This window comes from Cetorhinus maximus, chromosome 21 (assembly GCF_964194155.1).
Source record: "Cetorhinus maximus chromosome 21, sCetMax3.hap1.1, whole genome shotgun sequence".
NCBI classification, from domain to species: Eukaryota; Metazoa; Chordata; class Chondrichthyes; order Lamniformes; family Cetorhinidae; genus Cetorhinus; species Cetorhinus maximus.
The window spans coordinates 44558559-44630647 of record NC_135899.1 but is presented as its reverse complement, the minus strand read 5'-3'; the positions used below and the strand labels follow the sequence as shown (position 1 = coordinate 44630647).

Genomic DNA, 72089 nt, shown 5'->3' with positions numbered 1-72089 from the left:
GGAAAATTAAACCCAAAGTGCCAAAAGTGTTGCCAAATCGCAAGCTCCAGGGGGGAGAGAAAAGAACAAATTAGAGTTTAAACCAGTTTAAAGTCTCAACCATAATACAAATATAATATAACAACCACAAAAAAACTTAAAGCAACATGCAAGACAAGACCACAGAGGGTTAATAATAACCCTTTAGTTCAGTGACACAAACCCAGCACTTACAGACACATGAGGAAATCACGAGAAAGATTTATACCCCAACAAACTAACACACACATTTTTATTTGTTTCCTTTTTCACACAGCATCTTATCTCTACACTGAGCCTGTATTCACAATATATATTAATGATTTAGATGAGGGAATTAAATGCAATATCTCCAAATTTTGCAGATGACACAAAGCTGGGTGGGAGGGTGAGCTGTGAGGAGGATGCAGAGATGCTTCAGTGTGATTTGGACAAGTTGAGTGAGTGGGCAAATGCATGGAAGATGCAGTATAATGTGGATAAATGTGAGGTTATCCATTTTGGTAGCAAAAACAGGAAGGCAGCTTATTATCTGAATGGCTATAAATTGAGAGAGGGGAATGTGCAACGAGACCTGGGTGTCCTTGTACACCAGTCACTGAAGGTAAACATGCAGGTGCAGCAGGCGGTAAAGAAGGCAAATGGTATGTTGGCCTTCATAGCCAGAGGATTCGAGTACAGGAACAGGGATGTCTTGCTGCAATTGTACAGGGCCTTGGTGAGACCACACCTGGAATATTGTGTGCAGTTTTGGTCTCCTTATCTAAGGAAGGATGTACTTGTTATAGAGGGAGTGCAGCGAAGGTTTACACGACTGATTCCTGGGATGGCGGGACTGACATATGAGGAGAGATTGAGTCGATTAGGATTATATTCGCTGGAGTTCTGAAGAATGAGGGTGGATCTCATAGAAACCAATAAAATTCTAACAGGACTAGACAGGGTAGATGCAGGAAGGATGTTCCCGATGGTGGGGGAATCCGGAACCAGGGGCCACAGTCTGAGGATTGGGGGTAGACCATTAAGGACTGAGATGAGGAGAAATTTCTTCACCCAGAGAATGGTCAGCCTGTGCAATTCGTTACCACAGAAAGTAGTTGAGACCACAACATTGTGTGTTTTCAAGAAGGAGTTAGATATAGCTCTTAGGGTGAAAGGGATCAAAGGATATGGGGAGAGAGCGGGAGCAGGCTATTGAGTTGGATGATCAGCCATGATCATAATGAAAGGCGGAGCAGGCTCGAAGGGTCGAATAGCCTACTCCTGCTCCCAGTTTCTATGTGTCTATGTTTCTTACCTTTTTTTCCTTTCCCTTAACCATTTTCCTTAACCCTAAATTTTCTTTATATCTCCACCTTGTGGCACAGTGGGATTTAGAGAAACCAATTGTTTTACTTTATTATCTGACTCCTGAAAAACCTTGCCACATTTCTCAGCACAGTGAGGTGCCCCAGCCAAATTGTCTTTACCATTTTCAGCTCTGAGCCTGTTCTCATCCATCCATCCTTGGATGACTGCTACTTCATTGAAAGGGACCCTCCCCCCTGCTACTTCATCGAAAGGGACCCTCCTGCTACTTCATCGAAAGGGACCCTCCCCCCTCTCCTCTAGATGCTCCATGAGCAATGTCTGAACCTGTTTAATGGACATCTTGTCCAACTTTTCTTGGTAGAGAGAAGAAACAGTGGACTCCTGTGTCCATTGTTCTGTCACACCTATCTTATCTGCTCTAGAATAACCTGAACCCACCTCTGATTAAGAGGTAATTTCCCTGCCTCGTACTTTGTGACTAACCCATCCATAGCCTGCTCTGCTATTTCTTTATCTTCAAGACTTCTGGCCCTAGCTCTGCAAATCCTGTAAGACCCTCTTCTTGATCTAAAGGTTCTTGTCTCTACCCTGCATATCAATGACACTCAACAACTTGGATGAGGTTCCACCAAAGGTGATACACCTTTATTAAACCACTAACCATTAGAACATATTCGCGATAGTTCTGGTTGCTTAGCTTCTTTGCATGGCAGAGTCTGTCAGGGTGGTCAGTATACTGACGAGTTCTCTGTGCGTGACTTCTGAGTAACTGAACAAATCACTCTAACTGCAGCAAAACTGTTTCTGTGGACACTTCCTTTACACATATGGCCTGTGCCATATAAGGTAAAACCTGTTTTTAGTCCATTTAATTGGTTTTAATTACATCACTGTTCATCTCCATCCTTTCTCCAGATGTTTCCCTGCTAGGCCCTCTTTGAAGGTCACACTTGGGGTGCCATTGCCAGCTTGGCTCTGCTTTGTTATTTCTTACACTGTTATCAATCCCCAGGCTGGGACAGACAGACATCTTTATAACTTCTAACGAGCACAAAAGGGTCTATCTTTCTCTCAGTTCAAGACCATTCTCCTGTACAGTTTAATTCATTTTACAGACCTTGCTAATTCTAACAAGGCTGTGGCTTGACTAAATTACCCATCCTGTTTTGTGCCACAATGCAGTTCAGTCCAGTTCTTCAGATATCTTCACTCTGGGTTCTTCTTTCACCTCAATGTGCCATGTTACCACCATTAGACAGACCCCACACACAGGGCCACCAAGCAATTAGTCCACATTAATTAATATAAAAGGAATAAAGAAATATTTACATCGTTAAAAAGCAATTGATGCACTAAAAGAAAGTCTATAATACATTGGCTTACACTGGAGGTATGTTGAATATTCTGCAGCAAGTCTGAATTTCACCTCTGAAGATGATGACACTGACCACTCAGAGGATGCACTGTCACACCATTCCCCCCACACCCTCTACCGGCACAGGGACAGTCGCCTCAGAGGGAATGTGTTTAAGATTAGGCTCAGAGTTACAATCTGGTGAACACATCACAGACATGTCACAGCAGCTGATGGAGGATGTGACAGTTGAAGGCCCTGACAGTGGGGGTACTGCTGTAGAGCTGGCCCATGCTGATGATAGGCCCCTGGAAATGGCTGTAAGAAACTTGACACAGGGGTCGACACAGGCCAGGGAACATCTGGTGGATCTGTCAGAGCCTATGCTCAGCCTTGAACAAAAGCTGGAGGATTTCATCCAAGTCCATGTGCTCTGTCATGTCTCCAGATGTGAACGCTCAGCTTTCTCCATGGAAAGGTTGGCGACTGCCATGGAAACCCAGACCAGCAGAACAGCCAGTGGCTTTTGGACATGAACACAGATCTGCATTCTGTCACTTTGGACATGGCTCCACACAGATTGCTAGGCAAAAGAAGGATGAGGCACCTCGACCTCCATCCAGGTACCATCTCCGCCTGGAGTCAGGGAGGTGCCATTGTGCACGCTCAGGGGATATTAATGTTAACCAGGTGCCCCAGCTCCAAGGGTGCCCTGCAACTCCTCTTCCCTCTGACAGTGACCCCAGTGTCTCCAGCAGGTCAGGTTGTGGAGTCTGCAGCTGAGGCACGTCCAAGTTTGTAGGTGAATGCGTTGGGCAGGGTTTTCCAGCCCCTCCAGTGGTGGGCATTGTCACGGATGGGACAGGAAAATTTGGACAGTGGCTAAAAGTCTTTTCACTGCTCTCCAAACTTTCCTGTCCCACCCGCTAGCAAGACTGGAAAATCCCAGCTATAGAGTTCTCGGTGAGGCCCTCCCAGGATTGGAGTGGATGTGACTGAGTTATGTGTGACCACCTTCTAAGTCAGTAGCATCTGTGGCTTTGATACCACCATGCACATGGACTGTTCATGCCAATGGCCTGAAGCCTTTTTCCTTCTGGGTGCCAGAGGTCGTGAGCCAGCAGGTTAGTCTGGAAGGAATGTTCCGGTTCTGCTGGCTCTTCCACTGTGACATTTGGTGAGGAGGAGATTAGAGATCTTGCTGGAGCCTCACTGTGGCTGGAATCTGGATTCAATGAGCGTGTCACAGGTCTGTCTGGCATGTCACACCATCACACTGGAACCTACAGTTGGAACCGTACCATCCACTCCCTCAGAATCATCAGCTTCTTCCCCTTCTTCCTCATCTAAGGAGGCATCCGGCTCCTCCATCTCCCCTTATGCCGATTCCTCAGCCCTTTGCTGTACGAGGTTGTGTAGGGTGCAGCAGACCACAATAATGCAGCAGACTCTCTGCAGTCTGTACTGCAGCACTCCACCTGAGCAGTGAAGGCAGTAGAACCTCATCTTCAGCAATCCAATGGTCTGGTCTATTGTTGTCCTTGTTGAGACTTGAGCAGCATTATCCCTCTCCTCTCCTCCACACAGGTATCATGGTCCAGGTGCTCAGAGGATAACCCCTGTCACCCAGGAGCCATTCCTGCAGTTGCTGAGGGAGAGCGAATAGTTGTAGCACCTGAGAGTGAGTGAGGATGTACGAATTGTGAGAGCTCCCTGGGAAGTGAGAAGAACCCGAAGGATTTGTGGTGATCACAGACCAGCAGAGGGTGAAAACCCTTTCAGTTTCCGAAGGCCACTTGGATGATCCCAGAGATCTCCCAGTGCCACATGTGTGCAAACAATTCTCCTTGTACCTGTGGAAATCCAACACGGGAGTGATTCCCAAAGCTCTGGCTGCCTGGCTCTCAGGGGCTGTGGTCAATCTCACAAATTCATTGGCCCTTCCCAACAGGGCATTGGTGACCTCCATCTGTGAATGGCAGACTGCAAGATGCCACACATGTGCCTGTGGAGCCCTGGAAAAACCCACAGTTGTAGAAATTCAATGCTGCACTGACGTTTAAAGCTCCTGGCATTGGATTGCCTCTCATTCTGTGGGACTGTAGGTCTCCATGAAGCAGCTGACATGGGTGAGTGATGGAAACCCATGACATCCTCAGCCATCTTTGACATTGCCTCTCTGACATTTCCAGGTACTTACTCCACCTGCATTATATTTGATTTTGCACCAATGCTCGGTATCTCACTGACCCCCGGTTTCCAGAATCCTGAGCTGTCTCACCCTCTGCCAGTGCCCCTTGTTGGCGTTCTGGCCATTGTTGTGCCTGGTCCTGGGCCATCGTCTGCCAGTTCCTCTTCTCCTGTGTGAAAGTCTCCAAAATCACTGGGTGCACGGGACCTGTATTGTCAGCCTGAGGTGAACAGTAGACACAAAGCAGGCAAAGATCTGGTCAGCACAGTCTAAAGGGCCCTGCCACCTGACTTGAGCAGTTTTTACTAAAAGAAAACCCACTGTTTTGCATCAGCCACACCTTGGTCTCCACCCACCCCATCGTGTAAGCTGCTTTCTTAAACCAGGTCTTGCTGCATTTGGACATGGACTGCTTCAGTATCTGAGGAGTCGCGAATGGTGCTGAACATTGTGCAATCATCAGCGAACATCTCCACTTCTGACCATAAGATGGAAGGAAGGTCATTGATGAAGCAGCTGAAGATGGTTGGGCCTAGGACACTATCCTGAGGAACTCCTGCAGTGATGTCCTGGAGCTGAGATGATTGACCTCCAACAATCACAACCATCTTCCTTTGTGCTAGGTATGACTCCAACCAGTGGAGAGTTTTCCCCCGGATTCCCATTGACTTCAGTTTTGCTAGGGCTCCTTGATGCCACGCTCGGTCAAATGTGGCCTTGATGTCAAGGGCAGTCACTCACACCTTAGCTCAGGAGTTTAGCTCCTTTGTCCATGTTTGAACCAAAGCTGTAATGAGGTCAGGAGCTGAGTGACCCTGGAGGAACCCAAACTGTGCATTATTGAGCAGATTATTGCTAAGCAAGTGCCACTTGATAGCATTGTTGATGACCCCTTCCATCACTTTACTAATGATTGAGAGTAGACTGATGGAATAGCTATTGGCCGGGTTGGATTTGTCCTGCTTTTTGTGTACAGCACATACCTGGGCAATTTTTCACATTGCTGGGTATTTGTTAGTGTTGTAGCTGTACTGGAACAGCTTGTTCAAGAGAGCAAGTCTTCAGTACTATTGACAGAATATTGTCAGGGCCCATTGCCTTTGCAGTATCCAGTGCCTTCAGCTGCTTCTTGATATCACGTGGAGTGAATCGAATTGGCTGAAGATTGGAATCTGTGATGCTGGGAACCTCCCAGGGAGGCTGAGATGGATCCTCCACTCAGCACTTCTGGCTGAAGATTGTTGCGAATGCTTCAGCCTTATCTTTTGCACTGGTGTTCTGGGCTCCCCCATCATTGAGGATGGGGATATTTGTGGAGCCTCTTCCTCCAGTGAATTGTTTAATTGTCCATCACCATTCACAGCTGGATGTGGCAGGACTGCAGAGCTTAGATCTGATCTGTTGGTTAAGGAATCAATTAGCTCTGTCTATCACTTGCTGCTTATGTTGTTTGGCACACAAATAGTCCTCTGTTATAGCTTCACCAGGTTGACACCTCATTTTTAGGTGCGCCTGTTGCTGCTCCTGGCATGCCCTCCTGTACTCTTCTTTGAACCAGGGCTGATCCCCTGATTTGGTGGTAATGGTAGAGTGGGACATATGCTAGGCCATGAGGTTACAGATTGTGGATGAGTACAATTCTGCTGCTGCTGATGGTCCGCAGCGCCTTATGGATGTCCAGGCTTGAGTTGCTAGATTTGTTTGTAATCTATCCCATTCAACACGGTGGTAATGCACACAACACGATGGAGGGTATCCTCAATGTGGAGACAGGTATTGGGTGAAGCATGGGCAAGCGCATCTCCACAAGGACTGTGTGGTGGTCACTCCTACCGATGCTGTCATAGACAGATGTATCTTTGGCAGCCATTTGGTAAGGATGAAGTCAAGTATGTTTTTCCCTCTTGTTGCTTCCCTCCCCACTTGTTGCAGACCCAGTCTAGCAGCTATGTCCTTTAAGACTTGACCAACTCAGTCAGCAGTGGTTCTACCAATCCAGTCTTGGTGATGGACATTGAAATCACCCACACAGAGTACATTTTGCACCCTTACCACTCTCGGTGCTTCCTCCACGTGATGTTCAACATGGAGGAGTATTGATTCATCAGCTGAGGAGTGAGGGGAGGGGGGCGGGGAGGTGGGATCAGTAGGTGTTAGTCAGCAGGAGGTTTCCTTGCCCATGTTTGACCTGATGCTATGAGACTTCATGGGACGGGGAGATGATGTTGAGGACTCCCAGGGCAATTCCCCCTCGGCTGTATACCACTGTCCTGCCACCTCTGCTGGGGCTGCCCTGCCGTTGGGAGAGGGCATGCCCAAGGATGGTGATGGCAGAGTTTGGGACATTATCTGTACGGTATGATTGCATATATATCAGGCTGTTGCTTGACTAGTCTGTGAGACAGCTCTCCAAATTTGGCACCAGCCCCCAGATGTTAGCAAGGAGGACTTTGCAGGGTCAACAGGGCTGAGTTTGCTGTTGTCGTTTCCGGTGCCTAGGTCAATACAAAGTGGTCCACCCGGTTTCATTCCTTCTTGACTTTCTAGCGGTTTGATACAACTGAGTGACTTGCTCGGCCATTTCAGAGGCTGTTTAAGAGTTGACCACATTGTTGTGGATCTTGAGTCACATGTAGGTCAGACCAGGTAAGGACGACAGATTTCCTTCCCCGAAGGACATTAGTGAACCAGATGGGTTTTTATAACAATCGACAATGGTTTCATGGTCATCATTAGACTTTGATTTCAAATCGAATTCGAATTCCACCATCTCTCGTGGGATTCAAACCCAGGTCCCCAGAGCATTACCCTGGATCTCTGGATTATTAATCCACTCCGCCATCGCCTCTTATATTCCCAATATTCCTATCACTTTCTCATTAGCAAGAGTAATTTATGAATAACCATTTGAGTCTTAATCAGCCTACTTAATTTGCATATTTAGAAACTGGGTGAAATTACACAATCAGTCAATTGTGTTAAATGTTCGTTACCAGTCCAATCGGGTATAAATCTCTTCAATAATTTCTCTACTTTATGGTGGGTTTATTCTACCAAGCCATGCCTGTATATCATGCACCCGTCATTCTGAGCTGCATCTGTGATAGTCTGACTTTGATCTTCTTCAATGAGATGATCCCATCTTTCTACAGGGCAGAATTTTATGCCTCGTGGGTGGACAAGCACTCAAACTGATCGGGTGTAAAATAGGGCGAGAAGACATCGGGTGAGCATCCTGACGTCATCCCGCAAGCGCACAATCTTCAGGTCGGCGGGCATGGGCTGGAGTCAGTGCCGCGACAACCTTCAATTAACAGGTCACTTAAGACCATTAAAAACTCAATTGAAACCAATTTTACATTGTCGCACTCATCACATGGGCAAAACGGGCAGGTGGGCAGCCCGCATTTGGAAAACCTCATCAGAGAGTGGGTTAAAAAGGGTCAGTAGTATTGCCAGTGTGAGTAGTGAGGGGTTTAGGAGATACTTGCTGCTGGTTGCTTATTTGAACTTGGCAGCTTCATCTCTGTTCTTAGCTTCATTCTGAGCATTTCCAGGCTTCATTTCAGGACTCATTGGTGTCTCCAAGGCCCACGGAGGATTTTGATTGTGTGGACCCTTCCAGGTATCAGACAGCCTTCCCTTACCCTGGGAATGGGGATTGTGGTCTCTGCTGGTGGCACCTCCTCTGAGGAGGAAGAGAGGGGCAGAAGGGAGAGGAGGCCAGGTGTCCCAGTGCAGCTTCCAGGGGAGGGACCTGTGGGAGGAGAGGTGCAGGCACAAGGTACTCAGGGCCAGCACGTAGCCCAAGGTGGGAGGGGCTGCAGAAGACACCACTATCCTGCTGCCAGGGTTTACAGGTGGCGATGCAGCTACCTCAATATGCCCGTGGTGCAATGCTGAAGGGGGCTCCATCTCCCCAGGGAGACAGTGACCTCCATTTGTCAGATGATAGGGCCTGAGATCAGCTCCAACTGTGTGTGTGGACACCCCATGCCAGTGGCTCTGAAGGTCACAGTGGCCCTCAGCCTCTATGCCTCCAGCTCTTTCCAGGGGTCAGTGGGGGATCTGTGTAGAGTGTCCCAATCAGCTGTACACAGTTACGTCAAGCTGGTGACAGAAGCTCTGTTCAGGTGGGTGATGACATTTATTCATATCTGTAAGGACGAGGCCAGCCAGACAGAGCGAGCCAGAGGCTTCGCGGCCATTGCTGGCTTCCCCGTATCCAGGGTGCAATAGGCTGTACACGTGTGGCCATCAAGGCGCCAGCAGGTGTGCCCGGTGCCTTCGTCAACAGGAAGGGCTTCCACTCCATGAACGTACAGTTAGTGTGTGATCACAGGATGCTGATTCTACAAGTCTGTGCAAGGTACCCAGGCAGCTGTCATGATGTGTACATCCTGAGACACTCCCAGGTGCCGAAGCTCTTCAGTGCTCCAGCCGACTGGATGGGTGGCTGCTGGGTGACAAGGGCTATCTGTTGAAAAGGTGGCTCATGACGCCTCTCCGTCATCCAAGAACAGAGGCAGAGCAGCGGTATAACAGGAGTCATGCCTCCACCAGGGCGTTGATGGAGAGGACCAAAGGTCTTCTGAGGATGCACTTCCGATGCCTGGACCGTTTAGGGGGCGCACTCCAGTACCCCCCAGAGCGGGTGTCACTGATAGTGGTTGCATGCTGCGCTCTCCACAATCTGGCACTGGCAAGGGGGGACCCACTGGAGGAAGAGGATCTTGACACAGCTCCACAGGGCACAGGGATGAATCCAGTAGTGAGTCAGAAGAGGAGCACGGTGAGGAGAATGCTGGGGGAAGACCTCAGTATCCTTAGGGAGGCAGAGACACTAGGGATGCCTTGATCCAGTGCTCCTTCAGCTAGGCTACCAAAGATCAGCTTCCACCTCCACCTCCACCTCCGATCGGCTGCTGCCTCCATCCCGGATGTCTGAAATGACCCTTTTGTTTGAACCCAAAGTCCACTCAGTGCCCGTGCAATAAAGGTTAGAGCCACTCATGGCCAGTATTAGATGCTGGCGCACCCTGCAGCAAAAATATAAAAAGGTGAAGCATGCTTAGGCCATCACTACAAAAACAAAATTTATCTCATTTCGATAATCCAAACAAATTAACATCACCTTCTCAGGTCTTAATTCCCAGCCCAGAAAACATAAACAAAACATTACACAACAGAAGACCACCCGTGACCCGCCTCTCTTGTGCACATGGTGCCTTTAACTTACGCTTGCGGGTGCTACGTCTTGGTGCCCACCCTGCCCCCCACCCACTGCCACCACATTGGAGACAGCTGCTGACTCTGCTGTCTTGTTGGCTTTGATGACCTTGGAGGTCGTCCTCTGGCCAGTGGAACCTTTGGTGGTCCCACCTGGGATGGAGCTGCCAGTGCCACAGCTGGCATCTCTCCAGTCATTGCAGCCTCACCAGATATCATGGTCACTGGCAGAGGGGCAGAGGAGCTGCAGCACCCTGAGAGGAGACTGCAGAGACGACAGGCAGTTCATGCGCCAATGTCAGTTCACTCTGGATCTCCCTGTTCGCCATTGATGGACGGGCACCTAGCTGGGATACTGGGTTCCTCATCCATCTCCCACACTGGCACTGACCACCTGAGGTCAGTGCCTGTGTGAGGGCTTGCAAGTGCAAGAACCCCAGTAATCCCTGATTCTGTCACTGGTGCTGCCTCTCCATGAGGGTCGCCACTCTCTCAATGGAGGAGGCATTGTGCTCGGCCATGTTGGTCAACGCTCCGCATGGGCACCTCCATAATGGAGACCATGGCACACAGGCCCTCATGGATCTCTGCCAGATCCTCCCATACTTCCCACTGCACATCCAGCATCTGCCGCCTAATGGACGACTCCAGAGGTTCATCATCTGCCTTTGACTCAGCATCGTCCTGGTCTCCAGCAGTCCTCCATCTGCCAGCGCCCTGGGCACCCTCCACCTGCTCCTCAAGCGGGCATGAAGTGCCCTTACTGCTATGCTGCGAGATCCTAGCCAAGGATCTAGCACCCACCGAGGTGCTGGTATCTGCGCTGGTGTCTGGTTCAGAGAGCGGGTGAGACGCAGGTGCATGTGAAGCCTGGTGGTCCTCCGGTGTCAGGGGTGGCTCTTCAGGGTCCTGAGAATGAGCGCGTGCTGCCGAATCTAAAGGAGAGCAATGACGTGTCATTAGTTCAAGTCATCACACTGTCACTGTGCATGCTAGGTACCTGGTGAGAGAATGAAGATCTGCATCATGGTGCAATTGTCTTTCTGTGGTCAATGGGGGCTCCGGTTTAGAGGCTTCCATCAATAATGAGCCTGCACAAGAGTGTTTGCACCATCCGAAACTCTCACCTCTGTGCACTGCACTCTTACCTCCGTCTGACACCCCAGCCTCTCCTTGGCCAGTTGACTGAGGTGTATCCCTCCAGCTCCAAACGTGCTGCTCAAATATGAGTAGGATTAAGAGGTTTGGGGGGCCTCTGCCTATCCACAACCTCTCAATGTTGTTATGTCTTCTCCTGAAAGGACAGAGGAGCATTGATTAGTCCACTCTCTACCTGCAGCGCCATTGCACCTGGGCCAATCCCACCTGAGGAGCACCTTGCGGGGCAGATCCAAGGTGTGGCCCTCAAGCCGCAAGGCACTCAGTCCAAGCAGCCAGGGCTCACCTCCTTTGCCAGCTCTGGCATCATTGGCAGCTGGCACTCAGACTCTAACACCCCCTGAGCTCCGGGGGGGACAGTCAGACCTTAACATTTCAACACACTGATCCATGCCAACACAGTATTCACCCTTCCCAAGCGCAGCAGGTCATTAAACTTTTTGCAGCGCTGCTCCCATGTGCCCCGCACAACGTCGTGGCTGCCTAGCTGCGCTGCCACCTCCTCCCAAGCTCTTTTTGTTAGGTGCGGTGGCCTCCTCTCCACAGACGCTGCCAGACCAGCTGAGCTTTTCCAGCACTTTCTGTTATTGATCCAATACCCAGAAGGATAAAACAGTTCGGACCAGTACTGTTACTTCCCAGGTTTCACTGGTGTTCCATTTTGAGGTATACAAGACCAGTTCAGACCAGTATTCTTATTTCCCAGTTTTTACTGTTTTTTCCTCCTGGCTATTGACAGTTTGTCTTCAAACAAAGGTTAATTTTCACACACACCTTATTTCCTTCTCCGCCCTCATGGAACCTGCCACTTTACAGAGCCTCATTTGTCTGCACAGGCTCTTTAAAAGTTTACACAATTCAAAGAAAAGTAAGTTCTCATGCGCTCCTGGCCAATATCCCTCCCTCAGCAAATATCCCAGTTGCGTCCCGGATCAAAGAGCAAAAAGCATGGATTCAGCTCTCAAAGTGAAGAAAGCTGGACATTCAGTTACTGCACATGGTGCACATTCTCTTTCAGGGGGAAAGAGGAACTGAGTAATAAAGGATATTGAACAAGCCTGAATAGTATAGGGTATGTGGGAGTAACACAAAAACTCATGTGGAGGAGAAACTCTAGTACAAGCTGGAGGGACTGAATGGTCTGTTTCCATGTAGTAAATCCAATTAGCTCCTTTTTTCAGACAGAGGCTAATCATGTGCCCAGTGAAAGCAAGGATTGTAGTGAATCTATTCTCAACAGGTGTACATTCACATTTTCATTTTGAACAATGACCAATAAAACCCAGATCCGTTTCCATCTCCCTGTCTGACAACATTCATGGAATGTTTATAAATTGGAGTGACATACTGGTGAGAGTCTGTAATGGAGACTATCCTGTTGTGGAGAGTGACCTTTCTGGGAATAGGCATTGTTCTGTCGAGGGCAGAATTCTGAGCTGGAGAACAATTTTCCTGAAACATTTAGTTAATTTTTTTGCATGGCCAAACACATACATTATTTCATCCAGAACAAGGCCACCCAACTTTGCAGTACAGGATATTCTCTCGACAGGGCAGGTCCATCTTCCTTCAGAGCGGCCAGTACCAGAGAGTGTCCGATACTGGAGAGAGTCCTGTACTGGAGAGGGTCCTGTACTGCAGAGGGTCCCGTACTGGAAAGTGTCCCGTACTGGAGAGTGTCCCATATGGAATAATGTTCTATACTAGGGAGTCTTCCCTACTGGAGACCATTTCATTCTAGCGAGTTTCCCATACCGCTGATTGCTGTTCTTGTGAATGTCATTGAGTCAGAGAGTCATGGAAGTCATAACAGACCAGAAGGTGACCATTCCATCCATCAATTCCATGCTGGCTCTCTATAGGGTAATCTAATCAGTCCCAATCCCCCTCTCTATTCCCGTAACCTAGCCATTTATTTCCTTCAAGTGTCCATCCAATTTCCTTTTGAAAACATTCATCTCCTCCACTTCCACTGCCGTCGTGGGGAGCGAGTTCCAGGTCCTTACTAATCACAACATCAACAAGTTCTTCCTCACATTCCTCCTGCAGCTCTTGGCCAAGACATTAAATCTCTGTCCCCCAGTCCTTGTACCATCAGCTAATAGGAGCAGCTTTCCCTTGTCTACCCTATCTTGCACACCTCTATCAAATCTCCCCTCAATCTCCTTTGCTCCAAAACTGACATTGCAGTTAAAATCCCTCCTCTCTGGAACCCTTCTGGTCAATCTCCTCTGTACCCTCTCAAAGACACTCACATTCTTCATGCTAGGTGCTAGGATCTGGATTGTGCCTCATACTGGGCCGTGTTCTGTACTAGGAAATGTCAGTGCTGGAGACTGTCTTGTCCTGTGAGCATTTCTGTACTGGAGATTGTGGTGGATGCAATATTCTAGTTGTGGCCTAACCAGAAAGTTATACAGGTTCAGCACAACATGTTACAATTGAATCAAATCATCTTCACTTTTACCACTCCTCCAAGTTTGGCTTCTTCAGCAAATTTTGAAATCATGCTCTGTTCCAAGACTCAGGTGATTTATTTACAGCAAAAAAGCTGTGAAGCTAGAACTGACCTTTAGGGAATCCCACAGTCTACCATTCTCCAGTCTGAAAAATAATCGTTTACCACAAATCACTACTGTTAAAGGCCGAGTTGTGCTATTAATGATAGAGTTGATCTGCAGACACTTCTTGGGTGGAAACGTTACATTTATTTGCAATATACTCAGCAGCAACTACACACATGTTTTCAACTCCAACTCTATCTCTACATTGACTGCTAAGGTAGCCTGCGCTACTCTCCTATTGGTTACTACAGATCATGAGATCTTCCTTCACAAGTATTATTCTCAAATAATAATATATTACATACTAAATAAAACCATAATTACTGCATTCCTCCCCCTTTAACTCAGCTATACATAATATATTTGCAAGTACATATTTTTTGAGACAACATAATATTTACACTGGGTAAGGAATTTACAACTTCAGTCTTTCAGGTGGTTTCCTGGTATCTGTGGAATGTTGCAGCTCCACAACTTCAGATTCTTGGTCAGGAACCTCCTTTTCCGGATTTGCCTGAACTTCAGGTGCTTCGGTGGGCACTTGCAGTTCTGGTATCCTCAACTCTTACAGGAACATCAGACGTGTCTGCCCTGGGTTGAGTATCCTCAACAGGAAATGCAGACCCGGTCATGATCACTGGTGGAACCAAATCTTGGTGATTTGTCTCTCTCTTCCTTAAATAGTCCACATGTTTACGGATGATCCGGCCTTCCACCTCCACGTGGTAAGATAGAGGTCCAGTCGCCGCATTTATTTCACCCGGTAATCACTTTGGTTCTTCCTGAAATTTTTCACGTATACCGGCTCTCCCACGGTAAATTTCCTCTACTGACGAGACCAGTCGTGTCTAGTTTTCTGGCTTCCCTGACTCCATTCCACCTTTCCCTCTAAATTTGGCATTATTAAGCTCAAACTCGTCCTGAGACGGCATTTCAACAATAACTCCGCAGGTGTGACACCTGTTGTTGTGTGAGCAGTAGTCCTGTAATGAGAAAGAAAGTGTGCTAGCTTGGTTGCCAAGGAATCACCAGTTAGCTTTTTCATGCCTGCCTTGAACGCTTGAAGTGCCCTTTTGGCCAGTCCATTTGAGGAAGGGTGGTACAGTGCAGTTTTCACATGAGTGATATCATTGAGGCTGATAAACCATTTAAACTCAGCATTCGTAATTGCCATGACATTATCAGAAATTACTACTTCTGGTAGTCCGTGAATGGCAAAACTCTGACGTAGTTTCTTAACTGTAGCGGCCGATGGTGACTTCACCTCATATATGTCCAACCATTTGAATGGGCGTCGACAATGAGCAGAAATATTGTTCCCAGGAAAGGTCCAATGTAGTCAATGTGTAACCGCACCCAGGGTCCACCTGGCCACTCCCATGGGTGTAATGGAGCTGTCACTGGCAACTTATGCAGTTACTGATATTGCACACAGTACTTTACTAAACTCTCTATTTCACTATCCAACCCAGGCCACCATAGATAGCTACATGCTATGGTCTTCATTCGGGAAATTCCTTGATGGGCAATGTGTAGTTCAATTAAAAGTGGTTCCCTTCCCTTTGGAGGAACTATCACTCGTGCTCCTCACAATAAGATGCCATCCTGGCTGGTTATTTCATGTCTTCTGTTGAAGTACGGCTTCATTTCATCAGATCCAGCTCCTGTGGCCAACCATGTAGCACTTGTTCTCGTGCTTGAGATAGGACTGGGTCCCGGCTCGTCCAGGCTCTGATCTGTCGAGCAAATACCGGTGAGGAGCCTAAGAAATTTAACAGTAAAACAAGTTCCTGTGGAACTGGACGTGCTCATAATTTTCTTGTAAAGGAAAACAACCAATTGCATCGGTGTTTGTGATTTGATTGCCAGGCCTATGTACGAAAGCGTATACATATGATGCCACAATTAAAGCCCATCGTTGTATTCTTGCTGAGGCTATGGGCGGTATAGCCTTGTCCTCATTAAACAATCCTAGCAACGGTTTGTGGTCTGAAATGATTGTAAAAAGGCGGCTGTGTAATTTCTTGAGAACAAAGAGGATGGACAGGCCATCTCTTTCAATCTGCGAGTATCCCTTTCCCACTATGGTGAACGTTCTTGATATGTAACCTATTGGCCATTCCATGCCGTTGTCCATCCGATGAGAGAGCACTGCTCCCACTCTGTAGGGAGATGCGTGACATGTCAGCACCAATTCTTTCCTCTGGTCATAATGCACTAATAGATTGGACAAGTGCAGCAATTGTTTCACTTTTATGAAAGCTTCTTTCTGAGGCACCTCCCAAGACCAACGTTGGTTCTTTTTGAGTAGAGAATACAGGGGGGCCAGCAATGTAGACAAATTGGGTAAGAACTGCCCATAATAGTTGATCATTCCAAGGAATGATTTGAGCTCTGAGGTGTTCTTTGGCACAGGTGCCCCTCTTATGGCTCACATTTTCTCCTCAACTGGGTGGAGGCCCTGTGAATCTACTCGGTGACCCAAATAGATTACCTCCCTCACTTTGAACGTGAGGCACTTTCCTTTTTTTAAACAGACTCCAACTTGAAAGAAATGTTTTAAGGCTTCTTCTAAGTTTGCCAGATGTTCTTTTTCAGTGAATCCTGTCACCAATACATCATCCAAATAGACTACAACCTAGGCAGCCCCTGCAGTAAGCTTTCCATTGTGCTTTGAAAGATGACACAAGTGGAGGAGACACTGAAAGGCAATCGTGTATATTGGTACGACCCTTTCTGCGTATTAATTGTGACAAATTGCCAGGAGGCATTATCCAACTCTGGTTGTTGATAAGCATGACTCATGTCAATCTTTGTGTACGTTGTCCCTCCTGCCAGCTTGGCATACAGGGCTTCGATTTTTGGAATGGGGTGCCTGTCTAGCTCAGCTACTTCATTAACCATCAGTTTGTAGTCTCCACAAATTCGGACACTTTGGTCGTGTTTCAGGACAGGGACTATGGGTGCTGCCCATTCTGAGAACTGAACAGGTTATATAACGTCCAGTTTCTCTAGTCTGTTCAATTCAATGTCGATTTTTTCTCACAGGGCATATGGTACTGGTCTCCCCTACATGAAAAGAGGGTTGCTTCCAGATCCATGTGAATCTTGGCCTGCAGTCCTGGATTTTCCTCATCTTTGAAGATGGTGTCATAATTTCTAAGTAGCTCTGGTAGCCCACTTGCTCTCAACTGGAAAATTTCAGCCCATTCTAACTTAATCTCCTTGAACCAATTTCACCCCAGGAGACTTGGCCCTTCACCTGCTACCACCATCAAGGGTAGCTTTGCAGATTGGCTTCCATCATGGACAATTACTCTGCTTATGCCTTTTACTTGAATGTCTTCACCCGTATATGTTTTTAGCTTGACGGCTGTTTCTTCTAAACTTAATTGATGTTCACCATTATTCAAATATCTGAAGGTATGTTCCCCAATTACCATAGTGGAAGCTCCCATGTCCACTTCCGTTCTAACTGGTTTGCCATTTACTTTCACTGTGACAAATATTGGTTCTGTCTTTCCAACTTTCAGATTAAACAATGAGTAAATGTCTGAATTTGTTGTTTCAGGTTCTTCTATATTGTAGATTTCATTGGGCTTCTTCTTTTGTTTACAATCCTGCTTAAATCTTTCCTTTCACTGCCTCATCATATGTCCATTTCTGTGACAATAGTAACATTAGATTTTTTTAAACTGCCAATTGCTAAAAGACTGATTGTTTTGGCTTCTATTAAAATTAAGAATACTTCAATTTTGCTGCTAAGTTATTTTTCTTTATTCTTCAGCTAGCGGGGTCTATTCCCTGCTTCTTGATGGATTCTCTCTTTATCATGCCTATTTTGGCTAAGGTTTCCCGCCCGGTGTGGAGGACAGCGCCATTTAGTGCTCCCCGTATTGCTTTTGAATCTCTTACTGCCCTTTCCATGGCCAGCACCATCTCTAGCACCTTCCTGAAATCCAGATTCGCCTCTGACAACAACCTTTATAATAGTGTGCTCTTTCACACCATACACTAAACAATCTCTGAGCATGCTATTCAGAGTCGTGCTGAACTCACAATGTTCCATTAGCTGCTTCAAATTTTCCACATAGCAGGCCATTGTCTCACCTGGGGCTCTATTTCATAAATTAAACCTGAACCTCCGCATCACGACTGAGGGCTTGGATTGGAAATGACCCTTCACGAGGTCCACCAATTAATAAAAATTTTTTGAATCTGGGGCATCGGGTGCCATCAAATTTCGAATCAGACTGTACGTTTTGCTTCCACAAGTACTCAAGAGGATCACTCACCTCTTCTCTTCCCTGTAATCTTGTTTGCTTGAAAAAAGAATGCAAGGCATTCTATATATTGAGACCAATTTTTTGGCGGCAGGTTCAAAAGGATCAATTCACCCAAATTGGAGTTTTGAGAGGGGTTAACTTCTTCAATTCTAATGGAGCTTGCTACTTGCAATCACTGGGCGAGGTGCAGTGCTAATTTCTCTTTAACTTGATTTCTTCTGTTCAATCCAGTTTTATCCTCATTGCCAGTTTGTTATAGGGTGGCAAAGTTGTGCTATTAATGATAGAGTTGAATGCAGACACTTCTTGGGTGAAAACATTAAATTTATTTCCAATATATTCAGCAGCAACTACAAGTGTATTTTCAACTCCAACTCTACCTCTACACTGACTGTTGAGGTAGTCCATGCTAATCTCCAATTCGTTACTACAGATCATGTGACCTTCCTTAACAAGTATTACTCTTAAAGGTACATTATTCACCAAAGAAAACCATAATTACTACAACTCACTGCCTTAAGCTAATTTTTCATCCAATTGGACATTGACCCTCCTATTGCATGAGCCTCAATTTTGTTAACCAGACCTTTATGTGGTATTTTGTTAACAGTTCCTTAAAATCCATATAGACAACAGCCACCAAATTCCCTTCATCAACGTTCTCTATTGCTTCATCCAAAAATTCAATTCGATCAGTCAGTCAGTTTAAGCTTTTACCATGTCAGCAACCCTCAATTAAATTAAACCTCTCCAAGTGCCTTTTGATTTATTTTTCCCCAGATTATTGTTTCTAAAACCTTACCCACCATTGATGTCAAACTAACTGACTTACATCCTGTCTTGAATAAGGTTTGTTCAAATAATGTAATGACTCTGTCGCTCTTCCTGTCAATTTAAATAAGAGTATGCACGATGTGCAGTAACTGAATGTCTGGCTTTCTTCAGATTGACAGATTTAACGAAGCCATTCACAGTTTGTGAATAGTTGTAGTAATTATGGTTTTATTTAGTGTGTAATGTGGTCATGACTGTAATGACCTTTAAGAATAAAACTTGTTAAGGGAGGTCACATGATCTGTAGTAACCAATAGGAGATTACTAGAGCAGTCAGTGTAGAGTAAGAATTGGAGTTGAAATCACACATGTAGTAACCAACAAGTGTGCCCATTTCAGGAAATTCTGCAGTCTGGACACCCACCAGTACGGGACCCTCTCCAGCACAGGACCCTTACAGCACGGGACCCTCTACAGTACGGGACACTGTCTGGTAAGCAACACTCTCCGGTACGGGACACTCTCCAGGACGGGACACTCTCCAGTATGGGACCCTCTCCAGTACAGGACCCTTTCCAGTAAGGGACCCTCTCCAGTAAGGGACCCTCTCCAGTAAGGGACACTCTCCAGTAAGGGACACTCTCCAGTAAGGGACACTCTCCAGCATGGTACCCTCTCCAGCACGGGACACTCTCCAGTATGGGCCACTCTCCAGTAAGGGCCACTTTCCTGTACAGAACCCTTTCCAGCACAGGACACTCTCCAGCAGGGGACCCTCTCCAGCATGGGACACTCTCCAGTATGGGACACTCTCCAGCAGAGGACCCTCTCCAGTACAGGACCCTCTCCAGTACAGGGCACTCTTTCAACATGGGCCACTCTCCAGTCCTGTTCACTCTTCTAGTAAGGGACACTCTCCAGTACAGGTCACCATCCTAATTGGCAAACTCTTGTTTCCTAGTACAGGATGCAGGATGTGCAGGCTTTGATCAGTAAACATTGGTTGAATGTCAACATGGAGAGGGTGGAAAGGTGTGTAAGTTGTATTCTTGGCTGTTTGTGGAAATGAGATTATGAGCAGATGGCAACTGTTCTTTGATACAGTCAGTGATACGGTTTGATTCTGATGTTTGCTTTGGGAGGAATTTTCACGAAACGCCTGGGAGATCTGTTTTTCCCTGGAAGTACCAACAATGGTAAACACCTAAATAGGCAAATGAGGCTCTGAAAGATGTCAGGTTGATAAATGCATTGATGGAAAATAATGTTTGTGTGGAATTTGGCCATCAGCTAAAAGCTACCTGTTTGTTTTGAAGCTGTTTTGCAAAGACTGAATTCTAACCAGGAACCACCTGGCGGGTATTTTGGTGACAGACTAACCCTGGGTCATCCTCTTGGGAAGCCATGTTAGACCCACAGTGACAGGTTTTAGACAGGACTCCTGCATCCCCTTCAAAATTACACCCCTTATTTTAAATTGTCTGTCCATATTCTTCCTACCAAAATGCATCACATCACATTTCTCCGCATTGAAATTTATCTGCGCACTCCGCCAACTTGCCTATGTCGTTTTGAAGTTCTTCGCTGTCCTCCTTGCAGCTTACAACATTCCCAAGCTTCGTATCATCTGCAAACTTTGGAATTGTCCCCTGCACACCGAGATCCAGATGATGAATATATATCAGGAAAAGCAAGGCTCCCAATACCGACCCCTAGGGAACTCCACTACAAACCTTCCTCCAGCCCAAAAAATACCCATTGGCTATTACTCTCTCCTTCCTATTTTTCAGCCAATTTTGTAGTCAGTTAGCTAAACAAGATTTCCCATTTAGAAATTCAGGCTCTCCCTTATCAATCCATATTTTTCAATGTGATGACTAATTCTATCCTGAATTATTGTTTCTAGAATCTGAAGTTAAACTGACTAGTCTGTAATTGCTGGGCTTATCCTTACAACATTATTTGAACAAGGGCGTAATGTTTGCAATTCTCCAGCCCTCTGGCACCTCCCCTGAGTCTAGTGAAGACTGAAAGATTATGGCCAGTGCCCCTGCAATTTCTACTCTCAATTCCTTCAATATCCTTGGATGCATCTCGTCTGGTCCCAGAGCCTTGTCAACTTTAAGTACCGACAGTCTATTCAACACTTCCTCCTTATCAATTTGGACAATTCTTGTGACAGTTTCTTCATCTATCTCCATGGCCTGGGTAGTATTTACCTCCTTGGTAAAAATGGATGCAAAGTATTAATTTAATAACTTAGCCATGGCCCCTTCGTCCATGTGTAAATTCCTTTTTTGGTCCCTAATTGGCCCTACTCCTCCTTTTACCGCCCTTTTAATATTTATATGCCTCTAGAAGACTTTGGGATTCCCCTTTATGCTGGCTGCCAGTCTTTTCTCATAATCCCTCTTCGCTTCTCTAATATGCATTTTCACCTCCCCCCTGAACCTTCTGTATTCCTCTTAGTTCTCAATTATATTTTCTACCTGACACCTGTCATAAGCACATTTATTTTTTTTTATCTTCATTTCTATCTCCTTTTTCATCCAGGGAGCTCTGGATTTGTTTGCCCTACCTTTCCCTTTCGAAGGATCATTTCTTGACTGTGCCTGAACCAATTCTGTTTTGAAGGTAGCCCATTGTTCAGCTATAGTTTACCCACCAATCTTTCGTTCCAGTCTATCTTGCCCAGCTCCGTTCTTGCCCCATCGAAGTCGGCTCTCATCCGGTTAATTATTCTTACTCTGGATTGTCTGTTGTCCTTTTCTATCATCATCATAAAACATAAAATACAATGATCACTGTTCCCCCACTGACACTTGATCCACTTGGCCCATCTCATTTCCAAGAACCAGGCCAAACAGTGTGTCATTTCTTGTTGGATTGGACACATACTGTCGCAGAAAGGTTTCCTGAACACAACTTAGGAACTTTTGCCCCTCTCCACACTTTACACTAACACTGTCCCAGTCTGCATTCGGGTAATTAAAGTCACCCGTTATAACTACTCTATAATGCTTGCATCTCTCTACAATTTCCCTGCAGATTTGTCCTTCTCGCTAGTTAGCAGTCTACAGACTACACCGAGCAATGTAATTGCACCCTTTTTGTTCCTTAGCTCTAGCCAAATTGACTCTGTCCTTGAAGCTTCTGGACATCCTCTTTCTCCAGCACTGCAATGCTCTCCTTAACCAATATCGCCACCCCTTCTCCTTTCCTTCCTTTCCTATCTTTTCTGAACACCCTGTACCCGGGAATATTTAACACCCAGTTCTGCCCTTCCTTGAGCCAGGTCTCTGTTATTGCCACAACATCATGGACCATTATCTCTGACTAGCATCCGAAAGTGCTTGGCCTGCAGAAATTAGAAGATATAATCTTCTAAGGTACTTACCTGGTCTTAAAAACAACGTTGACACTTCCGTTTGTTGGAGCTGCTCGGGGCCTGCATCAAAAGAATCCTCGCAGGCCCCAGCGAAATCTAGATCCAGCATATTTATGGCACTTGCTGTCGTAAAGCAGATAAGTTTAAAGGGCCAGGCAAGTTGACAGGCTAGGGAGAAGAAAGGTGTCTAAGGTAAGTGGATAGGATTTGGGGGTTTGGGGTTTAAGGTCGGTGTTGGGAGGAGTGGTCTGGGGGATCAAGGGGGCGCTGGTGGTGGTGCGGGGGATGGGGGGTGTGGCCCAGGGTTTGAAGTGGGGGAGGTGGTCCAAGGATTGAGGGGGGTATGGACCGGGGTTTGGGGGGGGTGGTGCAGGGTTGAAGGTGGGGTGGTCTGGCGGTTGGTGGGGTGGTCCAGGGGTTGGTGGGGGGCCAGGGGTCGGGGGTGGGGTGGCCTGGGGGTTGGGTGGATGGTCCAAGGTCTGGGAGGAGGGGGGATTGTCGGAAGTCCAGGGGTGGGGTCAAAGGTCTGGGGGTTGGTTGGGCCGAAGAGTTTTGGGGTGTCCAAGGCTGGGGGATCCGAGGTCTGTCAGTAGTCCAGAGTCTGGGGGTAGGGGAGAGATCAGTGGGGTGGTTGCGGGGGTCCGAGGTCAGGGTGGTGGTTGGGGGTCCAAGGGGGGAGTGGGGGAGTTCTGCGGTCGGTGGGGGGGTGTTGGGGGGGTCTGAGTTTGGAGCACGGGGGAATGCATTGGTGGGGCCCGATGTCAGGGGGGGATGTTGGGGGGTTTCCAAGATTGGGGGTTTCAGGGGGTGTCTAGGGGGGATGGTGATTATCTGAGGTGAGGAGTTCCGAGGCCAGGGTGTGGTTAGGGTGTCGGTGGGGGGGGGTGGGGGGGGGGGGGGCGTTGTTTGGTCGGGGGTGGGGCGGTGTCGGAGGTCGGGGGTGTTGAAGGTCGGGGGGGTGGAGTCCTGTGGTGGTGGGGGGAGGTCGAGGTCGGGAGTGTGGGGAAGTCCCATGGGGTCGGTCTGGGTCTTTACAATAGTTACTTAGAAGTTAGGAGAGGGTTTAATTCTAACTTTTTCTGGGTAACTATTGACGTGACCCCAGTGGAGCCACCTAAAGTTTGAGATTCTAACCACATTTTCGGATGGTTCCCAGAGCAGCTCAATTGTCCAGAGGAAGTTTGCACTTCTGGGCAATTGCCATACAACCCCTTACCTGGGAACTTGCCAGAGGGATTCCCCAGCGCACCTTTGGGGTACCCCCCAAATCCGATACTGTGGAGCGCGGGAGTTATGGGCCCATATTTCCACACGTCAATATGTGCCTGTAACTCCCTAATCTTATTTACTATACTCCGTGCATTCACATACATGCACAAAAAGCCTAATTTACATTTTGTTACTTTCTCCCTCACCCCGACTTCACCTATTAACTTACTATTCTCTATACTAGTGCTATCTGTCCCTCCCAGTATTTTGTGCACCCTGGTATTCATCTCTAATATTTTCTCTTGGTTCTTACACCTCTGCTGAGTTAGTATAAAGCCCCCCCAACAGCACTAGCAAGGAACTCAGTCTCAGCTCTGTTCAGGTGCAACCCATCAGCTTGTACAGGTGGTATCTCCCCCAGAGTCAGTCCCAGTGTCCCAGGAATCTAAAGCCCTCCCTCCTGCACTATCTTTCCAGCCACACATTCATCTGCCTTATCCTCCTATTTCTGTACTCACTAGCCTGTGGCACTGGCAGTAATGTGGAGATTAGTGCTTTTGAGGTCCTGCTTGTGAATTCCCTACCTAGCTCCCTTAATCCTGGTTGCAGGACCACATCTCCCTTCCTACCTAAGTTATTGGTACCAATGTGGACCACGACCTCTGGCTGATCACCCACCCTAAGGAGAATGTCCTGCAGCCGCTCTGTGACATCCTTGACCCTGGCAACAGGGAGGTAACATACCACCATGAAGTCACATCTACGGCCACAGAAACGCCTGTCTGCTCCCCTAACTAATGAATCCCCTATCACTGTTGCTCTTTCTTTCTTCTTCCTCCCCCCCTGTACAGCCGAGCCACTCGTGGCGTCACAAGCTTGGCTCTGACTGCGCTCCTCTGAGGAACCAGCCCCCTCACCAGCTTCCAAAACAGAAAACCGATTTGTGAGTGAGACCCCAGGGGACTCCTGTCTACGTCTCTTGGACTGCTTGGTGGTCACCCATTCCCTATGTCTCCAGGCCCTTAAGCTACGGTGTGACCACCTCTCTGAACGTGCTATCATGTAGCTCTCAGCCTCGTGGATGTGCCACAGTGAATCCAGCCGCCGCTCGAGGTCTGAAGCTCAAGTTTCTGTAGCTGGCAGCACTTCCTGCACATGTGGCTGGCTAGGACACCGATAGCATCCATGACTTCACACATATTACAGGACACGCATTCCACTCAACTGGGCTACCCTGCCACGCCTTAAATCTCCTTCCCTTACGTTAACTTTATTCTACTTTGGATTGTTTATATTACTTTATTATATTGGCCCTAAATTTCCCTTATTCCTGGCACTTCTCAGTTAAATCCAAGTATAGCAGCTTGTTTAAAAATATTACACTTTTCTAATTTACTCACTTGTACTTACCAAGGCCACAGCAGCTCTTCTTTCTGAGGAAAGGTTGGAAAGGAATAGAGCACCTTCTCCCTCCTCATCGAACTCCCTCTCTGCTCTCAAACTCTCGCTGCTTCTCACAATGTTTTTATAGCTCCTCTGCTCTCCTCTAGGTGCTACTGACTGCCTGTCCCAGGGTCCTCCTTTCGCACTCTTCTGCCCGTAACAGTGCTGTAATACACAGCATACAGAGTGCAAACAGCATTCAGAATATACTTGAGGGTTATGGGACTAAGCCCCACACAGGGCAGCAAGATCCCAGGTTTCATTCCTGATCTTTGCTGATTGAGCTAATCTCACCCAGTGTGCTTAAAGGAGGGAGTTTTGCATTTCTATAGTGCCTTTCAGAGCCCTGGCACATTCCAAAGCACTTCAAGCCAGTGAGGTATTTCAGAAGTGCTGCCATTTTTTGTAATGTAGGAAATGTGGCAGCCAATTTGTTCACAGCAAGCTCCCAGCAAACAGGAACATGATAATGACCAGATTGAACTCCATGGAGCAGGTGGGAATTTGGGGGTGTGGGGGTGGGCGAGAGGGGGGGTGGGGTGGGTGAGGGGGAGGTGGGGTGGGCGAGAGGGGGGTGGGGCAGTTGGAGGGGGGGTGTTAGCATTGGGCTCAGTATCTTAGATAAGGAGTGGGAGTAAGTCAACTGCCTTCTCCTAAGCAACATCCAGAGATTTCTGAGCAAGTATTAACGAATGAAGGACAAGACTGTGTTGCCTCCTCTCCACCATTGAATATCTTCATGGAGTAGTCTCAGGTTTGAAGTTCCCCATGGAAGAGGACTTTGCCAAACCGATGGTAAATGAGGAGGTTTCTGGGATACTGGATGAGATAAAACTAGACAAGGGGAAGGCTTTAGAAAGGCTGGCAGTCTTACAGTGGACAAGCCCCTAGTCGGAATGGGAGATATCCTAAGTTACTAAGGGAATTGCTGAAAAAAGGGACATGTCAAAGATTTTTGTCTAACTCTCTTCAGGACCCTGATTGGTCAAGGCATTGCCCTGAGTAATGAGTTAATGAATGGCTCTCACTTACTTTGTTTAGCTGAAACAAGCTCCCTGGTTTAAAGTCAACAATGCTTTGCAGTTAACTGTCAGTCACCATCATTGGTGCATTCTCTATGGCAACACCTCTTTCAATCAGACTCCACTTGCCAACCAATCAGCCCTCTCTTCACATAGAGTATAAATTGTTGTCTTCCTCCTATATGGGTATTCTTGCAAAGTGTCCTGATGACTGCAAGATGAAAAGATCTGACATGTTTCTTTTTTATCAGCAATACTTAAATTCTATACTCCCAAATGACTATTTACTGAGGGAAGGAAGGGCAGGTACTGATCACAATCTTCCTTAGATACAGAGCTGGTGCCAGAGGACTGGAGAATTGCAAACATTCCTCAGTTGTTCAAAAGGGTGTAAAGGTAAATTCTCATATGAGCCAGTCAGTTTCACCTCCGTGGTGGGAAAGCTTTTAGAAAAATAATCATGGAGAAAATGAAGTATAGGCTAATAAAGGAAAACAGTCTAGATCAGTTAGGGTGAAGTGAGAGTGACTGCCCTTGACACCAAGGCAGCATTTGACCAAGTGTGGCATCAAGGAGCCCGAGCAAAACTAGAGTCAATGGGAATCAGAGGGAAAACTCTCTGCTGGTTGGAGTCATACCTAGCACAAAGGAAGATGGTTGTGGTTGTTGGAGGTCAGTCATCTCAGTTCCAGGATATCACTGCAGGAATTCCTCAGGGTAGTGTCCTCGGCCCAACCACCTTCAGCTGCTTCATCAATGACCTTCCTTCCATCATAAGGTCAGGAGTGGGGATGTTCACTGATGATTGCACAATGTTCAGCACCATTCACGACTCCTCAGATACTGAAGCAGTCCATGCCCAAATGCAGCAAGACATGGGGCAGAATTTTGCCCTCATCGGGCGAGCTCGGTGAGGGCGGGCAGGGGTGGTCAGGGAGAGGACTGCTGCCCATAATCGAGGCCGGACCACAATTTCACGCTTGCGGGCCAACTAAGGCCTGCCCAGCGTGTACCCCAGCTGGAGAACCTCCGAGAAGGGGTGGGCGGGGTGGGGGTCAGTTGGCCACTGGGTCCAATGGTGACCTGGCGGCCGGTTCAACAATGCTGCAGGCAGCCCCAGAGTTGCAGCAGTGGCAAGGCTGCAAATGAGGATGTAGAGACCAGGCGGGTGGTGAGCTCAGCAGGGTATTAGGCCCCCTTGTTTTTCCGGCGAGTGCCTCACTGCCCTCCTGGAGGAGGTGGCTTCCAGTAGGGACACCCTCGTCCCCAGAGATGAGAGGAAGAGGCCACCTCACCAAAAGGACATGGGAGGAGGTGGCAGGGAGGCAGCCTGGGTGAGCAGCCACGACGTGGTGTGGCGTACCCGGGCACAGTGCCGGAAGCGCTTCAATGACCTGCTGCACTCAGGAAGAGTGAGTACCTTGTTGGCATGGGTCAGTGTGGTGAAGTGTTTTGGGCTGGCCGTCCCTCCGTGGAACTTAGGGGTGTTAGGGCGTGAGTGCCAGTTGTCAATCACACCAGCACTGGCCAAGGGGGTGAGCCCTGGCTGCTTTGACTGAGTGCCTTGCGGCTTGAGGCCCATGAGGGATCTGCCCTGCAAGGTGTTCCTCAGCTGGGGTTGGCCAGGCTGCAATGGCGCTGCAGGTAGATAGCGGACTAATCAATGCGCCCTGTCTCTTCAGGAGAAGACATCCCATAACAATATTGAGAGGTAGCAGAATGGCGGGGGAACCCACATCTCCTCATCTTCTCCCAGTACGAGCAGGAGGTCTTGGAGCGCGAGAGGCGCCATGCACCTCAGTCAAGCAGCCGCGGTGAGGCTGGGGTGTCAGGCGAAGGTATGAGTGCAGTGCACTGAGGTGAGAATTTTGGATTGTGCAACCATTTTAGTGTAGTCTCTTCATTGATGTTAACTTCGAGTCTGGAGACCCCATTGATAATCGAAAGACGAGGGCACCATGATGCAGATCTCTGTTGTCTCACCAGGGTACCTGGCATGCACAGTGACAGTGTGATAACTTTAACTAATGACAAGTCCTTCTCCATGTTAGTTTCACCAGCAGGCGTTCGCTCTCCGAAGCCTGAAGGGCCACCCCGTAACCCGGAGGACCACCATGCTCCCCAAGCACCTGCGTCACACCCATTCTCTGAACCAGGCACCAGTGCAGATACCAGTACCTCAGTGAGCATTAGTTCGGCAGCTGGTATCTCGGTGCACATTGGTGAGGGCACTTCACATTCGCTTGAGGTGCAGCTGAAGACAGAGTGCCCAGGGTGCCGGCAGTCGGAGGACTGCTGATGACCAGGACGATACTCAGTCGAAAGCTGATGATGGGCCTCTGGAGTTATCCATTAGGAAGCAGATGCTGGATGTCCAGTGGGGTGTGCGGGAGGATCTGGCGGAGGTCCAAGAGGATATGTATACCATGGTCTCCATTATGGAGGAGTCCCTGCGGAGTGTGAGCACTGCATTGACCCTCATGGCCGAGCTCTGCCTTCTCCTTTGAGAAAGTGGTGACTCTCATGCAGAGGCTGGTCCAGGGAGAGAATTAAGGGTACCTGGGGTTGCACTTGGACCTATAAGCCCTCACACAGGCACTGACCTCTTGTGGTCTGTGTCCATGTGTGAGATGGATGGGGCACCCAGTATCCCAGCTAAGTGCTCGTCCATCAATGGCATCCAGGGAGGTCCACAGCAACCTCCTGTTGGTGGACCTGCTGCTTGTCATCTCTGCGGGCTCCTCCCAGGGAGCTCTGGATGATGGCAGCAGCTCCTCTGCCCCTCTGCCAGTGACCATCATATCTGATGAGGCTGCAGCAACTGGGGAGATGCCAGCCGTGGCACTGGCTGCTCCCTTCCAGGCGGGGCCAGCACAAGCTCCACTGGCCAGAGGACGATCACCAAGGTCATCAAGGCCAGCAGGACACCAGAGTCAGCAGGCCATCTTCAATGATGGTGCCAGCGATGGGGGGAGCACCAAGACGCAGCATCCGTAAACGTAAGTTTAAAGCACCTTAAGCATAAGAGGGACTGGTCACAGGTAATCTTTTTTTTCCCATTCTGTTTTTCTTTTTTTAATGGTGTGACTACCAACACTGGATATAGTTCTGTTCAAGACTATGTGAGCTACAACACTTGCTTTTGTGTTATTGACTTGAGTATGCTTCATTTGTTTTGTAGGTGCAGGGTGCGCCAGTATGTAAGGCTGGACATGAGTGGCCTGAAACTTTATTGCGCAGGTACTGAGTGTATCTTGGGGGCCAAGGAAAGTGTCATTTCTAGGATCCAGGACAGAGGCAGCAGCCCTGACATGAGGTGATAGTTCTTATTTGGCAGCCTAGCTGAAGGAGCATTAGATCAAGGTGTCCCTGGAGGTTACCGAGGTCTGCCACCGCACCCTCAGTGTTCTCCTTCCCATGCTCCTCTTCTGACTCACTACTGGACTCATCATCTGTGGCTTGTGCAGCTGAGACAAGATCCTCTTCCTCCAGTGGGTCCCCCCTTGCCAGTGCCAGATTGTGGAGAGCAGAGCACGTAACCACAATCAGTAACACCCGCTCTGGGGGCTATTGTAGTGCTCCCCCTGAATGTTCCAGGCATCGGAAGCACATCTTCAGAAGACCTATGTTCTCTCTAGCACAGCCCTTGTGGAGGCATAGCCCCATAATGTACCACTGCTCGGCCTCTGTTCTTGAGCCACCTTTTCAAGGGATAGCCCTTGTCACCCAGCAGCCATCCATCCAGTCGGGCTGGAGCACTAAAGAGGCTCAGCACCTGGGAATGTCTCAGGATGTACACATCATGGAAGCTGCCAGGGTACCTTGCACAGACTTGCAGAATCTGCATCCTGTGGTCACACACTATCTGCACGTTCATCAAGTGGAAGCCCTTCCTATTAACAAAGGCACCCAGCTGACCCGCTGGCGCCTTGATGGCCACGTGTGCAGTCGATGGCGCCCTGGATGCAGAGGAACCCACAATTGCTGCAAAGCCTCTGGCTCGCTCAGCCTGGCTGGCCTCGTCTATATGGAAATGAAGGAAAATCAATACCCACCTGAACAAAGCTTCTGTCACCAGCTTGATGCAACTGTGGACAGGTGATTGGGAGACTCTACACAAATCCCCCACTGAGCCCTGGAAAGACTGGAGGCATAGAAGTTGAGGGCCACTACGGCCTTCAGAGCCACTGGCATGGGCTGTCTATCCACACAGTCGGAGCTGATCTCAGGCCCGATCATTTGGCAAATGGAGGTCACAGTCTCCCTGGAGAGGTGGAGCCTCCTTTGGCACTGCACCTCAGACATATTGAGGTAGCTGCATTGCCGCCTGTAAACCCTGGCAGCAGGGGAGTGGCATCTTCTGTATCCCCTTCCGCCTTGGGCTACCGGCTGGCCCTACCCCCCTTGTGCCTGCCCCTCTCCTCCCACAGGTCTCTCTCCTGGAAGCTGCATTGGGACATCTGGCCTCCTCTCCCTTCTGCCTCTCTTTCTCCTCAGAGGAGGTGTCTCTAAGGGAGATCACAACGCCCATTATGAGAGTAAGGGAATGCTGTCTGCTACCTGGAAGGATGTACACTGTCTGAGTCCTTAGGGGCCTGGAAGAATAAGTCCAGAAATGAAACCTGGAAATGCTTAGAATTTAGCCCTGTTCAGTGATTAAGCTGACAAGTACCAATAAGCCAGCAGCAAGTTATCTTTAAAACTTCTCAATATTCACATTGACAATGCTCCTGACCCTTCTTATCCCACCCATGGTTGAGGTTTTGCAAATTGTGGGCTGCCCGCCTGCCCATTTTTCCCGTGCAACAAGTGAAAAATTGCACAGGCAACATTAAATCACCGGGTTGTCAAGGGCCTTAACTGGCCTCTTAACTTGTGGTGAGACCAGCTCCAACTCCCGAGCATGCCTGCTATGCAAAATATCACGCGTCAATTTACGTTCGTTCGGGTCAGGCGTGCCCCCGTCTGACGAGCAAAAAATTCTGCCCCTGGACAATATTCATGTTTGGGCTGATAAGCGGAAAATAACATCCGTGCCACGTAAGTGCCAGGCAATGGCCATCTCCAACAAGAGAGAATCCAACCATCTGCCTTGACATTCAATGGCATTACCATCACTGAATCCCCCACTGTCACCATTCAGGGCGTTAACATTGACCAGAAACTGAACTAGACTAGCCATATAAATACTGTGATGACAAGAGCAGGTCAGAGCTGGGAATTCTGTGGCGAGTAACTTACCTCTTGACTCCTCGAAGTCTGTCCACCATCTACAAGGCACAAGTCAGGAGTGTAATGGAATACTCCCCACTTGCCTGGATGAGTGCAGCTCCCACAACACTCAAGAAGCTCAACATCATCCAGGCCAAAGCAACCCACTTGATTGCCTCCTCATTCACCACCTTAAACATTCACTCCCTCCATCTTCTACACACAGTGGCAGCAGTGTTGATGATCCAAGACCCAGCAGAGGGGGGTGCATAACGTGCAAAATAATATGGACTGTGCCGTAGTGGACTCTAGGCTCAAACTTGATTCGAAGAAATGAAATTATGCTTTTTCTAAAAAAAATTAGAAAACTGACATGGTCTCAGTCTGAGGGGAAGTTTCCACTGTACACTTTGGGATGAATCCCTGAGATATTTTGAACAAATATTAGCGTTGGCGGGACAGTGCAGGCAGGTTCAGAGATGAAGCCCTAAGTTTGATAAATTACCACATCCTAGGCTTGTCAGCAACATTGAAGGCCATCAGGTTAAAGAGACAGAGGCAGTCTGGTACAAACTCAGCTAAGGGAGAGCCAAGAGAGAATTGGAGCTCCTTTCAGGTTGGACAGAGGTATATAGGAAGATATAACAATTGTTATAATATTATTGGAATTTATTGTAAAGTAGAGTAATAGTGGGGTCTGTGTCTATAGGTGTGTGTGTGTGTGTGTGTGTGTGTGTGTGTGGACTTAATTAAACTAAAGGCAGCAGGTCGACTTTGATGTGGCAGAAGATGAGCTAGGTTTGAAATGCTAAGTAGGTAAACCATAGGTGTCAAGGGAACATTTGCATTTTTAAATAAACCAGACCAGATTGTTTTCAAAGGAGGGGTGAAAAGTGTTACCTAGCCAGGCGAAGTTCAGAAACAGTGGGGAGAATTTTCCCCCCGTTGGGGGAATTGTGTGGGGTGGGTGCAAACCCAATCGGCGCCCCTGATCAGCTCCGCGCCGCCATTTTACGTGGCAGGCCAATTAAGGCCCGCCCAGCATGACGCACTCCCGGAAGCGTTGAGCACTCCTTGTGCGGGCGGGGGGGGGGGAATTCCCTGAGTCGGGGCCTGCGCTCTTTCACGCGTGCACGCAAAAGAGTGCAGAAATCCCCCTGAGGCACAGAGGTGCCTCAGGGAGATTAGTTTCAGTTTTAAACATGTAAATAAAGAAATTACAAAATTTTAAGACACGTCCCCTCATGTCACAGTGTCAAATGAGCTGGGACACGTCAGTGAATTTTTTGAGAAATTTTTATTCAATTTTTAAACACTTCATGGAACATCATCCCGCCCGTGGATGAGGTTCCATGAAAAATGCAAAGGCGGCCGGGCTCTTCGCCTGCTGGACAGGCAGCATTCTTAACTACTTTAATTAATTCCTTAATGGACTTTATTGGCTGTTGACATTTCGGCGGGCGCGCAGCTGACTCCAGCGCGCACCCGCTGAACAAAATATTGCAATGACGTCAGGATGCACGCCAGATGTCATCACGCGTCATTTTGCGCATCAGCAAGCGGACATCCAGAAAATTCTGCCCAGCGTGTTTATTTTTCCCAAAAATGACTGGTAAAATTGGTACTATGATAGTTTTTTTATTCTTAAGGTAATGCCCAAAGACATAGTGAAACAATGGGAATTTGCATTCAAAGGGCAACATATGTATAAAGGAGAGAGGGCTGTGTGTAAAGGCAGGCATTCTAAGATCTAAAAAGCATGAAAAGCCTTCAGCATCTAAGCCTGCAGCTGCTTCCTACAAAGAACTGAAGTTAAGAAAATTCACTTTGAATTGGATTGTTTCAGGGCATCGTGTTGCTTTGTCTGTTAAAATCTGTGTGTCTTACTGTTGCCCTAACAAAAGTGTAACTGGGAGCTAGATTAACTAGGGGATTTAGAAGTTATCATAGTAGTAATTTGTAGATCTATTTGTTTACTTAAAATCATTTCTTCTATAAATAAAGGTTTAATTTAGCTTTGTAACAAACCAATAAGACTCAGTGGTCTTATTACCACTGAATTCAAGGCCCGCATCTCAAAATTTACACAAATTGCAAATCGTTATGGCAGTTGTTTCAAATTTCCCTTTGAGATTTGAGCAGCTCAGCACTTACCGTCAGCTGTGCCATAACAGGTGGAGTTTCCCAAGATTCAGTACTCACTGCTTTTTTGACATAGATTAATAATTTGGCCTTGGGGATATCGGGCACAATTTTGAAATCTGTAGAAATGTGGAAGTGTACTAAACAGTGAGGAAGGTATTAATAAAGTTAGAGGATGTTAATGGACTGGGGGAATGGGCAGACACGTGGCAGCTGAAATTCAACATGTAAAGTGTGAAGTGAGACATTTTGTGTAGGAAGCATGAGGGGAGCCAAAACATGTTAAATAATCCAATTGCAAAGGAGAGATACAGGTGGGTATTTGTGCACAAATCTATGAAGGTGGCGGGACAGGTTAACACAGTTAATAAACCGCGCTGGCTTTCTAAGTAGAGGCATAGATGACAAAAGCAAGGAACTTGTGCTAAACTTATATAAAATGTTAGTTCAGCCTCAACCAGAATATTGTGCCTAATTTCTGGGCATCACAGTTCAAGAAGGACTTGAAGGATTTGGAGCGGGTTCAGAGAGGATTTATTAAAATGATTACTGCGATGGAGAATGAAAGTTTACAGTTTTGTCCATTGTTCATGTCAGAGCAGAGAAGGACATGAGGAGATTTGATAGATGTGATTAAAATCATGAACATCTTCGACAAAGAGAAACTATTCCAAATGGATGAAAGATCGATGATGAGGGAACACAAATTTAACGTGACTGGCAAAAGAACTAGAGCCCAATGAGTGACTAGGATTTAGAATATATTGCTTAATAGCAAGGTGGAAGCAGGTAGTAGCTTTCAAAATAAAAATGGATAAATGCCTGAAGGAGGAAAAACTGCAGCAAGAGGAGCAAGATGGGGAGGTGAGTGTGGGACCCATTAGATTGCCCATTGAAATTGTCAGAACAGATTTGAAAGGCTGAATGGCAATGAATGTGTGAATCTGTGATTTTACGAGCTGGCAGCAAAGAGAGAACAGTGTCTGTACTGTTTATTGAGGGAGCACAGTGTCTATGTGAATGTGTCTCACTCGGCCAGGACTAAATGTGGTTCTGGACACATTGCAATGTCATTGACTCTTAACTACCTTCAGAAATGGCCTAGCAAGGCATTCAGTTGACAAGGAGGTAGCTCAGCATCACCTTCTCAAGGGCAGTTAGAGATGGAAAATAAATCTTGCCTTTCCCAGTGATGCCCTTATCCACCTTATGCCCATTTAGCCTTCATGGCAGAAATGTTTCAGTAACAAATAGTCCGGTCTGGTGCACTTGAATTTCATTACTTTCCACATCAGCTTTAGGTCAAGTCTTTCCCCTCTTTGTCAGCTGTGGCTCAGTGGGTAACACTCTGACATCTGAGTCAGAGCTCTGTGGGTTCAGGTCCCACTCCCAAGACTTGAACATAAATTCCAGGCTTGACCCTCCCTTGCAGTATGAGGGAGTGCCACACCACTGAAGGTGCCTTCTTTGAGATGAGACATTAAATAATTAAATCATCCTGCCCACTCAGATGGACGTAAAAGATTTTCTTTTGAAGCAGAGCAGGGAATTCTCCTCGGTGTCCTGGCCAACATTATCCAGCAACCAGCATCACCAAAACAGATTATCTGGTGATTAATACACGGCTGTGTGTGGGCTGTGCACAAATTGGCTGCCATGCTTCCAAAATCACAATGTCTAAACTTCAAAAATACTTACCTAGCTGTAAAGTGCTGAAGTTGTGAATGACACTACCTTAACACAAGGCTTTCTTTCCTTCATTCTCAATGATAAATCTGTTTTCTATCTCTCTCATGAACGTAATAATTTCAAACAGCTCCTCACGATCTAAACTCTTGATATTTTACAGGTTTAGAACGGAAGTCGCTGATATTTCCAACCAAAACCTCCACCAGTTACGTCAGACTGTATCCGCGGGACTATCCCAATTTGTCTGCCTTTACTCTCTGTCTGAGGGCAGCTTCTGAAGCATCCCACGAGTATGCGCTGTTCTCCTATGCGATGTCAAATCATGACAACGAGCTGTTGATCTGGCAAAAAAGTAATGGAGGACTTTCCCTGGAGTTTGGAAATGCTAAAGTTGAGTTTACCTCCCAAAAATGAATGCACTGCTGAGACACACCTGTGTGACCTGGGAGTCTGCAAGGGGACTGGCAACATTCTGGATGAATGGAGAACGAAGTTTACGGAAAGTTGGTGAAAAGTGGAGAACCGTGCATGTTGGAGGTGTAATTATCCTGGGTCAGGATCAGGACCGTGTTGGTGGAGGGTTTGACTCGAGTCAGAGTTTTGTTGGGGAGATAACAGATGTTAATATATGGGACCATGTTTTAACTGCCAGTGAGATCAAGGCTGTAAGTCAAGGTTGCCATAGTCCTGGGGGGAACATTATCGACTGGGCAACAATACAGTATACTGCAAGTGGAAATGTGAATATTCAAGGCAATGATGACTGCGCAGCTTCAATTTCTTAGGTGGGACCAGGTCAAGATGAGAAGGAACACTCTTAAGGGCAGAAATTCCCACCAAATTGCATTAATGGATCATTGCCTTACATTGCAATCTCTTCTATCATAATCAGACCAGGAAGCAAAAGTAATGAAGTTAGATCTAGAATGAAGGGGAATTTGTCACAGGGCTGATTATGTTTGGATCAGGGATTATTGACTGGGATTTTTTAGTTTCTTATCTTCCTGGGTATCTAGGTAATGGCTTCAAACTCAAAGAACCACTGTTATTCTGCACCAGAGAGAGAAAGAGAGAGAGAGATGCAGATAGAGGCAGGGAATTAGATTGATGGTTAGAGGACACAGCTTGGTGTAAATGCCCAGGATGTTGCACTACATACTCAACCCCGATTAAAACCCAGGGAATCACACAAACTGCTCAGAACCAACAAGTCCACCTATTTGTCCACACATTCTTCCTCAATTATGCCACCGATGCCCATTTTAAATTCCCAATGGGATTAGCTCTCTATCCCAGTTACAAGGTGATCCAGTAAATAAAGGTGACAGAGGGAGTTTGCTGACTTCTGTCTCTCACACAGAGACAATAAAAGAATCAAATGTGTTTGTGTGTGAGGTTGAGGGGCAGTCAGATTGTGAGAAATTCATTTTAGTCAAAGTTGATTCTGTTCTGGATTAAGACAGGCTGACAGGGCTGATTTGTGATTATTACTGTTAGCGCTGCCGCTTTCTCCCTCTCTCTTTCTTACCCTCTTGTTGCTGATATTACACCATGATTTGTAACACACACATTGTAATTTGCCTAGAAAGAGATTGTAATCAAATTGTAATGTTGCAGCTTCATCTTAATAAAAGAGCATCAAAAAGGAAAGGTCTGTGTGTGATCCTGTGTCAGTGTGTGTGTGCCTAATCTTCAATCTAAACCCAGTACAATTCAGCTCTCCCATTTCAATTGAACTAAGTGCACTGTCCAGTAAGGCACTGAGATTCCCACACAGAGCAGGAAGCTCAGCTTCCATCCCCAGCCTGTTTGGAGGCAGCTGATCACAATCCAGTGCTGTGTATTCATTCCAAAAATCTGGCAAGGTTTCAGTGATGGGGTATGTGTGCTGAACCTGGAGCAGGATTGAATGAGTTCAGCAATGATGCACCCCATGCTTAAATACCCTGCTAGCCCCATCTGTCCAGGCTCACACTGTGTGGTAACTCTGAGGAGGGCACGAGCCTCAACAGGGTTCTTTATTTCAATAATTACTCTGTGGAACATTCCATGGAGTTAAAGAAATAATTTGCATTTATATAGCACCTTGCACAACCTCAGGATGACCCAAGGTATTTCACACCCAAAATCCTTCTGAAGAATAGTCAACTGTTTCAATGACAGCTAGTTTATGCACAGCAAGGTCCCACAAATATGGAGGTAATCATGACTAGATAATCTGTTTTAGTGATGTTGATTGAGAGATAAACATTGGCCAGAACATTAGGGAGAATTCTTCTCTTCTATGAATGACATCCACTTGAAAGGAGAGATGGGATCTTTCATGTAATAACTAAGATCTGGCACCCCTGATAGTGCAGCACTCTGTCAGTGCTGCATTGCAGTGCCAGCTCAGGTTTATGCACTTCAGTCTCTCAGAGATGAGTGTTGCCACAGTCAACATGAGTTGAATTCATTCAGCCATTGGGACTGAAGTCAATTCTATAAATTTAATGTCATTGAGATATGGGAACTGATCCAAGGGGCTGGAATAGTCCTGACCCCTTGGAGGAGAGGGTAATGCTGAGATAGGTTTGGAAAATCCTGTTAGCCCAGACTTCTAAACCTGGCCCACTAAGAAATGTGCAGTGCAGCGGATCCTGGAACCCTTCAGTGAAGTGTAGGGTCAAAGGGGGAAAGAAATGCCTGCTCTCTTTATATGGCAGTAGCTGCCGTATACAGTTAAATGAACCAGCCATATTGACAAGCTAAGGAGAAAAGGCAAACGTGTAAGGGGTGAGTGGGTCAGGAGGTGCTTGGGGGGCGAGGGGTGGCCAGGTGGTCGAGGTGTGCATTGGGTGGTTAGGGGTTAGTTGGGGGTGGGGGATTGGGGGTTTTTCAGGGAGTTGGGGGTATTCGAGTGGTCGGGGGGTAGTCATAGTAACATTGGAACATAAGAACAGAAGTGGGACATTTGGCCCTTTCAGCCATTCAAAAAATCATGGCTGATCTGGTTATGGTCTCAATTCCACTTTTCTGTCTGCCCCCCAAAACCCTTGATTTCTTTGTCTATCAAAAATCTGTCTAGCTCTGCCTTGAATAAAATTAATGACCCAAACTCAACTGTTCTCTGGGAAGAGAATTCCACAGGCTAACAACCCTCTGAGACAATAATTTTTCCTCATCTCTGTCTTAAACTATGTCCCCTCAGTCTTCCCCACAAGGGGAAATATCATCCCGGAATCCATCCTATTAAGTCCAATCAGGATCGTATATGTTTAAATAAGATCACCTCTCACTCTTCTAAACTCCAATGGGTATAGGCTCAACCTGTTCAACCTTTCTTCAAAAGATAATCCCTTCACCCCAGTAATGAGTCAAGTGAACCTTCTCTGAACTGTTTCTAATGCCATTCAAATCTGTTTTCAAATAAGGAGACAGAAATTGTACACAGTATCCTCAATGTGGTCTCACCAAGGCCCTGTACAGCTGCAGTAAAACTTCCCTACTTCTATATCTCATTCCCCTTGCAATAAACACCAACATTCCATCTGCCTTCCCAATTACTTGCTGTATCTGCATACAAACTTTATGTGACTCATGTACCAGCACACCCAAGTCCCTCTGTTCCACCGAGTTCTGCAATCCCATTCCATTTAAATGATAAACTGCTTTTACATTTTTGCTGCCAAAGTGGGCAAGTTCACATTTTCCCACATTATATTTCATGTGCCAAATGTTTCCCCACTCACTCAACCTGTCTATATTGCTTTGCAAACTCTCTACCTCCTCTTGTCAACTTACTTTCCTACCTATCTTGGTGTCATCAGCAAATTTAGCTCCCATACATTCAGTTCCTTCATCCAAGTCATTGATATAGATTGTAAATAGTTGAGGCTCAGCACTGATCCCTGTGACACTCCACTAGTTACAACTTGACAACTCAAAGAAGAGCCAATTTTCCCTACTCTCAACTTCCAGTTAACTAACCAATACTTTATCCACGCTGATATGTCACCACCCCTCCCCCCACACCACGTGCTCTTATCTTGTCTAGTAACCTTTGATGTGGAACCTTATCAAATGTCTTTTGGAAATCCAAGTACACCACATCTACCAGTTCCCCTTTATCCATGTTGCTTGTGACTTCCTCAAAAAACTCAAATAAATTAGTTAAACATAATTTCCCTTTCACAAAGCCATGTTGACTATGCCTGATCATATAGTGATTTTCTAAGTGTCCTGCTATAACATCCTTAATAATGGATTCTAGCAATTTACCTCTGATAGATATTAGGCTATCTGACCTACAATTTCCTGCTTTCTGTATCCCTCCTTTCCTGAATAAAGGTGTTACATTAGCTATTTTCCAATTCGTTGGGTCTCTTCCAGAATCTAAGGAATTTTGGAAGATTACAACCAATGGATTGATTATCTATGCCACTACCTCTTTTAAGGCCCTAGGATGCAGGCCAGGTCCTGGGGACTTGTCAGCCTTTAGGTCTAATAGTTTTCCCAGCACCTCTTCTCTGGCGATGGTGATTATTTTAAATTCCTCCCTTCCATTCACCTTTTAATTTTCAATTATCTTTGGAAAGTTTTCTAAGTTTTCTAGCATGAAAACAGGCACAAAATACCTGTTCAATGCCTCCGCCATTTCTTTGTTTTCCGTTATCAATTCCCCACTCATTCTCTAAGGGACCAACACTAGCTTTAGTTATTCCTTTCCTATTTAAATACTTGTAGCAACTCTCACCATCTGTCTTTATATTAATAGCTAGCTTTCTCTCATACTCAACTTTCTACCTCTTTATTCTTTGTAGGCTCTTAAAGTCTGACCGATCTTCTGATCTACTACTAATCTTTGCAGATTTCTTTCAATTTGATACTATCCTTAACTTGCTTATTTAGCCACTGACGATGCATCTTTTTCAAAGAGACTTTCTGTCTTCCTGGGATAAATCTTTGCTTGAGTTAATAAATATCTCCTTAAAAGTTTGCCACTGCACCTCTCCTGTCCTACCTTTTAAGCTAGTTTCCCAGTTCACTTTACCTAGCTCTGCTTTCATAGTCTTATAATTACCTTTACTCAGGTTTAAAATACTAGTCTTAAACCCACACTTCTCACCTTCAAACTGAACCTGAAATCCTACCATGTTATGATCACTGTCACCTAAATGATCCTTTACCAAGAATGTATTGATTAATCCTGTCTCATTGCACATTACCAGGTCAAAAATAGCCTGCTCCCTGGCTGGCTCTCGAATATACTGCTCGAAGAAATTATCCTGCATATACTCTATGAACTAATTTTCCAGGCTACCTTTGTCAATTTGTTTTGTCTAATCTACATTTATAATAACACCACCCATGATGGTTACGGTACCTGTCTTACACACACCATTTATTTCTTCCTGCATACTCTGTCCTACAGTATAACTACTATTAGGAGGCCTATAAATTATTCTCACAAGTGACCTCTTAACTTTCCTATTTCTTCTTTCTACCCAGATTGATTCTATGTCTTGTTCCTTTGAGCTAAGGCCATCTCTCACTAATGTACTAATGGCATCATTAATTAACAGAGCTACTCCACCAACATGTCCTAGCTTCATACCTTTTCAATATGTCAAATCCCCTTCAATATTTGGGTCCTCGTCTTGGCCACTCTGCAACAATTTCTACCTATGCTAACAATTCACCCATTTTGTTACGAATGGTATGCACATTCAGATACATAGCATTTAACTCTGTCCTTTACCATTTTTGCACTCTCTGGCCTTATCTGCTGGTGTACTCTTTAGTATATTTTTTTAATTTGTTTATGGGATATGGGTATCGCTGGCTAGGCCAGCATTTATTGCCCATGCCTTATTGCCCTTGTCAAGGTGGCAGCAGTGTGCAGTCAAGTTTCTTGAGTGTTGTGGGAGCTGCACTCATCCAGGCAACTGGAGATTATTCCATCACAGCCCTGACTTGTGCCTTGTAAATGGTTGACAGGCTTTGGGGAGTCAGGGTGTGAGTTACTCGCCACAGGATCCCCAGCCTCTGACCTGCTCTTGTATCCACAGTATTTATATGGCCAGCCCAGTTCAGTTTCTGGTCAATTGTAAGCCCAGGATGTTGATAGTGGGGGATTCAGCAAAGGTGATGCCACTGAATGTCAAGGGGCAATGGCCAGGTTATCTCATGTTGGAGATGGTCATTGCCTGGCACTTGTGTGGCATGAGTGCTGCTTGCCACTTGTCAGGCCAAGCCTGAATATTGTGCAGGTCTTGCTACATTTGGACATGGGCTGCTTCAGTATCTGAGGAGTCGTGAATGGTGCTGAGCATTGTGCAGTCATCAGCGAACATCCCCACTTCTGACCTTATGATTGGAGGAAAGGTCATTGATGAAGCAACCGAAGATGGTTGACCCCTAGGATACTACCCAAGGAGCTCCTGCAGTGATGCCCTGGAACTGAGATGACTGACTTCCAACAACCACAACCATCTTCCTTTGTGTTAGGTATGACTCCAACCAGCAGAGAGTTGTCCCCCTCCTTCCCATTGTGCTCCCTGTCCCTTCCTGCCACGCCCTGGTTACCATTACCCAAATTGCTGCCCTGCTCTAGTACCTCATTCTTATCCTTTGATTTACTACATCTCCTCTCACATGATCCCCTCCCACCATAATTTATTTTAAAGCCCTCTCTACTGCCTTAGTGATGCAACTCACCAGAAGACTGGTCCCAGCACGGTTCAGGAGAAGACCATCCCAATGCTACAGCTCCCGCTTTCCCCAGTACTGGTGCCAGTGCCTCATGAACCGAAACACATTTCTCCCACACTAGTCTTTGAGCCATGCATTCATCTCTCCAATCTTATTTACCCTACTCCAGTTTGTTCATGGCAAATCCAGAGATTATGACCTTCGATGTTCTGCTTTTTAATTCGAACCCTGGCAGCTCATGCTACCTAAACAGAACCTCTTTCCTAGTCCTATTTATGCTGTTGGTACCAATGTGGACCACAACACCTGGGTCCTACCCCTCACGCTGCACATCTTTCTCCAGCCCCGATCAGATGTCCCAAACACTGGCACTGGGCAACCAACACAGCTGTCTAGGCTCAAGTTCTCAGTTGCAGAGAACTTTTTCAATCCCCCCTAACTATACTGTCCCCTACTATCACTACACTTCTATTAACTCCCCCCATTGGAATGGCTTCCTGTATCATGGTGCCGTGGTCAATTCACTCAACCAACCTGCAGCCTCATTCATCCCCGCAAGCTGCAAGGATGTCGAGCATATTGGACAATTGTGATGGCTGAAGCTCCTCCACTTCTATCTTCTTGATCCCCATGTTGCTTCGCCCATATTCACACCATCCTGTTCCTGACCGCTGACCAAATCAGAAGACCTTAACCTAAAGTGTGTGACCATCTCCTAGAACAAAGTGTCCAGGTAACTTTCCCCCTCTCTGATGCATTGTAGTGTCTGCAGCTTGGCCTCCAGCTCAATGACTGAGCCAAAGTTCTTCAAGCCACAGACACTTACTACAAACATATTTGCCCTGGATCACATTGGTGTCCAGGAAATCCCACATTCTGCAGTCACAACACATAACCTGCCCTGCCATCTTTATTATTATGTGTTAGTTAATTTATCATTTTCTTTATTTATTTATAATTAATAAACCCTCTCCTTCCAATGAGCTTTACTATTGCTAGTAAGCCTTACTAATACTAATAAATCCTTACAATTACTACTAAATTACCTTAGTTTTGAAACATAAATGAGCAAAATATTTAACAACCAATAACTTACCTGCTTCCTTCCTCCCTCACAGCACCAAATTCACTCACTCACCAAATTTCCAAGTTCACATTCTTGGACTAGCTAGCTCGGTGATGAGCTGCTGTCTTTATGCTTACTTACTTCTCTGGTGGAGAGTCAGGGATGGGGGTGTAGTTGGGTGGTCAGGGGGCAGTTGGGCATTTACGGGGGTGGGAGTTGGGGTTGTGTAGGGGGCTAGGGAGTAGTTAGGTGGTGAGGAGGGTGTTGAGTTGGGGGTTGGGGGGCAGTTAGGTGGTGAGGAGGATGTAGTCGGGGAGTTCAGTGGGGGTTTCAAAAGGGGGTGGGGTCAGTCCCATTGGAACCCAGGGGTTTCAACTCGTTTTAATCTGCAACCTTTTCCTGGGCAGCTATTTTGCTAAGAGAGTTGGAACCATCCAAAGCTTCCGACTTTAAATCTCAGTTTCAGAGGGTTCCAGACACAGGATAATTGTCCAACAGTAGTTGAAACTGTCCCAGGCAATTCCGTGCAGCCCTTGCGGGTGAATTCAAGGGGGCCCCCAGAGAATCTCCTGGGGTACCTCCGGGTTATGACCCTCCACAGAACGGAAAATCTGTGCCATTTTTTTAAATTGGAACTTGTGGTTCATACTTTCAATGCTTTCCAACACAGGATCATTGATAGCTTCAATACAGTATGGAATGATATCTGCTGTCAGAAGTTGTGCAGAAATTGACCGATTTACAAGTTTGCTTTGCAAGGCATAAAGATTTTTCGAAGTAAATTAACCTGCTAAAAGAGGCTGCTCTCTCACAGATAAATAAGATGACTGGGCTGTGATAGAAACAGCACTTTCAGGCCATGGTGCATCTTGCCAGAGTCATAAAATCGGGCTGAAACCAGCAAACGACCAATGCTTCAAAGCTGTGTTAAGTCTTCCAGCTAAATGCTATATCATTAAAATGTTTGCTTTGATGCAAAATTAGAACCTTAGTGAAAATTTATGTTTCAATAAATCTGATATAAAAACAAAACTGGATACAAAGAACACAGAGACAAGATAACTGTTCCAGGGGTTATAAATCCCACAACGGAGATAAGGAGATAACCATGGCTGAACATGTTTTAAAAAATGCTAATTCATCTAAGTTTAGTGGTGTGAAGATTATTGGAAAGCTGTAAGAAGATAAACAAGCTGACATTGACTGATGATGTCAGAGTTTGCCTTCTTTTGAAATGCAGAGTAACTAGTTCTACAAGCGTTACTGAGGAAAAGAGTTAAGACATGTGGGCATTGCAAAGGTGAGTTTTCTTGTATATTGGTTGTATATTGGTTGTATATTGGTTGGTCTCGCTGAGGGGTGATCACTGAGACATAACATAAGAAATAGGAGCAGGAGTAGGCCATTTGGCCCCTCAGGCCGGCCCCGCCATTCAATAAGATCAAGGTTGATCTGTTCCAGGCCTCAACTCCTCTTTCGTGCCAGCTCCTCGTAGCCCTCAACTCCCCAACATTTCAAAAATCTATCAACCTCCTCTTTAAATACTTTCAGTGATCCAGCCTCCACAACTCTCTGGGGTTGAGAATTCCAGACATTCACTACCCTCTGAGAGAAGAAATTCCTTCGCATTTCAGTTTTAAATAAGTGTCCCCTTATTCTGTAACTATGTCCTCCTAGTTCAAGAATTCCCTACTAGTGGAAACATATTCTCAACCTATACCCTCCTGTCAAGCCCCCTCAGAATATTGTACATTTCAATAAGATCGCCCCTCATTCTTCTAAACTCTCATTAATAAAGGCCTAACCTGTTTAGCCATTCTTGATAAGTCAACTCCTTCATCCCAGGAATCAGCCTAGTGAATCTCTTTTGAACTGCCTCCAATGCAAGTATATCCCTTCTTAAATATGGTGACCAAAACTGTACACAGTACTCCAGGTGCGGCCTCACCAACACCCTATACAGTTGTAACAAGGCTTCCCAATTTTGAAACTCCAACTCCCTAGCAATACAGGCCAAAATTCCATTTGCCTTCTTAGTTACTTGCTGCACCTGCATGCTAACCTTTTGCGTTTCATGCACAAGAACACCCAGATCCCTCTGTGCTGCACTTTGTTGGAGTCTCTCTCCATTTAAAAAATAGTCTGCCTTTAGATCCTTCCTACCTAAGTGCATGTCCTCACACTTCCCTACATTAAACTCCATCTGTCAAGTTTTCGCCCACTCACTCAACCTACTTGTATCCCCTTGCAGATTCCTTATGTCCTCATCACAACATGCCCTCCCACCTATTTTTGTATTGTCAGCAAATTTGGATACATTACACTCTGCCCCCTCCTCCAAGACATTCATATAGATAGTGAATAATTGAGGCCCTAAGACTGATCCTTGTGGCACTCCACTGGTTATGTCTTTCCAACCTGAAAAAGGCCCATTAATCCCAACTGTCTGTCTTATGTGTGTTAACAAATCCTCATTCGATGACAATACATTACCCCTAATACTGTGGGCTCCTATCTTGTGCAATAACCTTTTATGCGCTTTCTGGAAATCCAAATACACGACATCTACAGGTTCCATTTTATCAACTCTGATTGCTAAATCTTCAAAGAATTTTAGCAAATTTGTCAAACATGATTTCCCTTTCACAAAACCATGCTGACTCTGTTTGATTGTGTAAACTTTTCTAAATGTCCTGCTATTTCTTCCTTAATAATGGACTCTAGCATTTTCCCAATGACAGACATTAGGCTGACTGGCCTATAGTTTCCTGAACAGTGGTGTCACATTAGTGGTTTTCCAATCCACCAGGACCCTCCCGTAATCCAGCGAATTCTGGAATATTTCGACCAATGCCTCCATATTTCTGAAGCCACTTCCTTTAAAACCCTTGTATACAGGCCATCAGGTCCTGGTGACTTGTTTGCCTTTAGTCCCATTAGTTTGTCAAATACTTTGTGCCTCGTGATAGAGATTGTCACAAGATCTTTCCTCCCATTAGCTCCTTGCTTATCTGATATCTTTGGGATGTTTATAGTGTCCTCCATCGTGAAGACTGATGCAAAATATTGGTTTAAATTGTCTGCCATTTCCATGTTCCCCATTATCAATTCTCCAGTCGCATCCTCCAAGGGTCCCACGCTCACTTTAGCTACTCTCTTTCTTTTTATATACCCATAGAAGCTCTTGCTGTTTGTTTTTATATTTCTTGCCAATTTACTTTCATAATCAATTTTCTCCCTTTTTAATGGCCTTTTAGTCATCCGCTGCTGGTTCCTAAAAAAATCCTAATCCTCTGGTCTACCACTAGTTTTTTCCACTTTGTATGACTTAGTTTTTGATTGGATACTCTCCTGGGCCACCTTTGTTAAACATGGGTGGTTCATCCTTCTCATCGAGTCCTTCATTTTGACCAGGATAAATTTTTGCTGAGCATTATGAAATATCTGCTTAAACATCTGCCACTGCTCATCCACTGATCTTCCCCTTAATTTATTTTCCCAGCCCACTTTAGACAACTCTTTCTTCATACCTCTGTAATTACCCTTATTTCAGTTGAGGACACTGGTTTGAGGCCCAAGTTGCTTGCCCTCAAACTGATTTTGAAATTCTACCACGTTGTGATCGCTACCCCCAAGGGGATCCTTAACTGCAACATCTCTTATTAATCCTACCTCATTAAACATTACTAAATCTAAAATAGCCTGTTCCCCAGTAGGCTCTGCAATGTATTGCTCTAAGAAACAATCCCTAATGCACTCAACAAATTTGTCTTCCATGTCAATCTGATTTGTCCAATGAACATGCAGATTAAATTCACCCATGACAATTGTAGCATTCTTCTTACAGTCTCCATTATTTCCCGATTTATACTTTGTCCTGCAGTGAAGCAACTCTTCAGGGGCCTATAGACGACTCAAATCGTTGGTGTGTCCAAACAATAACTGGCTTATTATATACAACTAAACTATATACAGCCACCCATAACCACATGTTACATTGCTGAAGTTATCAACATTCTCCCTCTCAACTCCCAGCCATGCACTGTCTTACATCATCATTGTGGGAGGTACAATTTACACAAACCCACACATTATCCCTTACAAAACCTAATACCACATATCCCCCAAAGTCTTCATCCATATTTTTTATATTAATGTTTATATACTACCCCATCCCACAGCCACCCCCACCCTGCAAGACTCTGATATCACATATTCAAGCTATCAGGAGGCTTCACAGCTCTTTCTGATCATGTTCTTGACAGACTTGGAAGAAGAATAATCTCTCTCTGAACTTTTTTTTTTAACTTTGATGGTCTTCATTGAGAGTTGTAGTATCTGGTTCTTTATTAATGTCTGACTCAACATTTGGTTCTTCCAAATGTATGTCATCTTGGATCAATAGAAATAAGATTCCTCCAACTTCGATGTATAATACTTACTGAAGTACATACTGAAGAAGATCTCTGTTGATTGTCATCTCTCTGGACTATTAACCCTTCTTTCCCTTGGTCCAATTTCTGGATCTGGACTTGTTCCATTTCTTCCTCTCTTCATTGTTATACTTTGCTCGATCACATTTCCCTATCTCTTGATTTGACTTTGCAGGTTTATCCCTCTCTTTGCATTTCACATGCTCCCTATCCTTGCTTCCTGAGATTGCCCTCTTACTTTTTTTTTGTTTTTTTCTGTCCTTCCTTACTTTTGGAGCGATGACTCCTTGCAATATCTAATTTTTGAACTCACGAATACTCCTGAACTTCTAGCCCTGGAATTCATTCTTTGGGTCGGATGGGAAGCTGTGGGGAATCCATTTAATCAATAGCTTGCTTTCCCTCAGAATCCAGCAGACCTGGTTTATCAATAAGTTCACTTCCTCCCCACGTAGAAAAAACATGGGGTTGCATAGCTTGGTTCCATGTATTGTTTTTGAATTCTTTGGCTGCTAGCTTCCTTGAAGATCACTGTTGGTGGATGGATAGGTGCAGATATACTTTCTAGAAGGTCACCACTGTTGGATGATGTGTACACGGAGTATTCCGGCACCAGATTGTCATCTTCCACTTTTGAAGCAACAATACAGAGTGATGAATGATTGTTCACATTCTCCTGTTCTTTTCTGGTCTAATTGTTTCACTCTGTATGCGTCTTGACCGAATGGACTTCCCCCTTCCTGTACATCCTCCTGCAAAATTGCTGGACTAGCAATCTCTGTGAAGTGTGTTAAAAAGTCAATGCTGAAGTCACAATCCAGATCTTCATTACAGTTTTGGGATTCATTTCTGAAGTCACACCTGGATTCTTACTAAAGGCAAAAGACTGCGGATGATGGAAATCTGAAACAAAAACAAAAGGTGCTGGAAAAGCTCAGCAGGCCTGACAGCATCTGCGGAGAAAAAGACAGAGTTAATGTTTCGAGTCCGTATGACTCTTCTTCAGAACTGAAGTTATATACTCTTTTCTGATGCTTCTTTTATATTCCTGAGACTAAGGAACCGTATGATCACTGGCGGTTTCCTGAGCCAAATTTTTCTCACCTCTCAGTATTGCCCTGCTCTGTTTACAGACCTCTGTTTGTCTCACCAGCTGGATTACTTTTTCAAATAGGAGGTCTTCCTTAGATTGCGATAAGTCTGATAGGGTAACACCATATACAATGTGGTCTCCTGTTAATTATGTTATTAGGTCTCCACACTCACATCCTTCAACCAGCCTGTAACAGCATTTATAAATCATTTTCTGGTTCACCGTTTTGTTGAATTTGGCCCTATGCAGAATCGTATTGCTCCTCAGTTTGAAATAGTTATCAAAGGCTTTTTAAAAATTTATCAGAGGTGTCATTGGTGTCCTGTCTTGCTATAACATTATCTGCTACTGTTCCTATGGAGTAAACTAATGTCTTGACCTGCTCAGCTTCCAACTTAATGCCCAATTCTGAAGCAAGTTTGAACCTGAAGAATTTTTTTCACCAGAGTGTCCAGTTTTGAGTTTGGTTTGGTCCTTCCATGTGTCCAAAACTTTCAGGGAGCATAAATGTAGGATTTGTGACCTTTCTAAGCTTTTAGGTGGTTTACCTGAAGTTTTAAACTTTCTTTCCAGTATTTGAAGCTTTCCCGGGCTATTCAGCCTCTCAATGAGACTCACTGAGATCATTGTCTCCACCCGAGGGATCTGCCAGCTTGGTTTGGTTTTTATTTCATGAACACTGTAAAGCTGATAAAAACTGTGTTGCTTTAAGTTATTTCAACAATCCCTCCACTCCCTTCTCCTGGAGCTTTGAGTTGTTTTTTTCTCTTTTCTGCTGCCTCGTGGACACTGTGTGCAATAGTGCTGACCTCAGACGCAGACTGCAGGGCTTTCTTAATCCATCCTTGCTAGGGATCTGGTTTTCCCAAGGCTGGCCCCCAGCCCACCAACCTGGGCACTGTTAAAATTAATTTTAACACTTTTTTAAGGATTGTGCAGCAATTCTATGATCTCTGCTTGGTTCTCTGACTCAAAGCCTACAATCACTGGACTGGGATCTGTGCCTTACAGGGTTCGGCTATTTTGGTACTACCTTTACAGATCTGACATTTAATCTTCTTTAAAGATTTGAATTTTCAGCGTTTAGGTGCCCATCACCACTGCCAACATGTTGGATGTTGGTTAGTCTAGTTGAGGAATTATTATTGAGACGTTGGTATGTCCAAGCAATAACTGGTTTATTATAAAAAAACTAAACTATGTGTAGCTACCCATAACTAGGTGTTACACTGCTGAAGCCATGAACATTCTCCATCGCGCCTTCTGGTCATGTGTTCCCTTACATCATTATTCTAGGAGGTGCTATTTACATAGTCCCACATGTTAACCATTACAAAGCCAAATATTACAGGTTCTAACTTTATGGTTTAGAGTATTATGGTTAGAGTAAATAATCCCACAAGTAAGCATTACTGAGGAAGAGAGTTAAGAAAGGTGGATAATGTCAATGTGATTCAAACGAAGAATTCAAATACAATTGGACAATTGTAGCATAAATGTAATTTGATGAGGAGGCGATGGCATAGTGGTATTGTCGCTGGACTAGTAATCCAGAGACCCAGGATAGTGCTCTGGGAACCTGGGTTCAAATGAATGGCAGATGACGGAATTTGAATTCAATAAAAATCTGGAAGTTTAATGATGACCATGGAACCATTGTCGATTGTTGTAAAAACCCATCTGGTTCACTAATGCCCTAAAGGGAAGGAAATCTGCCATCCTTACATGTGACTCCAGAGCCATAGCAATGTGGTTGACTCTTAAATGGCCTAACAAACTGTTACAAAGTCACAAAAAACAGAACAAAACTGGAAAGACCACCCGGCATCGACCTGGAAATGACGATGGCAATCGACCGACAAAGTTCTCCCTACCAACATCCGGGGGCTAGTGCCAAGCAACAGCCTGACATAACCATCCTCACAGATTCATACCTTACAGATAATGTCCCAGACACCACCATCACCATCCCTGGGTATGTCCTATTGCATCGGCAGGGCAGCCCCAGCAGAGGTGGCGGCACAGTGGTATACAGTCGGGAGGGTTTTGCCCTGGGAGTCCTCAACATCAACTCTGGACCCCGTGAAGTTTCATGGCATCAGGTCAAACATGGGCAAGTAAGCCACCTCCTGGTGACCATGTACCTTCCTTCCTAAGCTGATGAATCAATGCTTGGGGGTACATTCTGCGCCCTTGCCACCCTCACTGCTTTTGGGTGTACTCCGGGTGTACGCCAATTGGGGACTTCAATCTCCATCACCAAAAGTGGCTTGGTAGCACCACGACTGACCGAGCTGGCCGAGTCCGAGTAGCTGCTATACTGGATCTACGGCAGGTGGTGAGGGAACCAACAAGAGGTAAAAACATACTTGACCTCATCCTCACCAACCTGCCTGCCACAGATGTATCTGTCCATGACAGTATCGGTAGGAGTGACCACCGCACAGTCCTGGTAGAGACAAAGTCCCACCTTCACATTGAGGATACCCTCCATAGTGTGTGTGGCACTACCACCGTGCTAAATAGTTACGAACAGATCTAGCAACTCAAGGCTGGGCATCCATGAGACACTGTGGGCCATCAGCAGCAGCAGAATTGTACTCAAACACAATCTGTAATCTCATGGCCCAGCATATCCCCCACTCTACCATTACCATCAAGCCAGGGGATCAACCCTGGTTCAATGAAGGGTGCAGGGGAGCATGCCAGGAGCAGCACCAGGCACACCTAAAGATGAGGTGTCAACCTGGTGAAGCTGTAACACAGGACTACTTGCGTGCCAAACAGCATAAGCAGTAAGTGATAAACAGAGCTAAGTGATCCTACAACCAATGGGTCAGATCTAAGCTCTGCAGTCCTGCCACATCCAGTCGTGAATGGTGGTGGACAATTAAAGAACTCACTGGAGGAAGAGGTTCCACAAATATCCCCATCCTCAATAATGGAGGAGCCCAGCATAGCAGTACAAAAAATAAGGCATTCGCAACAATCTTCAGCCAGAAGTGCTGAGTGGGTATTCCATCTCGGCCACCTCCAGAAGTCCTCAGCATCACAGATGCCAGTCTCCAGCCAATTCGATTCACTTCACATGACGTCAAGAAACGGCTGAAGGCACTTGGTACTGCAAAGGCTATGGGGCCTGACAATATTTCGGCAATAGTGTTGAAGACTTGTGCTCCAGAACTTGCTCTGCCCCTAGCCAAGCTGTTCCTGTACAGCTACAACACTGCATCTACCCGGCTATGTGGAAAATTGCCCAGGTATGTCCTGTACACAAAAAGCAGGACAAATCCAACCTGGCCAATTACTGTCCCATCAGTCTACTCTCGATCATCAGTAAAGTAATGGAAGGGGTCATCAACAGTGCTATCAAGTGGCACTTGCTTAGCAATAACCTGCTCACAGATGCACAGTTTTGGTTCCGCCAGGGCCACTCAGCTCCTGACCTCATTACAGCCTCGGTTCAAACATGGACAAGAGAGCTGAACGCTAGGGGTGAGGTGAGAGTGAATGCCCTTGACATCAAGGCAGCATTTGATGAATGTGGCATCAAGGAGCCCTAGCAAAACTGGAGTCAAGGACAATCAGTGGAAAACTCTCCGCTGGTTGGAGTCATACCTAGCACAAAGGAAGATGGTTGTGGTTGTTAAAGGTCAATCATCTCAGCTCCAGGACATCACTGCAGGAGTCCTCGGCCCAACCATCTTCAGCTGCTTCATCAATGACCTTCCTTCCATCATAAAGTCAGAAGTGGGGATGTTCGCTGATGATTGCACAATATTCAGCACCATTCGCAACTCCTCAGAGCAATATTCAGCACCATTCGCAACTCCTCAGAGAAATTTGAGCACTCCATGTACAAACACAGCAAGACCTGGACAATATCCAGGCTTGAGCTGACAAGTGGCAAGTAACATTCACACCACACAAGTGTCAGGCAATGTCCATCTGCAACAAGGGAGAATCCAACCATCGCCCTTTGAGGTTCAATGGCATTACCATCACTGAATCCCCCACACTCAACATCCTGACAGTTACCATTGACTAGAAACTGAATTGGACTAGCCATATAAATAATGTGGCTACAAGAGCAGGGCAGAGGCTCGGAATCCTGCGATGAGTAACCCACCTCCTGACTCCCCAAAGCCTGTCCACCATCTACAAGGCACAAATCAGGAGTGTGAAGGGATACTCTGCACTTGCCTGGATGAGTGCAGCTCCTACAACACTCAAGAAGCTTGACATTGTCCAGGACAAAGCAGCCCGCTTGATTGGCACCACAAACATTCACTCCCCCACCACCAACGCACAGTGACAGCAGTGTGTACCATCTACAAGATGCACTGCAGGAATTCACCAAGGCTCCTTCAACAGCACCTTCCAAGCCCACGACCACTACCATCTAGAAGAACAAGGGAGCAGGCACATGGGAACACCACTGCCTGGAAGTTCCCCTCCAAGTCACTCACCATCCTGACTTGGAAATATATCACTGTTCCTTCGCTGTCGCTGAGTCAAATCCTGGAACTCCCTTCCTAACAGCACTGTGGGTGTACCTGCAGCACATGGACTGCAGCAGTTCAAGGAGGCAGCTAACCACCACCTTCTCAAGGGCAATGAGGCAATAAATGCTGGCTCAGCCAGCGAAGTCCACACCCCGTGAATGAATAAAAAAAAGTATGACCCGATCGATGAAACATCATTGCTCACCTTGGAAATAAAAGGATAAAGATTGTTGTAAAGCATGATTGGACACTGCAGGTGGAAACTGAAACGTACGATCAATGGGAGGTGACTGGGTGATCGTATGCAATATAATTCTAATTGTAACTTCTCACAATGTGTTTTTTAACTGATGGCAGCATGGTATTGTTAATGGAAGCATCATATTGCTAATGGGAGTATTGTGTTGCTAATGGGATTAATGCATTGCTAATGGAGTATTGCATTGTTAATGGGAGTAGTGAATTGCTAATGGGAGTAATGCATTGCTAACTGATATTTCCACCTAACCTAGTAAAGATGTTATTGTTTGAGTTTTGAATGTTGTTCCTTTCTCATAATTCTTGGGTTTGAACCTTAAAATAACATGCCAAGGGTAGATGGTTATATTTTACACAATGAACGTTCCACCATAGAGCTGGTGATAAAGGTTGTTCCATCATGATGGCGAGGCTGAGCAGCATGAAACGGTGAAACACAAATCTCGACGTGTGTCCTGCAATCCTACAGTGACACCACATACTCCCACTGCCTGCTTGTCCCTGGCAATAAAGAATGAAATATATTTCTCTCTCTTTGTACAGGCAGACTCAGTGACCTCCCTTGTACAAGAACGGATGGCAAACTGGGACATGTTGCAATTATTGCCAGGTGCAGCCTCGAAGGAGCCAGATGCATAATAATTAATCACCGTGGTCACCATCACAGCCCCTGGCAATGTGACCCTTGCCTTGGTCGCAGTTGTGGCTGCAGCAGGAGGCGCATTTTAGTGAGGATGTCCTCAGTGAAGTGCAAGCATTGCACACATCTTTCCTCGCTGAGGGTCAAGTAGAATTATTCCCTGAACACCCTGGGTGTACATGGCCCCTTGCACTCAGAGGACTGCTGGAGGCCAGGAATTTTCTGAGTCCGAGTCAGATGACAAGCCCCTGGGAGCTGCAAAGGCAAGTTCGGGAACATCAGGAAGGGATGTCCGCTGCACTCCTCAGATTGCAAGGCACAATAGAGGAGTCCGTCCGCCTTCAGGCTGAGGTGATAGTGCTGGCATGTCAACACACTGAGACTGGTAAGATGGCGGTCGCCATGGAGACCTTGGTCCAGGACGTCACTCCTGCACTCCTGCGCGGGCTCAACTCCATCGCTGATGCCATAGTTGGTCTCCAGAAGTGTGTAAACTAGAGGGATGCCGGGCAGCTCGATCTCACTCCAGCTACCCCTGCTCCTCAAGGAGTCAGCCTGGGGCCCACAGGCACTCATAGGGAGGAGATCAGCAGGTGCACACTCCGGGCCCATCCATTCAGGTGACCCAGAGAGTGTCCAGCCCATCCGAATACCCTCTTCCTGTGACCCCAGCAGCTCCAGCTCCACAGGCCGAGGAGGGTGCCATTGCCACACAGCAGGACCCCGAAAGCTGGCCGGGGCCCTCTAAGTCTCGGCCCTCCAGAGGACGCCTGCCAAAGTCATCACAGACAGAGCATCACAGTCAGCAGGCTGCCTCCACCTCTGCTGTGGATGTCCAGGGAGCAGACCGAGCAGAAGGGTTAGGAATGTTAAGGAGAATTAGTTGCACAGCCTGGGCACAGGTGTTAATCGCTAGTACATACTGTTCACTATTGTCAAAAAATTCCCAAGAATGTCTCCCTGCCTATGGCTCCTTGTTCTGATGAGCAGTGTTCTTGTCACTCAGATGTGAAACCTTTCTGCACAAGATAAAGGCAGGTGTCTCAGCCCAGGGCCTCTTCCCTGAGGTCTGTACAGCCTTCAGACCAAAGTGATGGTCCAGCCTCACACTCCCTGGACTCATTACTGATGCCTGCACCTCGGTGGTGCTGGTCATTGCTGCCAGAATGTAGTGGGCAGGTGCCACAGAGTTCTCTCATTCTCTCTGTGTGCTCTCAGCACCTTTAAGGAGGGGCTGGTCCCCACCTCTTCAGCATCTGTGACCACTGATGCTGTGCTCCAGCTCCTGAAGGGCTCAGGTACTAAAGTCAGATAAAGCATCAGAACTTCTAAAGTTTCATGGTTGTGTCTCTATGATATGACCCTGATCACGGACAGCAAGTGAGCTGCCCTCGGCCAGACAGGAGTCAGACATTCTGAGACTGTGTGAAGATCAATGGAGTGTCCTCACTACATGTCGTCATCATCCTCCTGGAATTGAGCGATATTAGGGCCTCTACTGCATCTCCATGACAGGAGCATTCTCACAGAGGGTATTCGTGCTGCCATAAGCCAGACTGGAGTCAAACATTCACAAACGCAATGTGAGGAACTATGGGGACACCTCACTTCATGTTGTCATCATCCTCCACAAATCTAGCAACTATGAGGGCCTCCCGAGTGCATCTGCCTTGTCTAGCCATTTCGAGAGCCTCATCCCCATCATCATCGCCTCTGAGGACCTCCTCACCCTCATCCCCGTCAGCGTCCTCCTCATCGGAGGAGACGTGCAGCTCCTGCATCTCCTCCTCCTCTCCCTGTTGCAGCGCCAGGTTGTAAAGGGCGCAGCAGGTGATGACGATGTGTGACACCCTCTGTGGACAGTATTGCAGGGTTCGATCAGTCCGGTCCAGGTCCACGTCTTCAGCATCCCAATGGTCTGCTCCACCAAGGTGCCAGTTGCAGCATGAGCCTCATTATAGCGTCGCTCTGCTGCAGTCTGAGGCCGCTGCACGGGTGTCATTAGCCACAGCCTCTGCGGGTAGCCTTTGTCCTCGAGGAGCCATCCTTGCACACCTCTGTGGACCCTGGAAGACTGCAGGGATCTGTGACCAACTGAGGATGTAGGAATCATGCACACACCCTGGAAACCGTGTGCACACCTGCAGGATGTGTTTCTGGTGGTCGCACACCAGCTGCACATTCAGCGAATGGAAGCCCTTGCGGTTGATGTAGTTCACCGTGTGTTGCAATAGAGATCTGAGTGCCACGAGCACAGCCGATCGCACCCTGCACCTGTGGGAAATCCGAGATCTGGGCGAATCCAATCACTTTTGCATCCTGTCTATCCTGGTCCCGGGCGAAATGCACCAAGTTGTGTGCCCTCGCAAAGATGGCATCTGTGACCTCAAGGATGCATTTGTGGGTGGAGGCTTGAGAGATCCCACAGAGGTCACCTGTGGAGCCCTGGAAGCAACCACTGGCATAAAAATTGAGCGCCGCAGTCACTTTTATGGTCACTGGCAGTGGATGCCCTCCAGTCCCCTTGGCACCAAATTCTGCAGTAAGTGGCAGATGTGAGCGACCAGTTCCCTAGACATGCGCAGTCTTCAGTGATACTGGTTCTCGGTCATCTGCAGGAATGAAAGGCGGCGTCTACAGACCCCGGGTGTCACTAGGCGCCAACCAGTGCCGGCTCACTGTGGCTCTTGGGCGGTGTGTGTGGGAGCCCCAGCCGCCCCATCTTCCTGAGGTCGCTGCTCCTGCCTCTGCACAGCCAGGAGCCTCAGTCACTCTCTCCTCCATCTTCTTCCTGCTCTGTAGGCCATCAGGCATACAGCTAGTTCACCAGTCTCCATGATCCTGATGTACTCCTCCTGCAGGATGAAAGAGAGACCCGTTATTAAGCATGGATATTTTAAGAATCTGTCCTGGTTAAGTATGACAGCCCCTTAACGCTTCCCAGAGAGTGCTGGATGGCCAGAGATTAATGCGCCGCATGGCTGCCCTGTTAGCTTGAACCATGGGGGAGACTGGTCCAAACCGGGATGCTGAGATTGCAAAGGGGCTGTGAACACCTCCAGCAGTGACTGCTGCATGGCCAGCTTTAGTGAGGAGATTGTACAACGTGTGGAGTCCAACTGTTCTGCAGCCCACTAAAGTGCTGATGAATTTGCAGCCTGTACCAGGGCGGGGAAGCTCTGGAGAGCTTGGTGGCGCTTTGATGCCTCTGCATTGCTTGAGTGGTCAGATAAGCTAGGAGCCCGACCCCAATCACATCACTGTGGCTGTGCTTGAACTGTCTCAGTTGCAGAGGAATGGTCACTTTCTACAGGTTTCCCAAATGCGTGGCCACTTCCCTCACCCACCCTACCCCCCACCACCCCACCCCCAACCCTGAATGCTTGAGCGCTATATTCAACAGCAGGGCTGGCCTTGCACACACACCCCCACCACTCCCCCACCCCCACCCCCACCACCCCCATCAGTCACCTCAGAGACAGGGCTGCATTTGTCCCCCACTTCCCAAGTCTCCTGAACAGCAAAGCTGCACTTGCCCCCCCGCTCCCCCTCACCCTCACCCTCACCCTCAAAAGTCACCTCAGAGGCAGGGCTGCACTTGCCCCCCGTTCCCCCTCACCCTCAAAAGTCACCTCAGAGGCAGGGCTGCACTTGCCCCCCGCTCCCCCTCACCCTCAAAAGTCACCTCAGAGGCAGGGCTGCACTTGCCCCCCATTCCCCCTCACCCTCAAAAGTCACCTCAGAGACAGGGCTGCACTTGCCCCCTGCTCCCCTCACCCTCACAAGTTGCCTCTGAGGCAGGGCGGCACTTAACCCCGACCCCCTGGCACCCCTGAAGCCTGCAAAGCAACATGCGACCCTGGTGAGCTCTGCAGGATGTTGCTGTTCACTCACTTCCAGTTCCCCCAAAGTGAAGCCGCCAAGTACCCGTCGCCTCTGTGCTGTTATGAAACACGTCGACGTGCTTTCCCACTGATGTGGACGGACGATCCAGCCGGGGTACAAGAGCCTGGCAGGATGGCCTGATAATGATGTGCTGATGTATCACAATGAGTTTCTGACGACCGATGGTGGGAAAGGCGGCCCCGCTGTCGACGGGCTGAGCGGACAATCATGATCTGCCTACCTGCTGTCGTGAAACCAATCGCGTCATATTGTCCACTCACAGCATCTATCACACTCGCCACCAGCGGACACGGAAACTTCTGCCCACTATCTTGGAACTCTAGGCATTGTATAACACAAAAAATAGGATATGAACAAGACCAATTTCTCACCCACAATGTCAATGACAGGTTTTCCAGGCTTCCTCCCATCATTCTGTCTCTCCTGAGCTCTACTTTGTCAGGAAGTGTTTTTGGGTCTGTCTCCGTGGTAACTGATCCTTTGGCTCTGTGCCATGCCCAGGTCTTTTGTTTGGCTTTCTGAGCCAGTTGCTTCTATAGTAACACAAAAATATACTTTTATAATTTGAGGCTGCCAACAGGCTGATCATAACTCCTCTATTATCCTTCATTTCAAATCAAATAGATTTTGCCTTTGGCCTCTCATCTACACCATTCCTTTCTAATGTTGTAATACTTCCTTTGATCAATACTGCATCTCTATCTTTCTTTCCTCCAATCCCTAGCTTTCCGGAATACTTTGTAGCCAGGAATATTAAGTCCTCAATCCTCCCTCTGTTTGTGTCAGGTCCCTGTTATGGTCACAATATCATAATCCCATCTGGAAACTTGTGCCTTTTTTTATTCTTTCATGGGATGTGGGTGATGCTGGCTAGGCCAGCATTTTTTGTCCATCCCTAATTGCCCATGAGAAGGTGGTGAGCTGCCTTCTTTAATCTGTGTTGAAGCTGTGGTCCATGTGGTGTAGGTACACCCTCAGTGCTGTTAGAAAGGGAGTTTCAGGATTAAGACCCACCAACAATGAAGGAACGGCGATATATTTCCAAGTCAGGATGGTGAGTGACTTGGAGGGGAAGTGATGGTGTTCCCATGCATCTGCTGCCCTTCTCCTTCTTCAGAGCCAGGGCTGCACTTTTGGAAGGTGCTACCAAAGGAGCCTTGGTGAGCTCCAGCAGTGCATCTTTTATATACTACACACAGTGCATTAGTGGTGGACGGAGTGAGTAATTGTGGATGGAGTGTCGATCAAGCGAATTGTTTCATCCTGGATGGTGTTGAGTTTCTTGAGCGTTGTGGGAGCTGCACTCATCCAGGCAAGTGGAGAATATTCCATGTCACTCCTGACTTGTACCTTGTAGATAGTGGACAGGCTTTGGGGTGTCAGGAGGTGGGTTACTCTCTGCAGAATTCCCAGCATCTGATCTGCTCTTGTAGTCACAGTATTTATATGTCTAGCCCAGCTCAGTTTCTAGTCAATGGCAGCCCCCAGAATGTTGATAGAAAGGGGATTCAGCGATGGTAATGTCAAGGAGAGGTGATTAGATTCTCTCTTGTTGGAGATGGTCATTGATTGGCACTTGTATGGCGCAAATGTCACTTCCCACTTATCAGCCCAAGACTGATTGTTGTCCAGGCCTTGCTGCAGCTGACCTTTCCTCCTTCTTCATTCAGGCCAAGCTGGTGCACAACAGCCATGGGAGAGTGCAGACCGGGGGAGGGGCGGCTGACATCATTGCTTTCAGTGAGTTTGGGGAGGCTGCAGCCAAACTGGCTGGGAGGACAGGGATTGCTCCTGTGGGGAAGATTGGCTCCTTCTGGGTCACAGCTCTATTACTTTATCAAATCCTGACATTCACAATGAGTCACATGCAGTCTTATCTAGCTCATGTTCATTAATTGAAACTCTCTTTTCTATTTTCTAGGCATAAGCACATCGAGGCCCCCAAGCCACTCCAGCACCACCAGTGTGAGCCCCCGGACCTCACCCAAGAACGACGCTCCAGAAGAACCGTCAGGGTACTTGCACGCACCCTCCACCAACTCAGGAACACACACATCTATGGGACACAGATGTAGGTGAGGCTGAGGCTCACTTTCTGAGGAACACCTTACTGACACATCCTCACAGCAGACGGAGGCAGCGACAGCCCAAGTCTCTGGCACTTAGAGGACTGCTGGAGACCAGCCACCCACTCGATCCAAGTCAGGTGATGAGCCTCTGAAAGTGACTACTAAATCTATGCTGGAGATGCAACAACAGGCAGAACTTCAGGCAGAGATTCAGCAGTCACTCAGCAGACTAGAGCAAATGATGGAGGAGTCCTTTCAAGTGCTGTCTGATGTCATGGCTCTGACATGTGAGCGCCTTAAGGTCACCAAGGGAAGGCTGGTAACCACCATGGAGACCTTGGTTCAGCAGGCCTTGTCAAATTTGTGCTCGGCCCTACACCCCATCGCCACACATTCTGGTGGGCACCATCAGGATGTAGGCAACAAGGCGGCAAGGCACCTTTACCTACCTTCAGGTGCACCACCTCCTGCAGCAGTCGGGGCTGGGCCTTCGGGCACCCACAGGGGGGATGACCATCAGCCGGGCATCTCGGGGGCCTCCTCTCAGGACACTCCAAAGATGTGCAGCCACTCACAGCCCCCTCTGCCTGTGATGCCATCCACTCCAGCTTCTCAGGCCATCGAATGCACTTCTGCCCGAGCAGGTGACCCTTAGCAGCCGGTGCCCTCCATGCCACAGACCACCAGAGGATGGCTGCCAAGGTCATCACAGACATCAGGATGTAGCAGTCAGCAGGCTGCCTCCACCTCTGTTGCAGACGTCGGGGCTGTACCCAGGCGTAGTGCTAGAGTTAGGAAAGTTAAGAAAAATCGATATCACTTTTGGGTCACGGGTATGCTAGACATGTAACTAAATTGCACTTTTGTTAATTCATTTGATGGTTATGTGAATGTTCCTGCCAACTGAAGGCATTGTGATTTTGTACTTTGGAATCCCCTTATTTCGAAGTTTAGCCTTCCTCCCACTCAGTGGCCGGGATTTTCCGGCCCTGTCATGGGTGGGTCCCGCCGCGAGTGAGACGGCACCCCAGTCAGAAGTCCATTGACTTGCGGAGGGACCGGACAATCCCGGCAGTGGGTGGGTGCGGAAAATCCCGCCCAGTGATAGTGTCCCACTGTGAGATTAACATTCCTGTCATATCAACCTCGGTTAAACTAATCTCCACACCTTTGTGTGATGTCAGGGAAATGTGTTAAATTTTTATTGGAAATGTGTGTTGTAAGCGTTTCTAACATTCTTCCTCCACCATTGAGAAAGAACACCATTGAGTGAGGGCAGCTCATCAGCATTGATATTCTAGCGGCATTTGTGTCTCCTCAGTGGTAGTGGCAGAAGAAAAGACATGCACGGGGGGAGGAGATCCCTAGGCATGTCCACATCTTAGTCTCAGCAGTGCTGGCATCATCAGATCGCATTGAAGGCTTCAAGTCTTCTCTCAAATCGATCTTGTTCCTAAGTGGGCTCTCAGTTCCCAGAGTGAGCTCACCCACAGGGCCCCATGGATCAAAGCAAAGATCATGGCCTGGCAGTTCATGAGGCAAGTGTGACTATGAGACTCATTCTCGCTGCAAGTGGGTGGGCATCCCCTGAGTTGAAAGAAGATGACATTGAGGGCTAGGAGAGGTGTGGCCATATTCCCTCACTTAACTTCACTCTTCCTGGAATCTGTCAGTGATTAATGTATCACAGGCATGTCTCCCACATCTTCCTTCCTCCACGACATGATTGCGCTCATACTGACCCTCAGCAGCCTCCTGACATTCCTGGGACTCCGGATCTTCATCCTTCGATGAGCTCTCATCCTCCTCCAGGTCATTCTCTGGCAAGGGGGTCACCTCTTTGCATTGCCAGATTGCGAAGGGCACAACACACTGCAACGTGGGAAACCCTGTTGGGAGTGTATTGGAGTGAGCCACCTGAGCGGTCCAAGCATCTGAAGCACATCTTCAGAAGCCCTATGGTCTGCTCTATAAGGGAGCAGTGTTGTACCTCTCCTCAGGATGACTCTGAGGGCGATGCACCAGTTTCATCAGCCAACGCTTCAGACAGCCATCCCAGCAGATGTAATGGCCCCTCAAAAATCTCAGGCACCTGGGAATGACTCAGGATATAGGAGTCATGGCAACTCCCAGGGTACCGTGCACAAATATGCAGTCTGTGCTTCCGGTGATCACACACCAGTTGCACGTTGATGGAATGATAGCCCTTGTGGTTTATAAACATTAGGGGCTGCTGCCATGGAGCCCGTATAGCCAGATGGGTGCAGTCTATTGCAGCCTGCACTCTAGGGAATCCTGAGATGGCGGAGAAGCCGGTGAATCTCGCAGCCTGGCTATCTTCATCCAGAGCAAACCTGACATAACGTAAAGGGCATCTGTTACCTTCTTTACGCATCGATGTGTTGTGGACTGAGAGATGCCGCACAGGTCGCCTGTTGATCCTTGGAAAGAACCAGAGGCCAAGAAGCTGAGTGCAGTGGTCACCTTCAAAGCCATTGGCAGGAGATACTTTCCAAATCTACATGGCGTCAGGTCTTCACAAAGGATGTGGCGTATGTGATATATCAAATCTTGGGACAAGCGCAAATGTGCATGGCATTGCCTCTCGCTCATTTGTATATAGGAGAATCTTGGACGATAAACCCTAGGCCTGGCGAGTCGCCCCTGTTGTCTGGATCTCTCCTCCTGACCCTCCTGTTCATGCTGGCTCTGCTTGACCATGTCATTCCTGCTGAAGCTGTGCGTGGAGTTGCATCTCCCTCCTTCGCTTCCTCCATTGCAATAGGACCATGACAAAGGTAGCATTGAGCCCTGGATCCATATCTGCTTTTGCCTTCTCTCTAAAAGGAAACATTGAAGATATTAATGATTCAAAGGGAAAAAAAGCGAAGCTCAGAGGATGACATGTTTGGAGACTGTAAGGGTCCATAGATTTTCTGCCCTACTTGCATGGTGGTGGATGCTGCCTTGTCCCTGAGACACTGACACACATAGAGGTGAACAAGATGGCATTGCAGATATGTAATATCTTGAGCCCTGCGTGGGATTCTAAAGTTTAAGTGAAATGATTGACCCAAACTAGCTGTGTTCCAATCTCTGATGTGGCATATTAATGACCAATCAGTTGCTCATGGTCAATAAGTGGACGCCCTTCGTCCCACTAAGAGTGTCACATCTGGTATTCACGTGACAGGCCTTCATTGATGGAATGTCAGATATGATACAGCTGTGTCTCTCTCACTATTGCCTGCATTCACAAATTCTACATTCCGATGTGTTACACTTGAGATGCAGTGACTGTGATGTGTAGCCACTGGGTTGTGAGTAGCCCTTTAACAGTGCTAATGAACCCATTGGCTTTAAGCGGCTTTCATCACAAGGAGGTCTTCCTCCTTTCTTTCTAAGCAGACTCCTACTCACTCCGGCGGTAACAAGAGGTTAGAGGGCGAACCCAGAAAGGCCCCTTTGTCTTTGCCCTTCCACCCGACTGCCATTCCACAGCCTTCACTCCCCGTTGACCCCCTCGTGTGTGTCAGCCCGACCCCTCGCCTCTCAGCCCACCCCCAGTTGAAGTGCTAGTCTCTGAAAGTAGAGGCCTGCATGAATACCACAGCACTGTGCTGTTCCTCGGGACAATGAAAGCAAAGAGAAGGAGCAGTCCAACCCTATAGCCCCTGCAGAGTAGTGCTCATCACAACAAGACCAGTGCAGCTCTATGGCAGGTATATTCCACTCACCTCGAAGTTACCAGTGAACTAAGGACAGACTTGTGCACGCCATCCCTTTCCAAATGCTGGGTTTGATGCCAGTGTAAATTCTCACTGGTGTGACAGAATATTGGAAGACGTGGCAAGATTCCGGCAAGCAGCTGTTTTAATGAACATTCATGACATGCTAATGAATGCAAATGGCGTCCGCGCCACTAGTCAGCAGGATAACCAATCCATCATGAGCACACCTTCGGGAGAATTGCAAATGCTTTTACAACGGCCCGTTTCCGATTTTTTTTCCTCCCGCTGGATTCTCCGCTCCCACCCATCATGAAACCTGCCGTGGGCGGGATGGGAAAGTTCCGGCTTTAGAGTGCATGTGACAGTTGTGCTTGACGTATTGTGCAATTGTCAAATAATGGGCTGCTTGGTAAAGTAGTCAACGATGATGATGAAGTCAGTGCCATGGACATGAAAGAGGTTGGATGCAACTTTAGACCAAGGATATGTACGAACTTCATGTGAAATCAATGGTTCTATGTGCTGACTTAGCACATGCTCTCCACATATATGAAACCTCATATTTTTTGACAACAACCTCAATATCATGTTTCTTACCCGGCCAGTAGACTGTTGTGAGTCTTCTCGTCTGAACAATGCCCATTTGTGAGTGATGAAGTTGTTGAAGAATATTCGGTCACAAAGATTCTGGTCTGATGACCTGCCTGCCTCTAAAAATGACTCCCCATGGACATGCTGAATTGAATCAGGCCTTCGTTCAATGATGGTTTTCCACAGTTTTTGAAGTGTGTGTTCTTTTACTGGTCCTTCTTGTAGCTGCTGGCATTTGTGTTGTGCAAAATGTTCTAGATCAAATTGGAGAACAGTTTCAATTTCAATGTCAATGAAATCAACTTACAGGTCCAAGGCTACACTTCTGTTTTCGCTCGTTAGGCAATCTGCTCAGTGTATCCGATGTGACCATCAAATTCTCTGGTTTGTACCTAATCTCACAGTCATAACCCTGAATATTTATCAAGATGTTGCAATCTTGTGGTGCACTGGTCAATGGTTTTTGTCAAATTACCCCCAGTGGCTTGTGGTCAGTCTCTACCACAAATCTTTTGCAAATTGATAGATGTGAAAATGCATGATTCCAAACACTAAAGCTAATGTTTCCCACTTGATGTTGTTCCAGTGTTTTGAAGAGGTATTAGTGGACTTCGTGCCACAGGCAAGGTATATTCTTTCTCAACAATTTCCTTAACGATGAAGATATTTGAGTGAAATTGGGAATGTATGGCAGCAAGAGATTAAAGAGACCAAGACACCTTCTAATATCCTTATCTTGAGGAGTTGGCTTCAACATTCTCTATTTTACTTGGAGCAGGATGTATGCCAACACTGGAATAAATAGATACGAAGAAATTGATCTGCTGCATGTTGGTGTCACATTTCGGACTGTTGAACACCAATCCTTCATTACGTACCGTTTGCATCAATTACTGCAGATTACGGTCATGTCCTTGCTTTCAAATGCCCTCAACTGCAATGCCATCGGTGTTACAGCTGCATCTTGGTACAGTACATGTAATGCAGTCTATGTGAGTTTGAAAGGGATCCTGGTTAACAGATAATCTGAAAGGAAGTTGTTGAAAACAGTATTGTCTGAGTGGGGTACCAAATGTGGTAAGCTCTTCAGACTTCCTCGTGAGACGTACCGGCCAGAAACATGTTTGGCATTAAGCTTCGAGAAGAATTTTGCACGTGCAATTCTTGAATTTAAGTCTTCTAACGTGGGTACTTTGTAAGGACAAAATTTCAAAGCTGGATTTAAACACCATGGGTCGAAGCATGCTCTCAGTGATTTGTCCTTTTTGACACATGTGATTGAACTGCACCAATCGGTTTGCTCTTGAACTGTTCTGATAATTCCATCTTTCTCCATTGTGTTCGATCTTCAGTTTGTCTTGTAAGTGAATGCTGCATGTATGTGGTGGATCAATGGATAGACTTGCATTTTTCTGCAATTTTAATGTAGCAGCCCTTTTGAAACTGCCAATTTTGGCAAAACATTCTGGATATTTCAATGTTAGGACATGAACTTAGGTGATTGGAGTAGTTTCTGAGGTTGATCTGCCTGATGATGTCTGACTAATTCCATGGATTGTTACTAGTGTGAGGTAACAGCATACCAGCATACCTGCAATCACCTTAGTCTCCGCAATGTAAAACATTTGTGACATCCAGGAAGGATTTATTGTACTTGCACTCCAGCACAATGGAACCTGCACATGGAATTAGTGAACCATTGTATGCCGAAAGTTTTGCAGTAATCGGTTTCCATGACTGTGGATACATGTCTTTTAGAATTCACAGGGATGGTATGTTTGCACTTGCCCTGTGTCAATCTTGGCTAATAACAAGTAGTTGCCAACTTTCTTAGGGCAGATAATTTTAATCTTGGTGAACACTTCAGATGGTGAGACGGTATGTATGTTTTCCATGAGATTGATGGTGTGAAACATGTGTTCACTGCTCTTTGTCTCATCGTGCACATCATCGTCATTTCAGATTTGTCTGTCACCTCACGTATATGTTTCTGATGGGATACCAGGTGATCTTTCTTTTGCTTGAAGGTAGCCATCGTGTACGGTCAGTGTGGGTCAGTGCACGGCTCTTTGCAGCTCCATCAGCCTTTGCTCTCGTGAACTGCCTCTGCCAATGGCCTTTTCTGCCGCATGCTTTGCAGAATTGGTGAAAAGCTGAGCATTTCCTTGGTGCATGTGGAAGGCCACACCTTTCACATGTCTTGCTAAGTTTGGGTGTTCTAGTGAGTCTATCAACAATTAGGGTTGTACTTAGGGCCTATAAGTTTTGTCGACCTGTGAGGATCGCATCATACTTACATCCATCCTTGAGCAGCTCTTCAATTCTATGTGTTTTGGGTTTGTCTAGCAGAGCTTTCTGGAATGCTTCCATGGAAGTGGATGCAATCACCAATTCAACAATTCTGTTTGCTAGCTCTGAGTTTGAAAAATCAAAGCACACACCCTTTTCTCTGCATCTGCTGATGAAGTGGTCTATGGATTCTGTCGGCTGCTATCGAAATGACATGAACTCTAGTCGATGTACAGGGAAGTTTAACCTGATTCTGAACTGGTCTTCCAATGTAGTCCAGATCTTCTGGGGATCATTTAGCTCTTTTCTGTTAATCCTGATGTATTCAGCATGTGTAGACCTTCCTTTCCCAATTGCTAGGTAAATTTTTACGGCTTGCTTGTCTGACTCAGACCCACATGAATCAAGAAACCATAGCGCTGTATGTTGTTAAAACATTTAGAATTTGAATAGTAGCTCAGCTGCATCCCTATTCAAACTGAGCAAAGATCAGTTATGAAGATTGGCCAGTTGGTACAGAGCTACTTATCATTGAGAGAGGAGAGGAAAGTAGAGGGTCAATGGGCAATTAATGTGGGGGGCGGGGATGTGAAGGGGCAATTTTGCAATGTCCCCAGCCTGTAGCTCAGTCACTGTCAGAAATGGTCTCCTCCCTGGAACAAAGACTCAGCAAGAGTGTCAAGTTGATTGTGCGCATGCAGCTGTTGTGATTAGCAAATGGAATGTAGTAATTAAAGAGTTAATTAGGGATGTTTCAATTTCCTAGTTTCTAAGCATGACCCACTGCCAACAAATAGAAACACATGTAAAGGTTTATCAGAAAATATGGAAATAGATCAGAGGCCAACCAAGGAATATTCCTTCTGCTAATGGCTCCAGATGTTCTGAATTAGCATCACAATATCTTCAGAGTGATTCACGTTAAACATTAATTGACATCTCCGCTACTTCATGTCTCTCCTGATTCACTTTCCTATCAGTGTAAGCAATGAGGTCTGTCAGCACACACCCCGCCAGCTGAGGGTTCCAGCTGTTTCCAGTGGCTGTCGGGAGATGATCAGTTTCCTCCATGAGGTTCCAGGGGTCCTACAGGTTCACTGCTGATCTCATCATTTCATCATTGCTTTCTGCCATTGGCTAGTGAAATCTCCATTACATGGAGAGTTCCAGGATGTAACTGCTGTGTGATATCAAACTGCAAACAGCTGGGTCTCATTCACAACTACTCAGAGTTTGATCATTTGACTGGAGAGTCTTTTATTAAACTGCAGAGGAGTTTAGAAAAATCCTCCAGTTCTTCTATCCAGCTCCATGAGGCTCGGAACTACTTTACAATTACACTGAACTTGCAGCACAGGAACAGGCCATTCGGCCCAACTGGTGTTTATGCTGCACACAAGCCTCCCCTCAATTGCATTACTTCTTAGTAACAGATAATGGTGCAGCCTTCATCGCTGTCCACAATCTCTGTCCTCTCTCATCCTTTCCTCCCTCCCCTTCTCCCTCTCCTCCTCTCTTTCCTCCAATTTCCTTCATTCCTGTCCTCCTTCCCATCTTCTACCCTCTCCACTCCATCATCCTCCCTTCTCTCCTCCCTCATGTCCTCTTTATCCCTCTCCTTCCACTCCTCTAACTTTTCCTTGCTCCTCTCCGCTCTTCGCTCCTCTGGACCCCAGTTTACTCTTCATTCACTACTCCTTCTGCTCCACAATCAGCAGATGCTGAAGTTGCTACATCTCTGGCATCTGGAACTCCTCTTGCCCATCCTGGCTTCTCCATCCTTTACTTCAAAAACCTCCCCAATAACCTTTTCTCTCACTGGGCACTCACCATTCCATCATAATCTGTAAGCTCGCAGTTTGGCACATTCCTCACTCTACCATTACCATCAAGCCAGGAGACCAGCCCTGGTTCACTGAAGAGTGTATCAGTGTATGCCAGGAGCGGCCCCAGGCATACTTAAAAATGAAATGCCAACCTGTTGAAGCTACTACACAGGACTACTTGCGTGCTAAACAGCAGAAGCAGCATTCTATGGACAGGGTTAAGTGATCACATAAACAAAGGATTGGAATAAAGCTCTGCAGTCCTGCCACACTTATCTGTGAATGACGGTGGACAATTATACAGCCAATGGGAGAAGGCTTCACAAACATCCCCATATTCAATGATAGCAGAGCCCACCATGTAAGCACAAAAGACAAAGCTGAAGTGTTTAAAGAAGTGCAGAGTGGATGATCCATCTCAGCCTCCTGCATCACAGTGTTATGATATGACAGCTGATAATTGCCAGGCTGACCAAATCCCAAAGGGAAACTTGGCCAAACTATCACAACGATTTTGCAATTTGCGTTAATTGCAAGAAGGTATGTGCACTGAAGTCAGAAGTAAAGAGCCCATGGCCACCTTTGGAGATTTCAAAGGTTAAATTAATACATTTATTAACAAAAGAAAAGAAAACTTAAACACACGAGATTACAGTTACACAGTTACATTTAGACTTACTTACAACATTTCCCAAAAGATTTCTACTTAACTAGACTCACAAATAAATACCCTTTTTCAGGCAACAGTCCAAATCGATTTTTAATTTTTAAAACATCCAGTAATATTACCACAAGACACCCACTATTGCTATAAAGGAGGTATTTCACAGCTTATCTCTCCCTCTCACTTGACATTGCAGATCCAAGGCTTTTAACAAAATCTTGCTCTCTGGCACAAGATAATACTTCTGTGGGGTGGCTAGAGGCTGCTTTTCACAGGTCTGATTTACACAGTCCACCTTTCAAGATTTCACATGGCCACTTCTCATAGAGCTTTAAATCTTTCCTTGAATCTATTTTCTCCCTTTTTGATCTTTAAATCCATTGTTCTAAACTTCCTTTGGAAGTTACTTTTCCCAGAATATAAAAATCTTTCACGTTGCCATTATGGCCAGCACTTCCGGGAAAAATAAACTTAATAACTTTGCCTTATTTATTTACAATTTTGTCAGTTGTAAAACATCTGATTATGCCTCTTTTGAAATTCAAGCAACCTTTCAATTTATCTAAAAATGTAAATTCCATTCATACTGTATGTACTAGGACCTCATCTTAGCTGTGCCATCTCCATTTCAAAATGCGTATATTTACACCTTATCTCCTTGAAGATTCAAACATTGCAGTCTGACTGTCTTCAGTTTAATTAAATTAGTCACACACACACATAACATACATGCACAGCCCCCACAAGCCTGCTTCAGTATCCCACAGTAATATTAGGAAATATGATATTCTGTTTACAATAGCCAATTCGATTCACTTCACATGATATCAAGAAATGGCTGAAGGCACTGGATACTGCAAAGGCTATGGGCCCTGACAATATTCCGGCAATAGCACTGAAGACTTGTGCACCAGAACTTGCCACGTCCTTAGCCAAGCTGTTCCAGTACAGCTACAACACTGACATCTACCCGGCTATGTAGAGAACTGCCCGGGTATGTCCTGTACACAAAAGGCAGGACAACTACCGCCCCATCAGACTACTCTCGATCATCGGCAAAGTGATGCAAGGGCTCGTCAAAAGTATTATCAAGTGTTATCAAGGCACTTGCTCAGAAATAATCTGCTCGCTGATGCCCAGTTTGGGTTCCTTCAGGGTCACTCAGCTCCTGAGCTCATTGCAGCCTTGGATCAAACATTGTCAAAAGAGTGGAACACCAGAGGTGAGGTGAGAGTGATTGGCCTTGACATCAAGGCAGCACTTTTGTAGTATGTATTCCCCCAGACCTCTCTGTGAGGCATTCATCTCCAGGGTAGTTGTCTCCCCGGGATCATAAAATTTCAATGTTGATGTTTCTGATAATGACTGTTTCAGTGCTTCAAAGAGGTATTGGTGGCCTTTGTGCCATAGGGAAGGCACATTCCTTCTCAACAATTCTCTTAGTGATGGTGTTTTTTGAGCAAAATTGGGAATGTATGGAAATAAGAAACTAATGAGCCCCAGACATCTTCAAAGGTTGTCCTTATCTTGAAGAGTTAGCATGGCTTTGATATTGTCTATTTTACTTGGTATGCCAGCGCCAGGGTAAATAGAACTGAAGAAATTGATCTGATGCACATTGGTGGCACATTTCAGACAGTTGAATGCCAATCCTTTATTATATGCTGTTTGCATCAATAAGTGCAGGTTATGGGCAGGTTCTTGCTTTACTTAATTTGTTATTCATTCTTGCGATGTGGGCATCACTGGCTTAGCCAGCATTTATTGCCCATCCCTAACTGCCCTTGAAAAGGTCATGGTGAGCTGCTTTCTTGAACCGCTGCAGTCCATGTGGTGTAGGTACACCCACAGTGCTGTTAGGAAGGGAGTTCCAGGATTTTGACCCGGCAACAGTGAAGGAACGGTGATATCTTTCCAAGCCAGGATGGTGAGTGACTTGGAGGGGAACTTCCAGGTGGTGGTGTTCTCATCTATCGGCTGCCATTGTCCCTTGAGATGATAATGATCGTGGGTTTGAAAGTTGCTGCCTAAGGAGCCTTGGAGAATGTCTGCAGTGCATCTTGTAGATGGTACACACTGCTGCTACTGTGCGTTGGTGGTGGAGGGAAAGAATGTTTGTGGATGTGGTGCCAATAAAGCGGGCAGCTTTGTTCTGGATGGTGTCGAGCTTCTTGAGTGCTGAGAGCTGCACTGATCCAGGCAAGTGGAGAGTATTCCGTCACACTCTTGACTTGTGCCTTGTAGATAGTGGACAGGCTTTGGGGAGTCAGGAGGTGAGTCACCCATCGCAGGATTCCTAGCCTCTGACCTGCTCTTGTAACCACAGTATTTATATGGCTAGTCCAGTTCAGTTTCCGGTCAATGGTAACCAATGGATATAGATAGTGGAGGAGTCAGTGATGGTAATGCCATTGGACGTCAAGCTGCGATGGTTAGATTCTCTCTTGTTGGAGATGGTTATTGCCTGGCACTTGTGTGGTGCGAATGTTACTTGCCACTTGACAGCCCAAGCCTGGATATTGTCCAGGTCTTGCTGCATTTGGACATGGACTGCTTCAGTATCTGAGGAGTTGCGAATGGTGCTGAACATTGTGCAATCATCAGCGAACATCTCCACTTCTGACATTACAATGGAAGGAAGGTCATTGAAGAAGCAGCTGAAGATGGTTGGGCCCAGGACACTAGCCTGACGAATTCCTGCAGTGATGTCCTGGGGCTGAGATGACTGACCTCCAACAACCACAACCATCTTCCTTTGTGCTAGGTATGACTCCAACCAGTGGAGAGTTTTCCCTCTGATTCCCATTGGCTCCAGTTTTGCTGGGGTTCCTTGATGCAATACTCAGTCAAATGCGGCCTTGATGTCACTCTCACACCTCTGGAGTTCAGCTTTTTTGTCCATGTTTGAACCAAGGCTGTAATGAGGTCAGGAGCTAAGTGGCCCTGGTGGAACCCAAACTGGTCGTCAGTGAGCAGGTTATGCTAAGCAAGTGTCACTTGATAGAACTCTTGATGACCCCTTCCATCACTTTACTGATGATCCAGAGTAGACAGATGGGGCCGTAGTTGGCCAGGATGGATTTGTCCTGCTTTTCATGTACAGGACATACCTGGGCAATTTTCCACACAGGTAGATGCCAGTGTTGTCGCTGTACTGGTACAGCTTGGCTAGGGGCGCAGCAAGTTCAGGAACTCAGGTCTTCAGTACTATTGCCGGAATATTGTCAGGGCCCATAGCCTTTGCAGTATCCAATACCTTCAGCCGCTTCTTGATATCACGTGGAGTGAATCGAATTGGCTGAAGACAGGCATGTGTGATGCTGGGGGCTTCCTGAC

The 72089-nt window shown here is 46.6% G+C and overlaps 1 protein-coding gene and 1 long non-coding RNA gene across 2 annotated transcripts; one reads left to right on the top strand and one right to left on the bottom strand.

The window, feature by feature from the left end:
- Nucleotides 1-22311: 22311 nt before the first annotated feature.
- On the bottom strand, nucleotides 22312-58037 carry LOC144695865 (uncharacterized). The gene is made up of 3 exons (XR_013580024.1): nucleotides 57955-58037; nucleotides 24893-25090; nucleotides 22312-22396 (listed from the first exon to the last, which is right to left on the bottom strand). It is a non-coding gene; the product is annotated as an uncharacterized LOC144695865 (long non-coding RNA).
- On the top strand, nucleotides 25694-35774 carry LOC144695473 (C-reactive protein-like). Its single transcript, XM_078566351.1, is given in 4 exon segments — nucleotides 25694-25785; nucleotides 29129-29187; nucleotides 35150-35386; nucleotides 35389-35774. Coding segments are annotated over 4 exon segments (774 nt in total).
- Nucleotides 58038-72089: the final 14052 nt, after the last annotated feature.